The sequence below is a fragment of the Ziziphus jujuba genome, chromosome 12, assembly GCF_031755915.1.
Source record: "Ziziphus jujuba cultivar Dongzao chromosome 12, ASM3175591v1".
Classification (NCBI taxonomy): domain Eukaryota; kingdom Viridiplantae; phylum Streptophyta; class Magnoliopsida; order Rosales; family Rhamnaceae; genus Ziziphus; species Ziziphus jujuba.
The window spans coordinates 2,532,150-2,599,538 of record NC_083390.1 but is presented as its reverse complement, the minus strand read 5'-3'; the positions used below and the strand labels follow the sequence as shown (position 1 = coordinate 2,599,538).

General features: G+C 34.3%; 5 protein-coding genes and 2 long non-coding RNA genes across 8 annotated transcripts; 3 read left to right on the top strand and 4 right to left on the bottom strand.

The window, feature by feature from the left end:
- The first annotated feature begins 13,659 nt into the window (after positions 1-13,659).
- On the top strand, positions 13,660-15,480 carry LOC125418754 (uncharacterized). The gene is made up of 2 exons (XM_048463162.2): positions 13,660-14,028; positions 14,451-15,480. Exons 1-2 carry the CDS (start codon positions 13,664-13,666, stop codon positions 15,316-15,318), a joined length of 1,233 nt encoding a protein of 410 aa, XP_048319119.1. The 5' UTR covers positions 13,660-13,663; the 3' UTR covers positions 15,319-15,480.
- A 5,175-nt stretch (positions 15,481-20,655) lies between these two features.
- LOC132800295 (uncharacterized) lies at positions 20,656-24,976 on the bottom strand. Its single transcript, XR_009635298.1, has 2 exons — positions 24,626-24,976; positions 20,656-21,461 (listed from the first exon to the last, which is right to left on the bottom strand). It is a non-coding gene; the product is annotated as an uncharacterized LOC132800295 (long non-coding RNA).
- Positions 24,977-30,136: 5,160 nt separating this feature from the next.
- LOC107428263 (uncharacterized) lies at positions 30,137-31,994 on the top strand. The gene is made up of 2 exons (XM_048462815.2): positions 30,137-30,506; positions 30,933-31,994. The coding sequence occupies exons 1-2, from the start codon at positions 30,148-30,150 to the stop codon at positions 31,798-31,800; spliced, it is 1,227 nt and encodes a 408-aa protein (XP_048318772.2). The 5' UTR covers positions 30,137-30,147; the 3' UTR covers positions 31,801-31,994.
- A 506-nt stretch (positions 31,995-32,500) lies between these two features.
- Positions 32,501-34,955, bottom strand: LOC132800311 (uncharacterized). Its single transcript, XM_060813699.1, has 2 exons — positions 33,254-34,955; positions 32,501-33,007 (listed from the first exon to the last, which is right to left on the bottom strand). Exons 1-2 carry the CDS (start codon positions 34,346-34,348, stop codon positions 32,720-32,722), a joined length of 1,383 nt encoding a protein of 460 aa, XP_060669682.1. The 5' UTR covers positions 34,349-34,955; the 3' UTR covers positions 32,501-32,719.
- Positions 34,956-46,527: 11,572 nt separating this feature from the next.
- On the top strand, positions 46,528-48,645 carry LOC132800314 (uncharacterized). The gene is made up of 3 exons (XR_009635347.1): positions 46,528-46,967; positions 47,080-47,140; positions 48,319-48,645. It is a non-coding gene; the product is annotated as an uncharacterized LOC132800314 (long non-coding RNA).
- Positions 48,646-51,779: 3,134 nt separating this feature from the next.
- Positions 51,780-53,841, bottom strand: LOC107435452 (uncharacterized). Of its 2 annotated transcripts, none has more exons than XM_060813701.1 (2): positions 52,595-53,841; positions 51,780-52,298 (listed from the first exon to the last, which is right to left on the bottom strand). In XM_060813701.1, the coding sequence occupies exons 1-2, from the start codon at positions 53,777-53,779 to the stop codon at positions 51,996-51,998; spliced, it is 1,488 nt and encodes a 495-aa protein (XP_060669684.1). In that variant the 5' UTR covers positions 53,780-53,841; the 3' UTR covers positions 51,780-51,995. The 2 variants fall into 2 exon arrangements, with proteins under 2 accessions (XP_060669684.1, XP_060669685.1); XM_060813702.1 differs by having other exon boundaries at positions 52,068-52,288.
- A 2,457-nt stretch (positions 53,842-56,298) lies between these two features.
- On the bottom strand, positions 56,299-59,062 carry LOC125418646 (uncharacterized). The gene is made up of 2 exons (XM_060813629.1): positions 57,874-59,062; positions 56,299-57,746 (listed from the first exon to the last, which is right to left on the bottom strand). The coding sequence occupies exons 1-2, from the start codon at positions 58,999-59,001 to the stop codon at positions 57,462-57,464; spliced, it is 1,413 nt and encodes a 470-aa protein (XP_060669612.1). The 5' UTR covers positions 59,002-59,062; the 3' UTR covers positions 56,299-57,461.
- Between the last annotated feature and the right edge of the window lie 8,327 nt (positions 59,063-67,389).

The window sequence follows — 67,389 nt, the reverse complement described above, 5'->3', positions numbered from 1 at the left end:
GACAAGGACTCTGTCATTGTATAGAAGGTCTCCTGAATGTCTCACAGAGCCACCTCCAGAGGGTCTAAATTCTGGGTATCTTGTGCTCTTGGATGAAGATGTTGGATTTATGCTCTTGGAGCAAGCTAATCTATAATCAGGAGTCCTGATTAATAATGGATCGTGGGATCCCCAAATTAGCTCATTAAATGACAGAGCCCATTTAACTGATTATTAAGATACAAGAAAGAGCCCATTAAGTGGGCCCAAGATGTTATGAAACCCTAGGAAGATTAGGGTTAGCACTGCTTACTAGCTTCCAAAAAATAGGTTTTACATATTATTTTCTACAGATTGAGAATCTCAGTAGAGAATTAAAAACACCTTGAGAGAAAAACAGAAATTGTGAGTTTCATGGTTTTTTCAGATTAACCTTCTTGTTTCTTTTATGATCAGATGCGCCCACCCATACGTCTGTCACTAAAGAATAGTTTGGAAGGTCCTACGCATAAAGGTTAATAAAATTAATGGATAATGACATAATTTATCACATGCTTTGTTCAATCTCGATCAGGCTTCCGTTGTATATATGGTTCCAACAATTGGTATCAGAGCCGTGATTGAATCGGTCTGTGAAATATCGAATCCAATTTTTTTTACAAGTTTTATTTTCATGTATATGTGATGTATATTAGATATATGACACCTAGTATTCTATTATTCATGTTATTTATAATTTTTTGTATTATGAATGAATGATTTAGTTTTGGCTTTAATCCATGGTAGATTTTTGCTTGTATTTTTTTTTGGGATGTAACAAGAAGGCTAATCATAAGCTTAGGGTTTCCTCCTTGATTGATTTATTTAGTTATTTTTCCTACAATTTTATTTGAATTTTTATATGTAAATTCAGATTTATTTGAAAAATATGTAAACGTACCCGAAAAAAATTGCATACTTATTGCTGTTCAATATTTTTCGTGAGGATCGGAGCTGCGCCTTGACAAACCAACACCATATGCAGTTGAAGGACACGAAGGAGGATCGCTGGGAGGAGAACGGTCACCGGAAACACTGTCACGCGCCCACACGTGCCATCCAAAGTGGCTGAGAGTGGGATTCATGCGCCTGAATTCATTAGGTGCATGGGGGCACTTGCATGTTCGGATTTTGATGATTTTTGGTGGAATGGTTCTTTAGATGATTTTCTACCTCCCTGTAAAATTTCGTAAGGATCCGAGTTTTTTGTGGAAGCCGGCGGTGGTTTTTGTGCTCGGGATCAATAAGGGACATGTTAGGGTTTTGTGTTTTTGGGCCAGAAACTCTAGAAACCAATTTTAACTTGGCCTAAATCCCATAGACTTGCAAGATCAGAAGAAAAGAAGAAGAACGGGCCAGATATCAAGTTGGACTTCTAAGCCCTATTGGGCTTGTAATTTTCTTTTCTAGGAAACCATGAATTATGGCCTATTAATTATTTTATGTTTATAATTATTTAAATTATATGGATATAACATGTGATATATGCTTAACATGCCATTTAGAATAGGTGGTGCCATATAATTGCATCATTTAATATATACATGTGCATAATAATATTTGTTTTATCTAGATAATATTATTATGGAAAACCCTAATTAATTAATGAAACATATTGAATGGGTGAAGGTTAAAAATTAATTCAATTAATTTGAAACCTACGGGCTCCATTAAGGGTCCAATAAAAAAATGGTTATGTGATGCCCCAATGGATAAGCATGATCGGATTTTATTGGATTGGATCTAAAATAATTTCAAAATTTTAATAAGCTTGTACGGCCCAACGTCGACAATGCTTAGATGTTAAAGATAATTTTGAAATTAAATTAATGGTTATTACATTCAATTTTAGTGACATTAATAATCCTCCCAACGAGGCTTTGTCAGTGTTATTAAAAGCCCAAAGATTATTGAAACAATGATTGATTTCTAAAATTAATTTTGAATGATGTGTGTTTGTGTTATTTGAGAAAGCTCTGTCTAAGGAGGTACGTTTTTAAGGAGTCTTTGACCCACCTCACATTTCCTGGGAGCTGACTTGATAGGACACTATACATATCGGGTTCAAAAAGTTTTAATTTTTAAATCAATTTTGAGTGGTATGTGTTGGTGTTATTTAAGAAGGCTTTGTCTAAAGAGGTAGATTTTTAAAGAGTTTGAGACCCACCTCACATTTCCTGGGAGCTAACTTAGTAGGACATTAAAAAATACCATGTTCAAAGTTTAATTTATTACAAATGTCTTGCCCAACGTAAGTATTTGTAATGGAAATTAAATTATTGTGACAATAAATATTAATAATAAGTAGTTTAAGGGATCTACATATTTGTATGTTTGTTGTGTTGATTACGTGTTAATATGTGTGCATTTTAATTTTTAAAAAATGGCATCCTTTAATCCTCTTGCTACAATTTTGAATCAAAAACCATTGGATGGAAATAACTATGAGCTATGGAAAACCAATTTCTACATTGTTCTTGATTTTGAGAGAATTAAATTCATTACAACAATTCTGAAATCTCAGGAGCCCGCTGCTAATGTTTCAGAGGAAACTAAGAAGCAATTTGCAGATTGGCAACGGGCAAATACAACAGCTCGCTGTTATATTGTTGCCAGCGTTGCAGAGCATCTGAAGAAGCAACTTAATAATCTAGAGTGTGTATCAGAAATAATTCTGACTCTAGATGGGATATTGCTATAAGTAGCAGTACTGCTAGACAAGCAGCTATAGGGGCATTAATGAACACTTGTATGACTAGAAGAAGTGTGCAGGATGATTGTCTAAAGATGATGGCGCATATCAGTATTGTGGAAGTGATAGGGGCTAAACTGGAACAAGAGATGAAGATAGACATGATCTTGGAATCTCTACCAAATAGCTTTAGTTAGTTAAAAATGAACTATAATATGAACAAACTGAAGCTTACTCCTGTTGAACTGATGCACGAGCTTGAGATTGCTGAAAGGTCTCTCGGGAAGCAAGAAAGTGCTTATCATGCTAAAAGTTCTTCAAAACCTAAAAAGAAACCTAAGGGTGAAAAGAAGAACAAGAAGTAGAAGGGAACAGATCCAGCTACCAAATCAGCTGCAACGAAGAAGCCGAAAGGCAAGTGCTTCAAGTGAGGACAAAAAGGTCATTGGAAGAATGATTGTCCTAAATCAGGTATGGGTAGTCTAAATGATGTTGAGGCTTGTCTAGTGGAGAATTACAATGATAAATGGATCATTGATTGAGGAGCCACTAACCATTTTTGTTACTCTTTGCAGTGGTTCAAACAAAGCAGTTCACTCAATAAAGAACAAAGAAGTTTGAAGTTGGAAAACGGAGAATATGTCTCCATAATGGCAGTAGGACTGGTGGGGTTATGTTTTAATAATAAAACTTTATGTTTATCAGACTGTTTTTTTGTTTCAGATTTTAAGAGGAATTTGGTTTCTGTTAGTTGTTTAGTTTAACATGGTTTAACAGTGCAGTTTAATTCCTTAGTTTCAATAAAGAGTAATAATACTTTTATTTGTTCTGGATTATTGATGAATGATCTATATTTTTTTAACTCTTTTGTTTTATAGTATAAATCCCATTGAAAATACTGATGAAGAGCAACTTCCCTTATCTAAGAAAAGGAAGGTTTCAAATGAAACCTATCTATGGCATTTGCGATTGGGTCATATTAATTCTAGCAAAATTCATGGTTTGGTTAAAAGTAAAATTTTAAATTCCTTAATCTTTGAACCTATACCAGTATGTGAATCATGTTTAGAAGGTAAAATGACAAAAAGGCCTTTCAAGGCCAAAAGAAATCGTGCCACCATACAATTAGAATTGGTACATACTGATGTATGTGGACCAATAAGCGTTCAAGTCAGAGACGGGTATAAGTATTTCATCACATTTACTGATGACTACTCAAGATATGGTTATGTTTACCTAATACGCCTTAAGTTTGAAGCTTTTGATAAATTTCGAGAGTATAAGGTTGAGGCAGAAAAGTAATTGGGTGTCCATATCAAGTAGTTTCGGTCTAACCGAGGCGGTGAATACTTGTCTGGAGAGTTTAAGTCTTACTTGGCTAAAGAGGGGATAATTTCTCAATTATCATCTCCTGGAACGCCCTAGCAAAATGTAGTCTCTGAAAGGAGAAATAGAACCTTTTTAGATATGGTGAGGTCAATACTTAGTTATTCATCATTACCTGAATCGTTCTGGGGATATGCCTTAGAAACAGCTTCATACATACTAAACTTGGTTCCATCTAAATCTGTTTCAAAGACACCCACAGAATTATGGAAAGGGCACAAACCCAGTTTAAACCATATTCGGATTTGGGGTGCCTCGGCACATGTCCTAGCACAGAAATCTCAAAAATGGGAATCTCGTACGGAATTATGTATGTTTATTGGCTACCCTAAGGGAACGAGATGTGGAATATTTTATAATTCAAAGAAAAAGAAGGTGATAGTAAGCACTCATGCCACTTTTTTAGAAGAGAATTATATGAAAAATTTTAATTCTAAGAGTAAAGTGGTTCTAGAAGAGCTTGACTCAGTTCGAAATCCACCAGAAACTCCTAGTCTTCCATTCCTATTTCCTGTTGATGTCCAAAGAGGGGAAAATATACAAATTGTACCCGAAGATGAACAAAAAGGACCAAATTCAAGAAACTCAAGAACAAGATTATAATGAAGAAGTTGGTGATCCACCTGAACCACAAAACTTGGATCCTTCTGTACATGTACAACAACCAGTGCAGCAAACTCATAGTGGGAGAATGATACGTAAACCTACAAGGTATGCCTTGTTAGGAGAGATTTATCAAGTCGTTCTGGATAATCCTGATGACGACCCTACCACATACAAAGAGGCATTGGAGGATGTTGATATACAAGAGTGAAGAAAGGCCATGGACCGTGAGATGGAATCTATGGATTCTAACTCAGTCTGGTCTCTTATAGAAGCACCTAAAGGGGTAAAACAAATTGGGTATAAGTAGATTTACAAGAGAAAGAGAGGACCAGATGGGAAGGTTGAAACCTTAAAAGCTAGATTGCTGGCAAAAGGTTATACCCAAAAAGAGGGTATAGATTATGATAAAACCTTTTCGCCAGTAGCCATGCTTAAATCTGTTCGGATTCTCTTAGCTGTAGCAGCAGCTCTCGATTATGAGATTTGGTAAATGGATGTCCATAAGTCAATATATGGACTTAAGCAAGCATTCAAGTCATGGAACATCAGGTTTGATCAAGTTATCAAATCATACGGTTTTGAAAAAAGCCCAGATGAACCATATGTGTATAAAAAGATTCACGGTATAGTGGTAATCTTTCTTGTTCTTTACGTAGATGACATTCTGTTAATTGGAAATAGTGTGAAAGTGTTGTCAGATGTAAATAGTTACTTGAAAGAGCAGTTTGATATGAAGGATTTGGGTGAAGCTAATTATATTCTAGAAATCAAACTTTTACGAGACCGGAAGAATAAGGTGTTAACTCTATCCCAAGCTTCCTACATTGATAAAATAGTGACCAAATTCGGCATAGAAAATTCCAAAAGGGGACTTCTACCCTTTAGACATGGAATTCATCTTTCTAAGGAGCAATCATCAAAAACTTCCGAAGAGAAAGAACTCATGAGTAAGAAACCTTATGCTTCAACTGTTGGTAGTCTCATGTATGCCATGCTATGTACCAAGCCAGCAGTGGGAGTAGTAAGCTGGTACCAATCAGATCCCAGAGTAGAACATTAGACTGCAGTAAAGCATATACTCAAGTGTCTAAAGAGAACGAGGGATTATATGTTGGTGTATTCTAGTGGGAGTCTTGGAACCTTTGGTTATACGGACTCTGATTTTCAAGGGGATATTAATTCTAGTAAGTCAACATAAGGATATTTGTTTATTCTAAATGGAAGAGCCATTTATTGGAGGAGTGTTAAACAAACTTGTGTTGCTGACTCCACAACTGAAGTTGAATATGTGGCTGCATTTGAAGCTGCAAAGGAAGCTGTATAGCCTAAGAAATTCCTTTTGGATCTTCATGTGATACCATGTGTAGATCGGTCCATTACCCTTTACTGTGATAATAGTGGGGCCGTAGTACAATCCAGAGAATCCAGGTCTCACAAAAAGCAGAAACACATATTAAGAAAGTACCACTTGATCCGTAATTTCATTGAAAGAGGAGATACAGTGGTTACTAAAATAGCATTTGAGGAGAATCTAGCAGATCCTTTTACTAAGACTTTTCCTGAACGTGTGTTTGAGAAGCATGTAGATTGTATGGGTCTTAAGAGGGTTCCATGCTTACTTTAAAGTAAGTGGGAGTTAATTACATTTGTGCTCTTGGAGCAAGACAAGTTGTAGTTTCATTTTCTGATTCAATAATATTAAGTTATTTTTTGCACACAATATTTTACGTATAAGGTCTAGATTAATTATGCAGTATGTGATCATATGGATAAGTCCATAGAAGACATGATCATAGGTTCTCATAATTAATGAATTGTCTCACAATTGTTAAATAAAGCTGGACACTTTATTTAGACTGCAATATTTTATAAAATAATTTGTCTTGATTATTATAAAATATTGGAATGAATTATAGTCATTCTGAGAGGATCGGAAGAGATTTAATTAAGGATAAATTTTTGTAAAAAGAATTAAATTTCAGGCAATATTGGATATGCTATTTTTCTTAATCCTGAGTATATTATAAATAGGTAATTAAGTGACTATGATTCTTTGAATTATCAATAAGTGAGGTCTATTTTGAATGGCCAATATCTTGATGATTTGGGAATCATGGTTCTTTGATTACTAAGTATTTATGAAATATACAAAATAGAATTTGTATGAAATATCCTCTTAACATGTTTCAGTACTCGAATAGTGAAAGTCACTGGCCAATGCATTGGATCCGTTAGAGAAACTAACAAATCAGGAGAATAAATAATTAATTGATTAACAGAAATTATTATTAATTAATTATTGATATTTTACAAAGAAAAAATACATTTAATATAAATATTATTAATCTTGGAGTTCACATCTAGGTTTTTAGTGAAGTAGCACTGGATGAGATTAAAGTCTTAGGCTTGCTCAGAGCAAGTAGGAGATTGTTGGATTTATTCTCTTGGAGCAAGCTAATCCATGATCAGGAGCCTTGATTAATAATGGGTCATGGGATCCCCAAATTAGCTCATTAAATGACAGAACTCATCTAACTGATTATTAAGATACAAGAAAGAGTCCATTAAGTGGGCCCAAAGTGTTATGAAACCCTAGGAGGATTAGGGTTAGCAGTGTATAAATACACTGCTTACTAGCCTCCAGAAAATAGGTTTTACATATTATTTTCTAGAGATTGAGAATCTCAGTAGAGAATTAAAAACACCTTCAGAGAAAAACAGAAACTGTGAGTTTAATGGTTTTTTAAGATTAACCTTCTTATTTCTTTTGTGATCAGATGCGCCCATCCACAGATCTGTCACTAGAGAATAATTTGGAAGATCCTGCGCATAAAGGTTAGTAAAATTAATGGATAATGACATAATTTATCACATGCTTTATTCAATCTCGATCAGGCTTATGCTGTATATATGATTACAACAGAAGAAGCTTAGACTATTGTTTGCTTTGGATTATGCGAGGCCTGTTATATCAGACACTTGCCTTTCCCTCATAATAAGGATCTGAAAATTACATATCAAGAGGAGGAAATTACCTTACCAATTATGAAGTTCTTTTCATTCCAGTTCTTAATCTGCCTTTATCCTCCAATCTATACCATGTCATTCACCGGAAAGGGAAGCACAAAGGGTATGTGCTGTTTATATGTGCATATACATATATTTATTTTCCACATATTTATATATATATATATATATATATATTTAACAATTTTTATACTGTCTTTTCTTTGATCAATTGCTTATGCCTTTGGCCTTTATGAAAAGTCAAAATCAGAGTATCAAAGAAAACAAAATAGGGAGAAACTGAATTGCAGTAGTCAATCTCATGAGAAATTCAATTTGTTAGTTGTCAGATAAGCTAAACCAACACTAGACTGATTATAATAGACTTTCTAGCTGAGCTTCTTCTGTCTTTACAGCTTTCAAATAGATCCTCAATTTTAATTGGGAGGCATTATTTTCTTTGGCCTTAAACAACTTCTCAAAGGAACTACTTATCATCTTTGAAATAGTCCTTTTATATATGCTGGCTAATGGTTATGCATATTAAATAAAACATACTAGCTTTAAGTTTTAAAATTTTAATTAATGGCTAATTTGAAGGAAAGCATGTACAAATTCAAAGGAAGAGGACAAGTCCAACTGCTTTTGTTTCCCTTGTATTAAAGATGTTAAACCAAGAGCATTGGACCCCATGGACACTTACCAGCAAGTTGAGATATTTCATAAGTGTTGGGGGTTTTCAGCAAAATCTATTGCTCTAGATGGGATTCCTCCTCACCATTTGAGGAGGGAATGTTGGGATGTTTGTAAGGAAACACCCAAAAATTACCAAGTAAATGAAGCTGCAGGCCTCGACTCTTCTCTTTGAAATCGTCTCCCACACTTCAACTTCTCATTAGTTGGTACTGAATCATCTTCTCAACCATTCGCTGTTCAGAAGTGGTATTGTCCTTTTGCGTTTGTACATGAAGAAGAAATGGAGTTGAAGGATCAGATGAAGAGATCTACATTTTATGAAGTTATACTTGACCAGGGGTGGGATAAGATATTCTCAAGCGATAATACAAAGATGACGAAGAACAAGGTGGTTTTTGTAGATTTTACTGTTCAAAAAGAAGGTCTTCACTTGCGGAGTTGTTGGGGATGGTAAAAATGTGATCAGCAATGGGGTAATGTGGTTTACTACAAGTAGTGATGGTGAAGGAAATGAAAAAAGAGTTGGGTTGAGTATGTTAGTTGTTGAGAGAATGAAAATGGGAGGAAGAAAGAGTTGGATGGAGAGCTGGAGGTGAAGGACAAGTGAGATTGGAGAGTGTAATGGAGACTGAAAGAATAGGTGAATATTGGACAACATTTGGTTGTTTTGTGTTGGTGGAGAGGTTTGTGTTTAAAAGAATGGATGGACGTAATGTGTTGACCTATGGTTTTAAGCACACCCACCAGATTAGGTTCAAATACGAATAATAATTTCTTATTTATATTTAGGACATCTAAATGTGGTAACCTATATGTATGAAAATAAACATTGATAGTTTTTGTTTCTATTTTTGCATTGTAGTATACATGATTACCACAGATTTCTTTGATATATATATTTTTTAATGAACCCAGGTCTTTGATATATGAATTTGTTGTGGAAATTAACATTATGTAAATTGTGTGCCATATTAAAAGATCACTAAGTGCTAACATATATCAAAGTTTCTCGACCTCATGGTTGTTCTTTAAGGCTAAACTAGAATTTAATTGTCATGGTCTTGATGTCATGGAATGAGCAAGAAATCTAATGGTTAATGTATACCATTAGATTAAATTAATCAAAAAATTTAGATTACTTCTTAAAAAACTTTATACAAAAAATTTTTGTCTGAGGAATGCAGAGTGTTAATCTAGGAGAACAATTCAAATCTACCTAGAAGCTGTTGTAGCTAATCAATCCAATTATTAATATTACTACAAGACTTAGAAGAATATGCTAATCCAAAGTCTGCTGAGGGAGTATTGAAGATGTTAATAACAATGTAAAGGTTGTTAATCACATATTTGTGGCATTATTACGAGTTGTGTTGTATGTTTTTTTTTTTTTTTTTTACAATTGTTAATTATTTAAGAGAAGACAAACTATTTATTACACGGGAAGGTAGATTGGTAAATAAATATATGAAAACTAGCTTCCAATGTAAATGGTGACATGATAAATGCTAATGATTCATATTTTGAATTGAAGAAATAAAATAACATATAAAAATGTTAAATTAATTTAACAAAAAAAAAAGAAAAGAGAAATTCAAATATGTGAATTAAGATCTGGACTTCAATATCAAACTTAGGCTCAACATCTTGGTAGGCCGAGAGGTTTAGCCCAAAAGTTTTTAACAGTGAATTGGGCCGAAAACCAATCACGTGAGTTTTATGTAACTCTCGACCCATAGAAGGGCAGAAAACCAAACTGAGTTGGCTCTGAGTTGGATTCCCGATGCGAGGAGTCAAGTTGGTCGTCGGCGATAAGGTGGTTGGCATTCGGACCGACCGGTTTACGGAAACTCCCTCCTTTCTAAAATTCACAGTGAAGATGAAAAGTGCATTGTCTATAAATTGAAAATGAAGCATTTGGAGAGGAAAGCTAGTGATGTGGACAGTTGGGGAGGCTCCTATTGCTTAATTTTGATGCATTTTTTGTTTCATTGGCAAAGGTCAATCAAAGTTTGAGCTTTCTTTGAATGAAGCTTCATATCCAAGTTTTGCATTTAATTAATAGAAGAAAGATAATAGGCGTATTTTGTTGGACATGATTTTTTTTTTTTCACCCCTTAATTTTATTGTTGCAATTTGTTGGGAAGAAAAAAGTTTTATTTATTTATTTATTTATTTTTTCTTTTGAGTGTTTTACAATAAAATTATTAACTAAACAAAATCTATAACACTTTTGCTTGATATTTATTCATCAATAACAATAAGCATGCATTTCTGATGATTTACATACCAATTCATAAGCATATATCATGCATCAAATTTTAGAAGCTTAAAAACAAACATAATTACGTAACAAAAGTAATAGATGAAGAAGTCATAATTCGTAATTTATATAACTTGAATCACCAAATGAATTAAATTCTAATCTCTACTACCAATTTTTCTTAACTAGCTTACCAAGCCACAAGCATGTAAGCCCATATCTACCGTAGTCCTCAAACCCTTTTATATAGTTTTATAGTACAGACATATACTTCACACATGTCCATACACATGTCACCAAATGCATATACACATATGTCACAAAACTTACACACACAAATGACACATGCAACACTTCACCTTTTTATAATATTGTAATAAAAAAATATATTAAATATTAATAATAATTTAAATGAAAAAATGTAATGCTTATCCACTTGCGATCCACAATAGAGTTAAACTGAAGAGAAAGATTAATCTCACTGTTTTATGTGCCGACCAAAGCATTTCATATAAAAGAATGAGCTAATCTCACGGTTTTATGTGCCGACCAAAGCATTACACATAAAAGAATGAGCTAATCTCACGTTTTATGTGCCGACCAAAGCATTACATATAAAAGAATGAGCCTTAAAATACTTTATTGTAAATATCAGGTAAATAGAATGTTAAATTCCATTATTGAAATGTGAACGTTAATTATGTGTGTTACATAATTATAGACAGTCTATACACATAATTTTTTTTAATATTTTTTTTCACTAGAATTGCATAATCATCACATATGTCAACAAATTCACTTGTTATTTTATTTAAGCATACTGTATGTCGATATGGCACAATAATACAGCAGACTAAGCATTAGAGATTGATCATAATATCTGTAGATCAATATGTGCTAAGACCAAAATATTTTAAGGAAGCCTACAACCAAAAGAACAACAATATATGTCTCTCAATTATATATATATATATATATATATATAACAATGATCCACATGTATGTATTGTGCACAATATAATTCCAAAAAATGTACATTATATAATATGGATATTATTGTAAATGACAAACTCCCATTAATCCATTGCTTATTAAACAAATTCATAGATTAGCTTTAATGGTGGGTTTGTCACCATGTTATAGCAATCATGTACATAATAGAATGAGATTCGCAATAGAATGATACAATTGTGAAATTACCAAAACATTTTTGGTAATAAAACAAAGTGTACACCAAAAAACATATATCATAGTCACAAAATCACACCACATACTCTACCTTTATAATAAATGAAGTTGCAAGTATTTGGCTAATATTGTTTCACGAAACAACTCCTACTGCCATAATAAAACATATTCAATATTGGATCTTTTGTCATCAACACATTCATATAATTTGCATTGTCTCATCTAAATGTGTAAGATCTATTGGAGATCGGAAAAAGAAGAAGAAGAAGCAAACACTCCCATTGATCCTCAATATCTTCCATAATCAAATTTGAAATACCACTGTCATAAGGCTGGTTTAAGTCCAAAATTAGGCATATACACTGATTAGTTCATCTTCCAAATAAATTCCTGCTAATAGACCACATAGTCTACAAGTATGAAAGATCTTGAACCCCGTGTAACTTTTTTTTCTAAAAATATCCTCAAAGGTTTTGTCTTAATTGACTATTGGTTCCTCAATAACGTCAAGAATAGGAACATCCAAAGTGGAAATAAACATATTTTCTTCCTCAAATCAAGCTCTATTATCAAATGCATAACAAGGGAAGTCATGAATATCCAACATTATCATTAATTACGACATATCACCATATAAATCAAGTTGATACAAATTGCCATATGGATTTTCAGGTCCTAAAATACCATCTTGATACAACTTTACCACCTTCGAAAGAAAATTATATCATCAAATATAATGAAGAATCATTCCCAAAATCAGGTGCAAATGGGAATGAAAATTTAGACATCTATTTAGAATATTTGGATTTTAATTTTATTTTTATTCCCCATTATTAACTTAAGAAACCAATTTATAAACCTGCCGTTCGTTCCATTCATTGTTAGCGAGTTCCTAATTGCAGCGTTATATTCCAGTCTCACAAATAATATTGGGAATGGTTTTATTTTACTTTTCAAGCCACGCTTTGCAGGCTTAGGGTGATTGTGAAACCCGAACTTTCCAAGCAGGTAATACCATCTTTCATATGAATTAAAAATGCAAGTCTGAGTTTGAATTTATTATAATTCAATGGGATATAAACTTTAAAAAAAATTTAAAAAATTTGAATTTATAGACTGCTTGGAATTTTAATTAACTTTAATATTAGAATTAGATATAGTTTAAACCAACAGAACATGACCACCTGGAGGAATGGACTAGTCTAGAATACTAGATTCTCTTTCCTTTTCTTTAAGAAGAGAGCTTCTTTGTTAATTGAGATGTGAAGCTTCCTAATAAAAGCATTATACCTGCTATAAATTAGTATTTCTAGGTTGACTAAAAAATATCAACGTCATATTATCTTTTAGAACACGGAAATTCATGTACAGAGAAATTTTGATAAAAAGAGAGATATGGGTGAGACTTTGATCCTTTAGAATAAAGGGCCAGAGGAATATATTATAAACACTTTAGGTTTGAAACGTATGTTTGTTGTTTGGTGCAACTCTGAAGTACATATGCAGTTTCCAACTCTTAACAAAGTACTTTCCTTGATACAGAAAATGATTTTTTTAAATTATAGTTTAAGCCAACAACCATTTTATCTTTTAGAACTAATTAATTATTTAATGGCCAAGCTTAATCTTCAAACCACATAATTTTAATTAGTCTTTAATTGGCTTAAGAAATGAAGCTTGACTTGGTCATCCCAAACTAATAAACATTAAAGAAATTCCGTTTCCATTGAATAAGTATGCATTCTTTCACTTATTACTACATTGTAAAAGTGTGTGTGTGTATATATATATATATATATATATACGTATTTATGTATGTACATATACACACAAGAGAAAGATTAATTAAGCAATTAGTAGAGAACATGTATGTGACAAGGCCTCTGTCACTTTATAGAAGGTCTCCTGAGTGTCTCACAGAGCCACCTCCAGAGGGTCCAAATTCTGGGTATCTTGTACTCTTGGATGAAGAAGCTGAGACAACTTGTTGCTTTGGATTATGCAAGGCATGTTATATCAGAGACCTGCCGTTCCCTCAGAATAAGGATCTGACAATAACATATCAAGAAGGAGAACATTACCATGCCAATTATGAAGTTCTTTTCATTCCAGTTCTTAATCAGCCTTTATCCTCCAAGCAATACTATGTCATACGCCGGAAAGGGAAACATAAAGGGTATGTACTTTTGTATTTATTTTTCACATATTTATATTGTCTTTTCTGTAATTTTTATACTGTCTTTTTCTTTGATAAACTGCTCGTGCCTTTGGCGTCTAAGAAAACTCAAGGTCAGAGAATTACAGAAAAACAGAGTACAGAGAATTGAATTGTATTATTGAATGCTAATGAGAAATCCGATTTATTACTTATTAGATAAGCTAAACCAAGTCTAGACTAAGATGATCCAAGACTTTCTAGCTGAGCATGTTCTGTCTTAACAGTTTCTCAATTTTCATTGGGATGCATTATTCTCTGGTCTAAAATAACTTCTCAAAGGAACTACTTATCATCTTTGAAATATTCCATTTATATCTATGTATATAAAATAAAATAAAGTAGATATAAGTTTTAAATCCTAAATAATTGGTAATTTGTAGGAAAGCATGCACAAATTCAAAGGAAGAGGACAAGTCCAACTGCTGTTGCTTCCCTTGTGTTAAAGATGTTAAACCAAGGGCATTGGAACCCACAGATACTTACCAGCAAGTTGAGATATCTCATAGCAAGTGTTGGGGGTTTTCAGCAAAATCTGTTGCTCCAGATGGGATTCCTCCTTACTATTTGAGGAGGATATGTTGGGATGTTTGTAAGGGAACACCCAAAAATTACCAACTAAATGAAGCTGCAGGCCTCAACTCTTCTCTTCGAAATCGTCTCCCACACTTCAACTTCTCCTTATTAGGTAGTGAATCATCTTCTGAACCAGTTGTTGTTGGGAAGTGGTATTGTCCTTTTGCATTTGTACATGAAGAAGAAATGGAGTTGAAGGATCAGATGAAGAGATCTACATTTTATGAAGTTATACTTGAGCAGAGATGGGATAAGATTTTTGCATGCGATAATACAGAGATGACGAAGACCGAGGTGGGTTTTGTAGATGTTATTGTTCAAAAAGAAGAGGTCTTCATTGGTGGACTTGTTGGGGATGGTAAAAATGTGATCAGCAATGGGGTAATGTGGTTTACTCCGGGTAGTGATGGTGAAGGAAAAGAGAAAAGAGTGGGCTTGAGTATGTTAGTTGTTGAGAGAATGAAATGGGAGGAAGAAAGAGTTGGATGGAAGGCTGGTGGAGAAGGACAAGTGAGATTGAAGAGTGCAGTGGAGTTTGAAGGAATAGATGAGTATTGGACAAAATTTGGTTGTTTTGTGTTGGTGGAGAGGTTTGTGTTTAAAAGAATGGATGGCAGTACTGTGTTGACTTATGATTTTAAGCACACCCACCAGATTAGGTTCAAATGGGAATGAGAATTTCTTATTTAATTTAGGACATCCAAGTGTTGTACTTTATATATGTGAATATGCATTCCAAAAGTTTCTTTCCAGGTTTTTGTTTCTGATTTTGTTTTTACATTGTAGTATACATGATTACCACAGAGTTCTTTGATATATGAATTTGGTTCATGGAAATTAACATTATGTAAATTGTGTGTCATTTCAAAAGATTGCCAAGTGCTAACATACATCAAAAGTTCTCTACATCCTTGGTCGTTCTTTAAGGCTAAAAAAAATCTGATTTTTTATTGTCTTGCTGTGTCGGAATGAGCAAGAAATCCTAACAACTGAACATCAACAAGCACAAATTAAAGGCATTAGTATATCTTAATGCTGAATCAAACTGAGCTAATTGCAAAACTCGGTTCATAAGCTGCAGTTAAGTATTCCTTATCCCATTTCATTGGGATATAGTTTTCTAAGAAAGATTTTACAAAAATTGAAAAATCATTGGTGTACCTATAAGCTTAATGCGCTCTAAGCTTAATGTGAAACAGTGTAACTATAAGCTTAATGCACTCTAATCATTGTAAATGAATATTTCTGGCTGCGCTTAAGCTTAATATTTAGGACATCTAAGTATTGTAATATATATATATATATATGAATATGCATTCCAGTTGTGTTTTATTTATTTATTTATTTGTTATATATATATATATATATATTTAGGACATCTAAGTGTCGTAATTTATATATATATGAATATGCATTCCAATTGTTTTTTTTCCTGGTTTTTGTTCTTATTTTTGCATTGCAGTATATGTGATTACCACAGAGTTATTTGATATATGAATTTGTTTTGTGGAAATTAACATTATGTAAATTGTGTGTCATATCAAAAGATTGCAAAGTGCTAACATACATCAAAGTTTCTGGACCTCATGGTTTGTTCTTTAAGGCTAAAAAAAAATTTTATTTTTCATGGTCCTGCTGTCACGGAATGAGCAAGAAATCTAATGGTTAACGTATATGAGCAAGAAACCTAATAGTTAATGTATACCATTAGATCAAAATTATTAAAAAGTTTATTATTTTTAAAAATTTTTGTCAAAAAAAATTTATTTGGGGAATACGAAGTGTTAATCTTAGAAAACAATTCAAATCTACTTAAGTTATTGTAGCTGATCAATTCAATTATTAATATTACTATAAGACTTAGAAGAATGTGCCAATCCAAAGTCAACTAAGGGGTTGTTGAAGATGTTAATACAAATATAAAGGTTTTCAATAACATATTTTGGCATTATCATGTTATATGCCTTTTCTTTTTCGACAACTTGTTAATTATTTAAGTTTTGAAGAAGAAAAACTATTTATCACACGGGACGGTAAATTCGTTACTAAGTACCTGTAAACTAGCTCCCAATGTAAATGTTGACATGATAATTGCTAATGATTCATATTTTGAATTGAATAAAAAAAAATTAAAAAAAAATATTAAATTAATTTAACAAAAAAAAAAAGTATTTCCAAAAAAAGAAAAAGAAAAGAGAAATTCAAATTTGTTAATTAAGACCTGGACCCCAGTATCAAACTTGGGCCCAACTTCTTGGTAAGCCGAGATGTTATAGCCCAAAATTTTTCTAGCACATATGGAGCCTACTACTGCAACCAAATAGTGAACTGGGCCGATAACCGATCACGTGAGTTAAACGTGACTGTCGAGCCCTATAAGGGCAGAAAACCAAACTGAGTTGGCTCTGAGTTGGATTCCCGATTCGTGGAGTCAACATGGTCGTCGGCGATAAGGTGGTTGACATTCGGACCGACTCGTTTACTGGAACTCCCTTCTTTCTAAAATTCTGAGAGTGAAGATGGAAAGTGCATTATATATAAATTGAAAATGAAGCATTTGCAGAGGGTAGCAAGTGATGTAGGCAGTTGGGGAGGCTTTGATTGCTTATTTTGTATGCATTCTTTGTTTCATTAGCAAAGGTCAATCAAAGTTTGAGTTTTCTTTGAATAAAGCTTTGCATTTAATTAGTAGAAGAAAGCTAATATATGCATTTTATTGCACATGATTTTTTTTTTTTTTGGGCCCCTTAATTTTATTGTCGCAATTTGTTAGGGGAAAAAAAAAAAGATTTAGTCTTAATTTTTTTTTATTATGTTTTCTTATGAGTGTCTTACGATAAAAAATTGCATACTATTAGCTAAACAAAATCAATACGACTTTTGTTTGACATTTATTCTATCAATAACAATAGGCAGGCATTTTCCATGATCTACATACCACTTTATAAGCAAACATCACTATAGTAGGTGAAAAAGCCATTATCCTTAATTTGTATAATTAGAATCAACAAATGAATTAAATTCTACTCTCTGCTATCAAATTTTCTTAAGCAGCTTACCAAGCTATAAATATATAAACCCATTTCTGCCATGGCCCCCAAAACTAATGAACCCTTTATATAATTTTATAGTACACACGTATACTTGACACATGTCCATACATATGTCACAAAATGCATTTATATTTTAGGTATGTCCACACACATGTCACAAAACTCACACACACATATATGACACATGGCAACATTTGTCACTTTTCTATAATATTGTAATAAAATAATATATTAAATATTAATGATAGTTTAAATAAAAATGCAATGCTTATCCAGTCGGGTCCACAATGGAGTTAAACGGAAGAGAAAGATTAATCCTGTTTTATGGGCCAACCAAAACATTATAAAAGGAAATTTGGCCCAATACCCTCATAGGACCGTGGTTAATGACTGTTGCCCCCTTTCTTGATATCTTTTTTGTTCTACCCCCTTAATATCCATTGTAACCTTCAAATAAAAAAAAATTACTTACATATCCTATTATATTTTAAACCAAACAAAAATCAACTTTTTCTAAACGTCTTTACACAAATACACAAATACAAAAAACCATGCAAGGAGAGAAAATTGGATGACTGTACCCCCAAAATTTCCTAAACGTGTCTCAAATTTTCCAAAAAAATGTGATGGACTGTACACCCTCGGTAATTACCGACGAAACCGTCGGTAATTTTTCCAGAGCGTATGTTTTGGTTACCGACGATTTCCTCGGGAATTACCGAGGGTGAACAGTCAACCAATTTTTTTGCAAAATTTGATACGCTTTTATGAAATTTTGGGATTTTCTCTACTTAGTATAATTTTAGAATCCCTATTTGCCATGTTTTTGCATTCAACACACGTTATGGGACTTGTGGGGCCCAAAAAATTGGTAAAATGTTATGGACTGTACACCCTCGGGAATTATTGACGAAATCGTCGATAATTTTTCCAGAGAGTATTTGTTGGTTACCGACGATTTCCTCGGGAATTACCGAGGGTGAACAGTCATCCAATTTTTTTACAAAATTTGATACACTTTTATGAAATTTTGGGATTTTCTCTACTTAGTATAATTTTAGAATCCCTATTTGCCATGTTTTTGCATTCAACACACGTTATGGGACTTGTGGGGCCCAAAACATTTGTAAAATGTTATGGACTATACACCCTAGGGAATTACCGATGAAACCGTCGGTAATTTTTCTAGAGGGTATGTGTTGGTTACCGACGATTTCCTCGGGAATTACCGAGGGTGAACAGTCATCCAAATTTTTTGTAAAATTTGGACACTTTTATGAAATTTTGGGATTTTCTCTACTTAGCATAATTTTAGAATCCCTATTTGCCATATTTTTGCATTCAACACACGTTATGGGACTTGTGGGGCCTAAAAAATTGGTAAAATGTTATGGACTGTTCACCTTCGGTAAATACCGACGAAACCGTCGGTAATTTTTCCAGAGGGTATGTGGTTACTTACCGACGGTTTCCTCGGGAATTACCGAGGGGGTACAGTCATCCAATTTTTTTGTAAAATTTGAGACACGTTTATGAAATTTTGGGATTTTCTCTCCTTAGTATAATTTTAGAATCCCTATTTTGCATGTTTTTGCATTCAACACACGTTATGGGACTTGTGGGGCTCAAAAAACTTGTAAAATGTTATGGACTGTACACCCTTGGTAATTACCGACGAAACCGTCGATAATATTTCCAGAGGGTATGTGTTGGTTACCGACGATTTTCTCGGGAATTACCGAGGCTGAACAGTCATCCAATTTTTTAAGAAAATTTGAGAACTTTTTAAGCAATTTTGGGATTTTCTCTACTTAGTATAATTTTAGAATCCCTATTTGCCATGTTTTTGCATTCAACACACGTTATGGGACTTGTGGGGCCCAAAAAATTGGTAAGATGTTATGGACTGTACACCCTCGGGAATTACCGACGAAATCGTCGGTAATTTTTCCAGAGGGTATTTGTTGGTTACCGACGATTTCCTCGGGAATTACCGAGGGTGAACAGTCATCCAATTTTTTTGCAAAATTTGATACACTTTTATGAAATTTTGGGATTTTCTCTACTTAGTATAATTTTAGAATCCCTATTTGCCATGTTTTTGCATTCAACACACGTTATGAGACTTGTGGGGCCCAAAACATTTGTAAAATGTTATGGACTGTACACCCTCGGGAATTACCGATGAAACCGTCGGTAATTTTTCTAGAGGGTATGTGTTGGTTACCGATGATTTCCTCGGGAATTACCGAGGGTGAACAGTCATCCAATTTTTTTGCAAAATTTGAGACACTTTTATGAAATCTTGGGATTTTCTCTCCTTAGTATAATTTTAGAATCCCTATTTTGCATGTTTTTGCATTCAACACACGTTATGGGACTTGTGGGGCCCAAAAAATTGGTAAAATGTTATGGACTGTACACCCTCGGGAATTACCGACGAAACCGTCGGTAATTTTTCCAGAGGGTATTTGTTGGTTACCGACGATTTCCTCAGGAATTACCGAGGGTGAACAGTCATCCTATTTTTTTAGAAAATTTCAGAACTTTTTAAGCAATTTTGGCATTTTCTCTCCTTAGGATAATTTTAGAATCCATATTTTTCACTTTTTTGCATTCAACACACCTTAGGGGACTTGTGGGGCCCAAAAAATTGGTAAAATGTGATTACCATAGGGTTTCGGTAATTACCAACGAAACCTTCGGTAATTTGTGAATCAAAAACAAATTGAACGTTTTCATTTTTTAATGCCGTTTGATCACTTACTTTGCCAGAATTTATCATTAATAATGCTACATTTAGCATGTTATTGGTTGGAACACACATGATTGAAGTTGCCAGATGGAATTGTTGTGAGTCTTTTACGACGGTGTACAAATGTCAATTACCGATGATGCATTGGTCATTACCATTGGGCAGTAATATCATCCATGCAATAGTAAGAAACATACAAACAACTGAACCAAAAACTGAAGACGGAATGATATGTTATCAAAACAATACGACAAATGAATTTGACAATAAAAGAACACATAAAGCCAACGTCTATTATGCCAAAACACACGTTACGCGGTTGACCAACTAATTGCATTCCTGACTACATTTCATACACATGCATACCACATAACATGGCCTCATTGTCTGAATATATCATCATGCAATTGATGGGCGTTCGTTTCAGTGGTGCTGTTGGTTGTTAGTGCTATCAAGAGGTACGGCGGCGGAGCATGATCGTCTGCTGTGACCAACCTGTTTGCACCTCCCGCATCTATATTGATGACGCTCCTCTCCTTGAGATTGAATCCTCTTCTTTCTCGGTCTTCCTGACTGTTTGCCAATTTGAGGTGGAAGTACAACCTGGTTTATGACATCATCTGGAGCATGCCATTGACTTTTATCTCCAAGTGGATATATGGTTTCCGAATACGCATCACGGAGTGAGTCAACTGAGTAATGCACCGAGCAAAGGAAATATGGAGAAATATGTCGATGCTTACATACTTCAATTGCATGGACACAAAGAAATCCATCAATGTCGAATTCCTTGCATGAGCATGTCTTATTTTCAAAGTTGACTACTCCAACAAACATGCCATAGCCAACAATTTGAAACTTGTATAAGTTCAATGGAATAACACGTAAGCTTCTGCCATTATTTGAGCGCTCTTGCATGATATTTTTCAACCAATTAGTAACAAGAGTTTGCATTGCAGCTGCGTTATTTCGACGTTCATACCCTTTGTTGATTAATTCTTCAATAATGTCTGCAAACAAAACAGCTCAAAGACATTACAAACTCTAGTATTGCCTTTCCTCCTCATGATAATTATAGTAGACCATGCCTTCTAACGCAAGGAAAAAAAACTGCTAAATTATAACAAAACCAATATAATATCAACCAATATAATATTAAACACAGTAATCACATAATAAAAGCATTAAAAGTTAACTAAAGACTATAACTGTGGATATTTAGATATCATAAAACATCAACAGCAAGTAGACTTCTCATATAAAACATTTAATATGTCCCCAAGGAGATAATAATCATCAAATGCGGCTCCTACCATGGACCTACCAATAATCCAAACCACAACAGCTGTGGTCCTTGTGGTCCTTAAAATTTTGAATAGAAACCTAAAGTGAAAGAGCTTCATGATATCATAATATGCTGACAACACAAATACAATTGAGTGAATAATCTTCCACCACTTCCTTTCACCCTAAAGAGAAAAAAGTTCATCCCACATAACAAATAGCAGGGAGGATTGAGCATTTCTTAAAAATTAACAATGTTTCAGAACATGTGACAAATAAATTGCTTAATTTTTAAAATCCTAAAAACTAGTTATTAAGTGCACATGAGAAAAAAGGTTCTTAGATAAAGGTGGAAATTATCATAGTTTTCTATTATTATCATACGTTAACCTTTCATTGCATCTTTTAACATGAAGTGCAGAGGGAAATGATTCCACAACATCATAACTGGAGTTTGAGTTAAATCAATAAATGAAAGCCCCAATGGACTATTTAAATCAATAAACATGTATGAGAAATGACTAAATTAGAAGGGGATAAATACAAAAGATATCAACAAAGAAAATGGAGAACAATATATGTGAAGTATCTCTTTGACACAAGAATAATTTACTTGAATAAAAGATATTAAAGTAATAATAATAATATAAATAAAAATAGAAAGAAAAATGCATGCTGATACAAAAAAATAAAGGAAAAACAAAGTGCATTTACATTGGATATTAAGTGTTATGAAGCGGTACGAATGCAAATACTTTAAATCGAAAAACTCATTCATAGAACTCAAAGAAAGGCACTGAAAACAATATCACTAAACAATTCACTTCATAAACCATGATTAATGCTGCAGAATAACACTACCCCAGGAAAACTTAACTCGTAGAGCCCAAATCCAACTAAAGCTACCAAAGGAACAGCTGAAAGTGGACTCAAAAACTTGAAGAATAGATATAGAAAATCTAATTAACAACAGCTTCAGAATTCCAATTGTTTGTAGGACAAAACTATTTTGGAGAAAACATTAAAAGGCATCAGTGCAAACACTCAACAGCCTTAACAAATATTTGACAATAGTTTTTGTAGTGGAGTTCTATTACTTCACTTTCCTCTCTATTTTCTTCAATCTATATTCCTAGCCAAACCACTGAAAACCATTCTGAATAGGATCATTACAAAATTGTTCAAGACGGTGATAAACAAGATTGGCACACGTCCTATGTATGCACAATCATACAAAGAAACTAAAAGATATTACGTGTTACTGTTTGCATTTAGATGGAAATTTCAATTTTTAAATAAAGAGAAGTACTAAAACAAAAGTTAACATCACACTGATAGAACATATTCTCTAAATGAATCAAAGAAACCAAGTTGGCCAGGAAGAGTTTCCAATAACCTACTAAACGGGTGGCTAATATTGATTTAGATTTCCCATTTTCAAAAGAAAAAGTCAAAGAGTAGTTTTAAATTCTCCAAGATTCTTCATATGCTATCACCATTAATGCAAGTACCTTAAACATTTTTTAGCACAAGAAGAATTATGTGTATCATGCAATCAGATTAATCCAATAAAATAACCAATATCAACCAGGAAGACCAGATTGTTTATACCTTTATGTACCTTCCAAATTTAGTTCCTTGATCTTTTCTAATAGTGGAACAACAGGCTCTATGACAATATAGATAGCAACCTTTGTTGTATTACCACAAAAAAGTTTTAGTCTCCATACTATAAAGGAATGATAAAATATTTGGTTGTTTGACCTGAAAAGAACAAAGTGACCTTTTTATACTAGTAGGTATCGCAGAAAAATTCCTTTACAGAAGGCTAGTAACAGAAGGATAAAATAGCTAGACAGGGAAACAAAACATGTATTAAAGCTTTAGAAAAATAGGCATACTATCAAACAAAATCTATGGACTCTGAAAAAACAACCATGTTGAGTTAATGCTTGATAAAATAAAAAATTTAAACATTTTGTTACAAAAATATTACACTTAAATTTTATCAGATTATTGGATTTCAAATTTCAGGGATGTGAGAATCTTTCATATCAATTCCCTCTTTGATTTTGAAAGGTGTATGTGACAAGAAAATCCACAATGCATCAATCCGCTAATGTCTAAATTAAAAAAAGTAGCAACCAAAATATTGAAAATTGCAAATAGAAGAATATTTAAACCAATCCAAGAAACCAAAGAGAATAAGAACTTTCTTAAGAAAAATACTAACCACATCAAAGAGTAAAACAGATGAGAACTTATAGTTCTGAGACACTTTACACCATTACGACCAGCAGCTAAATGTCCATCTTGGGCATTACTTCCAGAAAGAAAAAATATACATATAACAGATCCATCATCCTAAAATGCCAATTAAAAGTATATCAACATATCATGTATTTATATATATAAAATTTTCTTAGATTAGAGGAACTGGAGATTGAAATTCGTAATTGACGTATAGGAAATAGCCAATAATAAGATCTTAGGAAGATCTGAGCATATAGACACATCCAAGACTTTAACAGAACAAGTTATGGAATAGCTTCACTACTAAAATTTTCTCTTCATTTGTATGAGCAAAAGCATTATATAATTTCTACCACACACACACACAACCCAATAAAACATATCAACAAACTGTTAAAATGCATATGATTTTGGCCCCAAATAATAAAACCCAAAAATAATAGCATTCTAAAAACAAGTTCAGTAATTAATAATTACTATATCCCATGTATAAGATCCATTAACTTAATATTTTCAATTGTAATAATCAACAAAATTTCCAGAACAGCTAATAAAAATAAAAGTAAAAGCAAACCCAAAAAACCGAACGGAACAAAAAGTAAAAGAAGATTTAAGGGGGCTGAATGATCATCGTCACCTGATGAGGTTATTGTTTTAGTTGTCTCAGTGAGTCAGTGAGAAGCAGAGGAATGGGAAGAGTGGTGAGAAGAAGAAGAAGCAGAAGAAGAAAAGGAAGGAGGAGTTTGTTGTAGACCAGCTCGTCGACTCTGAGGCTAAGACCTAGAAGGGCATGACAGAGCTGATTGCTGAGCCTTGGATGCTTCCTCCACTCGCTCCTCCTCCTAAAGAACTCCGATTGTCCCAAAATGCTTCGCCATTCTCTCTCACTTTCTCTTCCTCTTCTTCTTCGTGCTCCGTTTAGGGGAAAAATGGCGTAACCTTACATCTTCATTCTTCCTTTTCACATTTGCAAAGGGTAATATGGGAATATTTGAAAATAGAAGGGTAAAACAAAAAAGGTTGGAAACGGGTGGGTAGTTTTCATTAGAGCCTTTAAAACAAGGGTATTGGGTCAAATTCCCCCATTATAAAAGAATGAGCCCAAAAATATATCATTGTAAATAAATGGTCCAATCCCTTTATTAAAACCTAAAATTTAATTAAGTGAGTTACATGAGACAGTTCACACACATAAAAATTTTAACATTCTTCTATTTTTTTTTTAATATATTACCTAAATTAGAAACTATTCAAATTCCCCCATCTTCTATGGTTATCACATATGTCAACAAATTTACTAACTATTTTTTTCTAGGTTTACTATATGCATGCCAACAGAGCACAACAATGAGTGATGAAAAAGTCGATTACTTCAGGGAAATGTCACCGATAATATCAGATATTGGCGAGTGGCAACATCGACAGAGGAGGAAAAAAATTTCTCGAGTGAAAACTGTTTTTGACACCGAGTATCGAAATTGACAGTGCAAACTTTTGACTGGGAGAGAAAATCGTGAGCGACGAGAGTTTACGGGGGGAGTTGATGGGAAATTGTTACAATCTTTTAACCGAAAAATGGATAATTATAAAAATGGAGAAAGGGAACATGGAAAGTTCCCGTTAGTTTTGTGGGCCCAATATCTATATCTCAATCAACTCTAAGCCTAGCCCAAAGTGTTTGTTTCACGATATCTCTTTTATGAATTATCCTTATCACGAGCCGTCTTTGTTGTCTTTATCGTTCTTTTTTTTATTTTTTATTTTTTATTTTGTTGAATTTTTTTTTCACAAATAGTTTTGCATGTGATAGAATTATAATAGAAAATTAAAATATTAAACCACCTTAGTTATTTTAAAATCACGTTAATTTGTTTTTATCGATAAACTATTATATAAGAATAGATGATCCAAATACTGTATCATTTTCTTTCCCAATAAAAGATAGAAAGGTGGCAATCTATGTAGGATAGCAGGGAATATTTCTCTAATATATATCTTTTGCTAATAAATATTTCTCTAATGTAATTGAAAAATATACACTTTTTGTTTTAATTAAAAAAATATATTTGTTGGATAATCCAATTAGCATAATTAAAAAAAAAATTTGTATAATTGGCATTTATTGTCTATATTTAAATATATCAAAGAATTTTCTATATTTTGGTGCTAACAAATAATATATATATTTTTAATTATAATAATTTTTAATATTTATAGATTAATTATTATATTTTTTATATTACTTTACTATATTAATTATCTCATAAGCAAAAATTTGTACTCTAAATTAAATATTTTATAATTTTTATAATTTTATCAACATTTTCATCGATATTTCTATAAAACTCTTGATATTTCTATCGATATTGATATTTTTATTACTGACAACAAGACAACAAACTAAGCAGTAGAGATTGATCAGGTTACCTTTGGATCAATATATACATACGTTGAAAACAAAATATCTTAAGCAAGCATACAACCAAAAGAATAACAATATGTGTCTCTTTATTTTATATATATATATATATATATATCTATATGTATAACAATGATCCTCATTTATGTATTGGTCACAAGACAATACTAAACAATGCACATTATATAACATGGATAGTATTATAGATTACAAACCCCCACTAGCCTGCTACTCTTTAAACAAATCTATAGGTTTGCTTTAATAGTGGATCTGCTATCATGTTATAGCAGCCATATACACAATAGAATGAGGTTTGCAATAGAATGATACAGTTACAAAATGATCACAAAATATTATTAGTCATAGAACAAAATGTGCACCAAAAAGCATGGTATCATAGTCCCGAATCATGCCACATACTCTACCTTAACAATAAATGAAGTTGTAAGTGTTTGTCCAATACTATTTTACGGAACAACTCCTACTGCCATGATAAAACATATTCAGTATTAGACCTTTTGTGATCAACACATCCATATAGTTTGCATTGTCTCATCTAAATGGGTAAGAATTGATGGAGATCAACAAAAAATATGAAAACACTCCCACTGACCCTCAATATCTTCCATAATCATATTTGATATACCACTGACATGAGGCTGGTTTAAGTCTAAAATTAGGCTTATAAACTTATAGTTCATCTCCCAAATCAATTCTTGCTAATAGACCACATAGTCTATAGGTATAAAAGATCTTTGAACCCTCTACAACATTTTTTTTTGAAACATATCCTCGAAGGTTTTATCTTAATTGACTTTTGGTTCCTCGAAAATATCAAGAATAGGAACATCCAAAGTGGAAATAAACATATTTTCCTTCTTAAATCAAGCTTTATTATCAAATGCATAACAAGGGAAGTCATGAATATCTATATTATCATTAATTAGAACATATTACCATATAAGTCAAGTTGATACAAATTGCCACACAGATTTTTAGATCCTAAAATACCATCTTGATACAACTTTACTATCATTAAAAGAAAGCTATATCATCAAATATAATGAAGAAACATTCAATAACCAGTGGCTAATTTTAACTTGCCTATCCTAAAATGATATTTACTTTTACTTTTGATATATACATATTGCTTAAGATTGGTTAACCTCATTTTGTTTGTCATTCCCTGCGTTCTCTTGTGATTCCTTCAACTTCCAACAATTGACTTTCTTATGACTAAACTTATGGTTATAGTTGCACTTTCCATTGAAAAATTCTTTCTTATTGCTTGTCGATGGTGAGCCATAGTTGTGCCAATTGGACTTGACACCATATCCTTTCATTCCATGTCCTTTTTTTAGAGAATTTGGTTTAGGTTGATCCCTTTGATCTGTCACAACAACTATGGACCTTGGCCTATTTTTATTAACATCATCTTCTTCTTTAACAAGAATAGCTATCATCTCTTCCAAAGTCTACTTAACTTTTTAAGTTTTTTTAGCTTGACCTAATATGGTCAAACTAAGATGGAAGACTTTGTATTATGGTATAGGTTGGATATTTCATATTAATCACCATATTGAGGGCTTTGAACTTTTGATAATAGGAGGAAAGTTTCATCAAATGCTCGCTTACACAATTCACTCCATAATACATAGCATTGTTCAACGAATTGATATAGTGATGTTTTTCATTTTTATCAAACTTGGTAAATTGCTTACTAATATTTTCCAGGAGCTTCTTAGCAGTATCAACTTTGGAATCATTCACACCATTTTTCATGGTCATCATACAACACTTATTGGAGTGCTTCCAATCTTCAACAACCTTTTAGCCTCTGCAGTACTTTGATTATTAAGTATCTAAGGTGGATTAATTTCCATGGCCAAGTCTAACTTCATAAGAGCCAAATTCATTATCAAAATATCTCTCCATTTTGGTAATTAGTCCTATCTAACTTTGTCATGATATTTATACACAGAATAGTAGGGGTTGCTCCCAACTATGAAATATTAGAATATAGAAATGCATTAAGTGGCAAAAAAATGCGAAGGCTATCTTCAAGTTGTGCTAACAATTTGAAGATAATTAGATTTGTGTGAACAAAGGAATGATGTGGTTTACAAGTTGTGAAGGTGGAAGATAAGAAATGAGAATAGGGTTGAGTAAGTTAATTGTCGAGAGAATGAAATGCGAGGAAGAAAGAGTTGGATGGGTTGGTGGGGATGAAAAGGAAGTGAAGGTAAAGAGAACAGAGGAATATGGAGGGGAAGATAATGGGTGAAGGAAATTTGGTTGTTTTGTGTTAGTGGAAGAGAATGGATAGAAGCATTAGTGGAAGATAATGGATAGAAGCATTGTATTTGCATATGATTTTAAGAATCATTTCCAAAATCAGGTGCAAATGGGAATGAAAATTTAGACTTCTATTTAGAATATTTGGATTTTTAATTTCATTTTTATTCCTCATTGTCAACTTAAGAAGCCAATTTATAAACCTGAAGTTCCATTCATTGTTAGCGAGTTCCTAATTGCATCGTTATTTTCCAATCTCAAAAACCTTGAGAATGGTTTTATTTTACTTTTCAAGCCATGTTTTGCAGGCTTAGGGTGATTGTGAAACCCGAACCTTCCAAGCAGGTAATACCATCTTTCATATGAATTAAAAAATGCAAGTTTGAGTTTGAATTTATTATAATTCAATGGGATATTGTTATAAAAAAATATAAATCAAATGAAAGTTCACATTCCATAAGCTTAAGTTTTTAGAATCAGTGGTATTTTAACATAGTATTAGAGCCAGAGATCCATGAGATCCTGAGTTCAAAATTTAATAACTCCATCCAAAATAATAAATAAATGAAAAATATGTGTAAGAACCGAGAAAGAAAGTCCAAATATGTAAGGACTTAGAAAGAAACCCCAAAAGAGGTGTGCTTACATTTGAGGGGAAGTATTATAGAAAAATATAAATAAAATAAAAGTTCACATTCCATAAGTTTAAGCTTTTGAAATCAATGGTATTTAAACAGATATAAACTTATAAAAGAATTTAAAAAAATTTAAATTTATTTGCCTTAATTTTTTTGTTTTCCATTTAATTAATTTTAATATTAGAATTAGATATAATTTAAACTAATAGAACATGATCATCTGGAGGAACAGACTAGTCTAGAATACTAGATTCTCTTTCCTTTTCTTTAAGAAGACAGCTCTGTTAATTGAGATGTGAAGCTTCCCAATAAAAGTATTATATATGCAATAAATTAGTATTTCTAAGCTGACTAAAAAAGATTAACGTCGTACTATCTTTTAGAACACGAAAAGTCATGTATAGAGAAATTTTGATAAAAAGTGAGATATGGGTGAGACTTTGATCTTTAGAATAAAGGGCCGAAGAAATATATTATAAGCACTTTAGGTTTGAAACGTATGCTTGTTGTTTGGTGCAACTCTGAAGTACATATGCCGTTTCCAACTCTTAACAAAGTATTTTCCTTGATACAGAAAATGATTTTTTAAATTATCGTTTGAGCAAACAACCATTTTATCTTTTAGAACTAATTAATTATTTAATGGCCAAGCTTAATCTTCAAACCACATAATTTTAATTAGTCTTTAATTGGCTTAAGAAATGAAGCTTGACGTGATCATCCCAAACTAATAAACATTAAAGAAATTCCGTTTCCATTGAATAAGTATATATTCTTTCACTTATGACTACATGTGTATATATATTGATGTATGTATATATACACGCAAGAGAAAGATTAATTAAGCAATTAGTAGAGAACATGTATGTGACAAGGCCTCTGTCACTGTATCGAAGGTCTCCTGAGTGTCTCACAGAGCCACCTCCAGAGGGTCCAAATTCTGGGTATCTTGTGCTCTTGGATGAAGAAGCCGAGACTACTGTTTGCTTTGGATTATGCAAGGCATGTTATATCGGAGACCTGCCGTTCCCTCAGAATAAGGATCTGACAATTATATATCGAGAAGGAGATAATGTCAATTATGAAGTTCTTTTCATTCCAGTTCTTAATCAGCCTTTATCCTCCAAGCAATACTATGTCATACGCCGGAAAGGGAAACATAAAGGGTATGTACTTTTGTATTTGTTTTCCACATATTTATATTGTCTTTTCTGTAATTTTTTTTTACTGTCTTTTTCTTTGATAAACTGCTCGTGCCTTTGGCGTCTAAGAAAACTCAAGGTCAGAGAATTACACAAAACAGAGTAGAGAGAATTGAGTTGTATTATTGAATGCTAATGAGAAATCCGATTTAATACTTATCAGACGAACCAGACAAAGATTATCCTAGACTTTCTAGCTGAGCATGTTCTGTCCTAACAGCCTCTAAACAGTTTCTCAATCTTCATTGGGATGCATTATTTTCTCAGGTGTAAAACAACTTCTCAAAGGGACTACTTATCATCTTTGAAATATTCCATTTTTATATATGTATATAAAATAAAAACAAATTAGATATAAGTTTTAAATTCTAAATAATTGCTAATTTGTAGGAAAGCATGCACAAATTCAAAGGAAGAGGACAAGTCCAGCTGCTGTTGCTTCCCTCGTGTTAAAGATGTTAAACCAAGACCATTGGTCCCCACAGACACTTACCAGCAAGTTGAGATGTTTCGTAGCAAGTGTTGGGGGTTTTCAGCAAAATCTGTTGCTCCAGATGGGATTCCTCCTGACTATTTGAGGACGAAAGGTTGGGATGTTCGTAAGGCAACACCCAAAAATTACCAACTAAATGAAGCTGCAGGCCTCAACTCTTCTCTTCGAAATCGTCTCCCACACTTCAACTTCTCATTATTTGGTACTGAATCATCTTCTAAACCGGTTGTTATTGGGAAGTGGTATTGTCCTTTTGCATTTGTACATGAAGAAGAAATGGAGTTGGAGGATCAGATGAATACGTCTACATTTTATGAAGTTACACTTGAGCAGAGATGGGATAAGATTTTTGCATGCGACAATACAGAGATGACGAAGACCAAGGAGGTTTTTGTAGATGTTATTGTTCAAAAGGAAGAGGTCTTCATTGGTGGAGTTTTTGGAGATGGTAAAGATGTGATCAGCAATGGGGTAATGTGGTTTACTACGAGGAGTGATGGTGAAGGAAAAGAGAAAAGAGTGGGCTTGAGTATGTTAGTTGTTGAGAGAATGAAATGGGAGGAAGAAAGAGTTGGATGGAAGGCTGGTGGTGAAGGACAAGTGAGATTGAAGAATGCAGTGGAGTTTGAAGGAATAGATGAATATTGGACAAAATTTGGCTGTTTTGTGTTGGTGGAGAGGTTTGTGTTTAAAAGAATGGATGGAAGTACTGTGTTGACTTATGATTTTAAGCACACCCACCAGATTAGGTTCAAATGGGAATGAGAATTTCTTATTTAATTTAGGACATCTAAGTGTTGTAACTTATATAGATGAATAAGCATTCCAATAGTTTCTTTCCAGGTTTTTGTTTTGATTTTATTTTTGCATTGTAGTGTACGTGATTACCACAGAGTCCTTTGATATATGAATTTGTTTTCTGGAAATTAACATTATGTAAATTCTCTGTCATTTCATAAGATTGCCAAGTGCTAGCATACATCAAAAGTTCTCTACATCACTGCTCGTTCTTTAAGGCTAAAAAATCTGATTTTTTATTTTCTTGCTGTGATGGAATGAGCAAGAAATCATAACAATAGGACAGCAACAAGCACAAATTAAAGGTATTAGTATACGTCAATGCTGAATCAAACTGAGCAAATCGGAAAACTCGGTTCATAAAGTTAAGTATTCCTTATCCCATTTCATTGGGATATAGTTTTCCAAGAAAGATTTTACAAGAATGAAAAATCATTGGATGTAACTATAAGCTTAATGTGAAACAGAGTAACTATAATCTTAATGCACTCTAATCATTGTAAATGAATATTTCTGGCTGCACTCTGAGCTTAATGTGATTCAGTCATATAGGTTTGAAGTTGGCTGTCAGAGAGTGTGATACTACCAAATTCTTTCTGGATACACTATCATCATATACAAAAGCCAAAACTGATTAGTAATGCTGTCTGAGTGTGATTTAGTTGATTAAACTTAACATTCTGTTTGATAATTTCAAATTACTGAATAAATAACAGATTAAATCGGTAAACAATATTGTTGCGAACTCTCTTCTCTGTTTATGATGAGAAGGGGTGATAGTAGGAAAACAGAGGATTATTACCACAGGAATAGCCTCATTGTTTCTTTAGCAAATTCAACAACATGAGGAAGGGGAATACAGCTTATTGCCTTGGCATTCATATATTTAATTAGAATTAGTTCCTCTAACACTTTGCTTCAATCGTCTTAGTAAATCTTCAGCGTTTGCATGCTTCTCGTCGAATTCCTGAAGCTTTTTTGTCAGCTGTTCTCCTCTTCTTTTTGTGATGATTAGTTGTTCTACCACATCATTGACACTCTGAAGCTCCTCATTCAATTCATCCAGGATATCTAGACAGAGGTTTTCATTGGTTAATGTCATATCTTCTTGCTCCTCATCTTCTAGCTTTTGACGCCAGGGTTCATATGCATATTTCTCCTCCTGTGCGGTGCTCTTATATATATGTATATATATATATATATACACATATTAAAAACACAAAATTGAAATTCAGATCAAAATATTAAAACCCAATTCTTAAGAAATCTAGAGGTAGATGAGTTGACAAAATTAGATAAATAAACCCCTTTACTTCTAAACTGAGATGGAAGATGTTGAATACCAGAAAATAGAATAAATGAAAAAAAAAAAAAAAAAAAAAGGAAAGAAAAGAAGAAAGAAAAAATTAGAGTATCATACCAGAGAGAGAGCACATTCAAAGTGAGCGATGAAGGAACATTCTTTACATAAATAAATGCCTTGATCAAGATTTCTTCTTTTCTCACAAATATCACAGTAATATGTAGTTGGATTACCATCTTGTTTAAATGAACCGGTAAGAGTTAGGGGATGCACATGGTCATCATGTTCAACAGTATATGGCAGGGCAAGGCAATCAGAATGTATAGTAAAATTGCAGGCGAAGCAACGAAATGAGTCGCGGTCGCAAGGAGTATGACAGACATAGCAGCTAAGTTCAGCATCATATGTGCGGAAACAATATACAAGAGGATGCTCGTGAGCTTCGTATTTCAGAGTAGGCCTAATATTAAAATAGCATTTAAGGTCGAGAGCGATAGTAGGACATTGTGTACATTGGAGGTAGAATTCATCGTTGATTGAAGCTCGACATCTCAAGCAGCCTAATTGTTGATCATCAGAAGTTTGATGAGGAAGCAGCACAAGAGGGTGCTGTGGATGAGAACAGTGATGGACCTCTTTAGGGACTTGTGAACATTGTGTGTGGACATAGAAGCGGCATCCAGTACATTTGTAGGCCCATGTTCCCAGGTAAATGGAACGCTGACATCCAGCACAGTTAATTGAAATTTGGTCGTGGATGTCAAATATACAAGGAGACAACCGATGGTTTTCATGATCATGAAAGACATGCTGAATCTGATACTTGTAAAGTAATTCCGGCTTTTTTATAAAACTTCTTACACATCTAGTGTCGAGGTAGAAATCACACTGTTTCTGACTACATTGATAAACCTGCCTTGATTGTTTTGTTTCGCCACAGAAGCCGCATACGAAGCTTTTATCAGAAGGAAAGTTGGAGTGGATAATTAAAGGATGTTGTGGGTGCAGAGGGTGGTATTCCATGGGTAGATCTTCCAATTCAGTGCATTCTTTGTGTAGGTAATACTCACATTCCACGGATAATGTGCATCTGTAGTAGTCTCTTGACACCGGCTGATCGCACTTATTGCATGTTTGAGACAAGGGTAGTATTCCCTCTTCATAACTCAGATCATGTTTCTCCCCTGGATGGACTATTTTCTTGAGCTCCATATCTGTCTCCCACTTTCTATCAAGCTAATTGAGGATTATAATGATCAAACAGTCTAGTGGTGAATTTCTCTATGGAATATGAATATATGTTAACCTCACTTGACAATAGGGAGAGATAGTTAATTACTAATAATTGACTTCTAAGATATTAAATTCTTCATCGTCAATCTAATTAATTAAGGAGTTGTTGAAGATGTTGAAATAAAAGTTTTTTTAATCGCATACATGTTCTGGCATCGACTAGATTCCAGTTGTTTTTGTTTGTGTTTCTTTTTTATCAGCTCTATTGATTATTTACTTTTTTAAAGAAACCACGCCATTAAAGCTTTTATGTTCACATGAGTAGGCCAAGGTAGAAACAACTAGCTATGTAACTTTTTGTCTTTAATTGTTTAAACCAAGATAATGTAAAAAAATTAATCTTTACTATATTTTAAGAATGTTAATTAAAATATGGGTCACCGTCATGTATGGGAAACTACCCAAGTCAATAAAATTCTCTTTTATTTTTCTACAACTTGTTAATGATTCATTTTATCGTTATACAAGAATATTTGCATTAGTTTGGTTCTTTACCGTTGATTCTCTTCATATTTTGAACAGTGATTCAATCTAACCTATTGTTTTCGTATCTTTATATAAAAATTCTATTCTCGTTTGGAGGGGGCAAAAAAAAAAAAGGGTCTAGGAACTCCATTGGCAGGAGCAATATATGCATATTATATAAAGTTATAAACTAGTATTGGGAGGCAGAGCTTCATCAGTAACCTTTATGGAGTAGCTTGCAAAAGGTTCATTCGCATCCAATCTTGAGGAACCTATAATTGATCAATGACATGAATAGCCAACAACCAGATAAAGGCCCAACAGCATCTCACACTGAAATCATATATTTCAAGCAAAAAATTGAATTGGAATCTATATAGTACCGGAATCCTTTACACTATAATTTGAAGCTGCATTTGAATACTGTAAATTCAAAGTTAAATTAATTAATTAGGAATTGTTAGTTGTTGATTTAAATACAACCAGTTAGCAATATGACAAAATACAGAAGCTTAAAACAATCAAAGATTACAAGTGCATAAACCGAAAGAACTTTTACATGACAAAATAGGGGGAAAAAAATACAAACATTTAACTGGGGGAAATTTACTTTTGTAAAGAAGCCACGCCATTAAATCTTTTATATCACATGGGTAGGGTAAGGTAGAAAAAACTAGCTAGTTAACCATTTCTATCTAATTGTTTATATCAAGATTATAATGTATAAAATTAATATATGTATTATATGTATAAATGAACAAAGCTGTATATATGTTTGTAGCTAGAGATTTAACCTTTGTATAGCGAGTAATATATATATATATATATATATATATCTACAAGCAGTAAACAACCTACAACCAATCCACAAACAAGCAAATATAGATGCAATAGATGATTTTAGAACAAACCCAATGAAAAATTTAGAGAGAGAAAAACAAGCACATAAGTATAAGAGGAGAGAAAGAGAAAAACACACAAAAGTTTTACGTGGTTCGACTAAGAGCAAGGGGATGACGATTTTCATTAACTTAAAGAGATTAAAAGCTTAATCATCAAAAGCATGGCACTATTGATAGAGATTTTGATGAACCTTTTGTTTCTCTCTCTAAAACTAGATAAAAAAAACTCCTTTCTTAGTGTTTGGCACGAAATCCTAGGCTTACATATCATTGAAGAGGGATAAAATAGTAATTTTGCCTATCAAATAAAAGAAAAAATACCTTCCAAGCTTTTTAAACAAGAATTTAGAACCACAAAAAAAAACTTGTCGAAAAAGAGAAGGCAACAACTCTTAGATGATAGGATCACGATGCTAGAGCAAATATACTTAAAATAATATATAAAACCAATATTGTTTAACATCAATTATGCTCAACGGCCTTGCAATTTTGACTTCTGATAGATGTATCGTTAATTAATTATACATCTCCCTAAGTCTTTATTTATTGAAAAAAAAAAATCAAAAGAACATCTCCCAAGCCTGAAAAAACTTGGTTTGATCATTGATAAGGATCATCCTAAAATCGAAAGGTTTAACATTAATCTACATTGAGAGTCGGAGAGAGATAGAGATCATCATTAGATGGATGAAGAAAGCCAGATAGTGCATCCTTGCCATGAACATCCTCTGCAGATATAGGTGTTGCCGCTTTCAATATCAAACATGCCTGTAGGGGTGCGGTGATAGTCTGATACCGCGCTATAAGAGGTACTACGGATGTCTGGAGGAGGGATATGAGTTTCACATATGCAACTCATGTGCCAGATTGAAAGATGAGCAGCACGAGATACACCATTTGTTACACGCACAACACCCTCTCACTCTCCACTTGAGCATTGATAGTTCCAAATTTGTATGCAGCTTCTGCATGCTGAAAAAGAACAAAAGAATCAAGAATCTTCTACTACTGCAGTAGTCATGGTGATGATGAGTGTGATTTCTATCTCGATATTACTAGCTCCACACATTTTACAGAGGAAAAAGATTTGCTTGAAAAGTACTAGTTTTGACATTTCCTTTATGATATATAATGATCGACGTTGTGGAAATAGTCCAACACTAATGAGAAATCCGATTTATTACTTGTCAGATAAGCTAAACCAAGACCATACTAATAAGACCATCCTAGACTTCACACCTGAGCTTGTTCTGTCTTAATAGCCTCCAACACTTCCTTAATTTTTTTTTTTTAGGGATACATTATGGCCTTAAATTCGTTGGGCTATATTCTAGTTAAGTGTTTTCAAATCCTAATGAATGGCTAATTTGTAGTAATGAGTGCACAAATTAAAAGGAAGAAGACAAGTCCAACTAGTGTTGTTCCTTGAGTTTAAAAGATGTTAAACCAGGAGCAGTGGACCCCTCGGACACTTACCGGTCATATGAAGAAATCTACATCTTACGAAGTTACACTTAAGTGGAGATGGGAGAAGAATTTTGAATACACGCTATAGTACGGAGATAGTGGAGAACAAGTTGGTTTTTGTAGTAGATGTTGCTGTTGGAGAGGAAGAGGTCTTCAATGGTGGGAGAGATGGAGTTGTTGGGGATAGTGCAAATGTTATCTACAATAGGGTTGATGTGGTTAAGTGATGGTGTAGGACAAAAACAAAGAGTGGTTGAGCATGTTAGTTGTTTAGAGAATGAAATGGGAGGAAGGAAGAGTGGGATGGGAGGTGGGGTTGAATGACAAATGAGAATGGAGAGAGCAGAGGAGTTTGGAGGAATAGATGGATGCTGGACCAAATTTGGCTGCTTTGTGCTGGTGGAGAGATTTGTATTTAAGAGAATGGATGGAAAAACATTATAACACCTATGATTTCAAGCCCTCTTACCAGATCAGGTGCAAATGGGGATGAAAAACTTGTATTAAACTATTGTATATGAGAAACTTATATAAAACTATTGTAATATATATATATATATACACTATACTATCAGCTTTAATCTTTCCAAAACATCTTCTCTAGGCTATAATTGTTGACATGGAAACAATGAAACTGCTAAGGATCGTCACTTTCCAAAATAAGGTTTTTATGAGTCATCCATAGCATTTATTAGTTACAGTTTCTTCCACTCCAATTTGAGAGATTGGGGACAAAACTATCTCTCTCTCTCTCTCTCTCTTTCTATATATATATATATATATATTCCAAATTGGTTTGATTAATGATTGTTTTGATGATTCTTACTCAAGTTGCCATCATTAGTTAGTGCCTGCTACTATTGATTTGCATATTGACCTACCATTAGAGGCAATCTCCCATTTTATTCCTACAGTGCCAGTGGTTTTTAACAACTTGTTCTGATTCCTCATCTATAATCTTGTTTATAAGTAATTTAAGTCTAATTAATTGAATTAAATCCACCTGTAGCTTCTGTAAAATGGGGTTCATTGTAATAACTTGGATTCCAGTTTCTGAATATAATTAGAAGAGCACAACATAGATGAAAGCCATAACTACATGAGATGCAAGATTTCCAACCAAAGTTGGTAAAAAGAATATAGTTTTCTGTTATCACCAACCACCCAAAAAGAGAGAGAGAGAGAGAGAGAGAGAGAGAATACATGACAACTTATTGCCTTGGCATATATTTAATCAGAATCAGTTCCAGTAACACTCTGCTTCAGTTGTCTTAGCAGAAGGAGAATACAGCTGTTCGTTTATTATTTTGGTATATATATTTAATTAGAAGGAGTGGTACCGTATAATTTTCCTAGACGAATTAATTCCAGTAACACTTAGCTTCAGTCGTCTCACCATATATTCAGTGATTGCGTGTCTCTCTTCGAATTCCTGAAACTCTTCTGTTGGTTGTCCTCCTTTTTTCTTGATGATAAGTGGTTGCATCACTTTAATGGCTTTCTCAATCTCTTTATTTAATTGTTCCAAGATTTGTAGAGAGACTTTACTTTTTCATTAGTTAATGTCATATCCTCTTGATCCTCCTCCTCTAATAGCTTTTGATCCCAGGGTGCTTTTGCGTATTCCTCGTCTTCTGTGGACCTCTTATAATAACCACCAATTGAAATTCAAATCAAACTATTAGAACCCAATTCTTAACAAATCTAGAGGTACACATATAAGCATTGGTTTTTTTGTTTTTGGTTTTGTTTGATTAAGTGTAGTTTTCTTTGTTCAAATGTTAATAAATTTTTATAGAAGTTAAAAAAACTGAAAACCAAAAAAAATGCGTTGTCAAAATAACATTCACAATAAACTTGTTTGCTTCTAAACTGACATGACAGATAAGGAATTTCAGGAAAAATATAAAATAAAATTAGAACACATACCTGAGAAAGAGCACATTCAAAATGAGTGATGAAGGGACATTCTTTACATAAATAAATGCCATAATCTAGATCTCTTCTTTTCTCACAAATATCACAGTAATATGAAGCTAGATGTTCATCCATGAACGAAGAGGTAAGAGTGAGGGGATGCACATGCGCATCATGATTAACAGTAATTGGCAGGAGAAGGCAAGTAATATGGATATTAAAATTGCAGGTGAAGCAATGATAAAAGCCATAGTTCTAAGGAGCATTACAAGCATAGCAGCGAACATCATCTTCAGATATCCAAAAAAAATATGCAAGAGGATGCTCGTGAGCTTCATGTTTTAGAGTAGACTTAGTTTGAAACTAAAAGTAGCATTGAAGGTCAAGATTGAAGGTGGGACAGTGGGTACAGTGGAGGTAGAATTCATCCTCCATCCACTTTAGACATGCAATGCAGCGTACTTGTTGTTGTTGCTGTACTTTGATATTGGACTCCCCTTCTTCCTCCTCCTCTTCCTCCTGCTCCTCCTGATCATCAAATTTAGAAGCAGTAGGTGTGTTTAGATTCTTAAGACGAAGAAGTACAAGCGGGTGCTATGGATGAGAATTGTGATTCACCACCTCTTCTGGCACTTGTGAACATTCTACATGGAGAAAGAAGGGACATCAAGTGCATTTGAAGGCCGCTTGTCTACCCACGATGCCACCCTTACATCCAGCACACCTCTCCCATGGTATTTCAGAAAAGAACGCTTGGACGAGTTTCACTATTTCTTCTCCGGAGCTGTAGCCATGGTATCTAAATCTGTAAAGAGATATGATGTAGGAGCTTTCAATTAAACGAGAAAAAATGAATTTACTATTCATAAACAACTAGTAAAAGAAGCTGCTGGAAGCTATTTCATATGTTGGAAAAGATCAAAATTGTCTACCCAAAAGGTGGCAAACTATTACATATATAAACTTAAAATGAAAACAATGCATTTTAAATAATTATTCAAGAAAGATCAAAATGGTGCTGTTGTTGGTGCTGTCGAGCTTGTTGCTGCTGCTGTGAGCTTGTTGTGTTGTTGCTAAGCTATTGTTGCCGAGCTACTGTGTTGCTGCCTAGCTATGTGGCCACCGAGCTGCCGAGCTATGTTGCCACCGAGCTGCCGAGCTATGTTGTTACCGAGTTGCCGAGCTGCTGAGCTATGTTGCTGTTGTTCCTCCATCAATTCCTCCCCGGTGTCAGGAAACTCGTCCTCAAGTTGTAAAGAAAGAGTAGGTGAATTATCTGGTGGAAGGTATGGGCTGAGGTCTGAAACATTAAACACAGGAGAGATATGAAGGTCATAAGGGAGTTCCACATGGTATGCATTGTCTCCCACACATTTGGTGATAGTAAAAGGACCAAGCTTGTGGGGTTGTAACTTGTTATATGTACCAGCTAGGAATCGCTCTTTCCTCAAGTAAACCATAACTAGATCACATTCTTTATATGTTTTGTGGCGACGATGAGCATTTGCAGCAGCTTTATACCGAAGGTTGGCTTGTTCAATTCGATTTTGAACATCCCGGTGAAACTGAGCATAGTTTTCGGCGAAGGTAGTAGCTCCTTGGTGATGGGGAAGTGGGAGAGACACAAGATTAATGGTGTTATTGGGCACCTTTGTGTAGACAATAGCAAAAGATTGCAGACCAGTAGAACGGTTGACCATACTGTTATAGGCAAATTCCACTTGTGGTAACATGGAATCCCATTGTTTTGGCTTGTCCGAGGCCAGGCTACGAAGCATGTTGCCAAGACTATGGTTGATTACTTCAGTTTGGCCATCGGTCTGTGGGTGGTATCAGATGTGATTGATTTTGGAATGCCATGCAGATGGACTACTTCACGAAAGAACAAGTGGGCAACGTAACTTGCATCAAATGCTTTCTTGCAAGGAAGAAAATGAGCCATCTTGGAGAAACGGTCGACCACAACAAAAATGGAGTCAACACGGTGAACTATTGTTGGAAGGCCTAGAACAAAATCCATGGAGAGGTCTTCCCAAATGGTGGCAGGGGTTGGCAAAGGGGTGTACAGACCTGTATTTTGAGATTGGCCTTTGGCAATTTGACACACAAGGCAACGAGCAACATAGGAGGCAATTTGAACTTTCATCTTTGGCAAAAAGAAACGGTGAGTGACAGCTGCAATTGTTTTGTCACGATTGGCATGGGCAACTAGACCGCCAGAATGAAGGTCATGTATAATGAAATCATGAAGAGAAGTTTTGGGAATGCAAAGTTGGTCTCCCTTAAATAGAAATCCCTCGATGATGTGGTAATCCTCCATGGCATTGTGTAACTGACACTGTTCCCAGATGAAAGATAAATCTTCATCTGTTGAATACAAGTCTTTGAGATGAGCAAAATCTTCCAAATTGAATTTAAGAACAGTAAGCAAGGTATATTTACGACTAAGAACATCAGCAACTATGTTTCAATGGCCTACTTTATGGTGAAAAGCATAGTGGAATTTTTAAAGAAATTCAAGCCAATGGGCATGTAAATCATTGAGCTTCTTTTGGGAGTTGAGATACTTGAGGGGATGGTGATCACTATATAAAATAAAGTCTTTTGATCAAAAGCTCTAATGATAGCATACAATTCTTGCTCATAAGTGGACCATTTTTGTCTGGCAAGGCAAAGCTTCTCACTAAAGAATTCAAGTGGGCGTCCCTCTTGAGTTAGGACACCTCCAATGCCCACTTTAGAAGCATTGGTCTCAACCTCAAAAACTTTATCAAAGTTTGGGAGTGCCAAAACAGAAGCATTAGTGAGCTTTTTTTTCAGCAAATTGAAACTGTCTTCCTGGGGCTGCTCCCATCGAAAATCATTCTTTTTTAGGCTAGCTGTTAGAGGAGCTGCTATGTCACTAAAATTTCGGATGAACCTCCTGTAGAAAGTGGCAAGGGCATGGAAGCTCTGAAGTTCGGTGACATTTTGGAATTAAGGCCAGTCAAGAATAGCTTGAATCTTCTTTGGATCGGTGTGTATGCCTTCTTACTTATAATGGAACCCAAAAAGAGGAGTTTGTCAGTGAAGAATTCACATTTTTGTATACTAAGGTACAGCTTGTTATCTCTGAGTGTTTGGAAAACTTGCTTCAGCTGAGACAAATGATCTTCCTCGGAGTGGCTATAGATTAGGATATCATCAAAGTAGATGACCACAAAATGACCAATGAAAGGCTTTAGGACTTGATTCATGAGGCGCATGAAAGTGCTTGGGGTATTACAAAGACCAAATGGCATGACCTGCCATTCATATAAGCCTTCTTTAGTTTTGAAGGCTGTCTTCCATTCATCCCCCGGACGTATCCTTATTTGATGGTAACCACTTTTGAGGTCAAGCCGAGAGAAAATTGTGGAGCCCTCAAGCTTGTCTAACATATCTTCCAACCATGGGATGGGAAACCTGTATTTGATGGTTATTTTATTGATTGCTCGGCTATCCACATACATCCACCATGTTTTGTCTTTCTTTGGGACCAAAAGGACTGGAACAACACATGGACTAAGGCTAGGCCTGATCAAGTTCTTAGTTAGCAGATCATTCACAATTTCTTGAAGAATAGCATGCTCTTGGGGACTCATACGGTAGTGTGACCAATTTGGTAATCCAGCTCTAGGTATGAGATCAATATTATGTTGAATATCTCTTAAGGGTTGCAGCTCATTTGGTAATTCATCAGGAAATAAATCACTATACTTTGTTAAGAGAGCTTGAACAGCTGGAGGAACCAAGTTGGTATTAGGAGTCTGGCTATCTTTGAGGATGAGGGCTAGGATTGGGGTGGTGTGGTTGGAGTGGCTTGGAAAATGGTCAACACCAGCAGTGAGGATGTGGTCTCGGGAAGGGTGGTTGGATGGTTGTTTGGCATTGTGTTTCTTTGTAGAATTCTCAGCTTGGGAAGAAGGTGGCAAGAGAACAATCTTCTTATTATGCCAAATAAAAGAGTAAGTATTTTTCCTCCCATTATGTTATACATCTCTATCGAATAACCATGGTCTTCCCAACAGCAAGTGACAAGCATCCATCTTAATCACATCACTATCTATGGTGTCTACGTAGTTGTTTCCAATGGAGAAAGTCAAATTGCACATTTCTTGAACCTTAATGTCTGAATCTTGTTTGACCCATCCAATTTTGTATGGCTTTGGATGTGGTTTAGTAGGTAGGTTCAAAATAGCAACCAAAGCCTTAGAAACAACATTTTCGGTGCTTCCCCCATCTATTATAATCTCACATATCTTGCCATTTATGGTACATTTAGTTCTAAAAAAAATGTGTCTTTGAGTAGGAGTGTACCTTTTAGCTGAGTAGAGAACTTTCTGTAAAATGCATACGATTAGGTTCCCCATCAATATCTTCCCCACTAACTTCTTCAGTGGCCTCAACCAAATCAGCCCCGTCATGTTCATCTTCACCCCCATAATCATCCACTTCTTCATGCATGTGCATAAGTTTCCTTTGAGGACATTCACTTGACCGATGCACCACGTGATTGCATTTGAAGCACTTAATGGGATATGGTCTAGCATATGGGTTAGTTGTTGGGTAATTGGAAGGCTTGACGGGATGGATATTATGTGTTGGAGTCATAGGTGCCTTCCCCGCAACTTTGGCATTATAATCTTGGTGTTGTTTAAAAATGGAATTGGTAGAATTTGACACCTTAGGATGAGGATGATATTGCTTGGGCTTATCGGTGTAGAAATCAGAAATTTGTTTCCACTTGTGTGGGGGTCTTGTAGCTGAGTCTGGCACTGTCATTTGTTTCTCTACTCGGTTGGCCAAATTAACAGCAGCATTGAGGTTGGCAATTGTGCTTAGATGTAGCTTTTCTTTAATTGGCTTTTGAAAACCATGTATCTACCTAGCCACTTGCTGCCTCTCTGTTTCCTGTAAATTATTGTGTGAGCTAAGCTGAAAAAACTCTGTTGTATATTTATTCACTGTTCTAGTGCCTTGTTGACAACTATGATAATGCTCATAAAGTATTTGATCATAGTCTTTAGGTAAGAAATGAGCCTGCAAGAGTTGTTTCATCCTGTGCCAAGATCTAACGGGTTCCTTCCTTTCTTTCCTTCGATTAGCTTGTAATTGCTCCCACCAAGCAGAGGCACCTCCCTTGAGCTTATAAGCCACCAATTTGACCTGTTGTGTCTTTGAGATATTCATGTAATCTAAGGACTCAACATTGTGGATCCAATCCAAGAAACTTTCTATTTCAACTTGCCCATCAAATGTTGGTAGATCAATTTTAATTTTATAATCTGTTTCTCGGTTGACATTGTACCTAGGTGGTTGTGGTGGTCCTGGATGACCGAAATGGTGGTTTGGAAGGAAGTCTCCAGGTCGTCACCGATGATTGTCAAAAAAAGTGGCTTCAATATCATCATCGGAGTCAGCATTTTGTAGAGGCAACTGAAAGTGATGATAATTTGGTGGAGAGTAAGGTGGTGGTGGCAGATCTGTGACTAAGGGAAATTCTGGTTGCAGTGGTGGGTGTTGTGTGGTTGGAGTTCGGTGAGCCACTGGAGGGTGACGAGCTAACTCTCTGTCCCTTGATCCAGCGATGGGTGGAGTCATGGATGGTAGTGTTGAATGTTGAAGCAAGGTTTGCTGAATTTCCTTCTTCAGATTCTCGATCTGCTATTCAACACCCCGTATTGCCGTCAATATAGCTTTGGTATTTTAGTATTGACAGGTGGTCCGACTACTTCCTTCTTCAGAATTGGCCATGGCAGATTTTTCGGCAATCTCCGAGCTTTGATACCAATTTGATGTAGGATCTTTCAATTAAACAAGAAAAAATGAATTTACCATTCACAAACAACCAGCAAAGAAAGCTGCTGGAAACTTAGCTTGGTCACCAAGCTATTTCATATGTTGGAAAAGATCAAAATTGTCTACCTGAAATATGGCAAACTATTACATATATAAACCTAAAATGAAAATGGTGCATTTTAAACAATTATTCTAGAAAGATCAAAATGGTGCTGTTGTTGGTGCTGCCGAGCTTGTTGTTGGTGCTGCCGAGCTTACTGTGTTGCTGCCGAGCTATGTTGCCGCCGAGCTGCTGAGCTATGTTGCTGCCGAGTTGCCGAGCTATGTTGCCGAGCTGTTGAGCTATGTTGCCGAGCTGCTGAGCAATGTTGCTGTTGTTCTTCCATCAAGATAACCAATGATTTTCATGATTGTGAAGGAAATGTTGATCAATCTCATACTTGTTAAGTAATTCTGGCTTATCCAAAAATTCTGTTGCACAACTATCATGGAGGGTGAAATCGCACTGATCATCACTACATTGGCCGAAAATCTCGTCCCATCGGCAGGTTTCTCTGTAGAAGCTACATATGAAGCTTTTAAAATAAGGAAAGTTATTATTGTTGATGCCAGCCAAAGGATGTTGTGGGTGTAGAGGGTGGTATTCCTGGGACAGATATTTCAATTCAGTACATTCTTTGTGTAGGTAATACTCATCAGCACATCCTTTTGCTATGCATTTGTAGTAGTCTCTTGACACCGGCTGCCTGCACTTATGGCATATTTTTGACACGGCTATTAATGATCCCTCTTCATAAAAACTCAAATCATGTTCATAACGCCCAGAATGCATGTAACACCCCGTCCCGAACCATGTCGGAAATTTTTGCACGTTGACCGAGGTTGACTGTTGACCGTTGACCAAGGGGTCAAAAGTTGACTTTTTGATTCGGTTGGAATTCTAAGTTGACTGAGGTACTGTTACGAAGTACACGTTGGCACGAGTTCGTAGACTGGTAGCACGTTGAAAACGGAGCTACGGTTTGAAAGTTTTGAGCAAAACAAGTTGAGGTCCAAACTGTCCAAGGGGTGCCGGAGTTGACTTTTTATTCATGCAAGGTTGAGCGTTGACTCATGCATGGTTGTGAAGTGCTCGTCGATACGAGTCCGTAGACTAGCGGCACGTCCGATTTGGACATGTTGTTTGAAAGTTATGGACCTGTAAAGTTTTTCAAATACTGTATTATTTTAATATTATTTTTACACGCATAACGAGGTGCCACGTGTGACTCAATGAAGGTGGCCATGTGTCACCATGGTGAAATGCCACATGTCAACCATGTGAAAAATCAAATTATTTTTATTATTATTTTAAATAATAATATTTTTTTATTTAATTATTATTATTTTTCCTTTTTCCTTTTTCTTTTTCTTTTCCTTTTTCTTTTCTTTTTCTTTTTTCTTTTTCTTTTCTTTTCCCCACGTGGGAAAACACCAATCCTTTCTTTTTCTTTTTTTTTTTCTTTCTTTTTCCTTCTTCTTCCCCGAAATACACACACACGCAGCTTTTCTTTCTTCTCTCCCGACCGTCCCTCTCTCTCCTGTGTTTCAAATTCCGGCCACCCATAGCCCTCACGCGCCAGCCACCAAGGAAGCCCGCCACCTCGCGAGCTTGGCCGCCAAGTTTCACGGCCAGCCACCGCCGGACGCGCGCCGATCGGGCCGGAGAAGCCGCCGGCCGGCCAAGTTTCTCTCTCCTCTTTTCTTGTGTTTTTCGGCCAGCCCACTCCCAATTGAGCCTCCTATCCCCCTATTTTGGGTCCTCTGAATCCAAAAATGGCCTCCAATCCTAGAAATTCGAAGCGGTTTGCGAGATATGGGGAAGTGAACACCGGCCGAACCTTTCCGACCAAATTCCGGCCACCTCCGGCGGAATTGGGGTCGACGGAGACCGGATTGGTGATCCTCGTTCCACGAGCTTCGATTCGGTATATCATTCGACCATTTTGGTTAACGTTTGCGTTTAAGCCCCCGGGTACCGGGTATTATTTACCCGAATAAAATATTAATTTATTTGACTGTCTGTGAATTTTGTTCTAGGAGCACCAGTGAGTCGTAGAAATGATCCCGTGGTGGATCGTGGGTTAATTGCGTGCTCCAGGTGAGTGACCCACCTTTAAAAAATATTTTTGGGATAATTAATTGTATTTATGTGGTATTAATTTGATATTTGTAATTTCTGCTTATGTGGTGTACTTTAAATATAATCGGGAAAAAATATTATTTTATATATATTTACCCATTGGTAATAAATGGAAATTTTGGGATCATTAAGAAATTCCCGATTATTATTTTATTGTGGTTTAATTTATTACTATGCATGAGCGAAGTGAATTTCGGTATTAATCGTACATGATTTTAAGTAATAATTTCCGGGCATAATTGGGTTAAATATTTTACGAAAATATTTGGTTTAATTTTATAAATTATGCCCGTGGTATTTTTATGGTTGCATTTCGTATTTCGAGGAAAATTGTGGTTTGTTGGTTATCAATGTTTCGTACCGGGTTATTAAATAAAAATATGTGGGATGGTGTTTTGTGAAATTTTGGTATACTTCCCACGGTGGTTTTTGGAAAAACGGTACGGTTGGTTGTTTATGTTTATTTTTAGACGCACTCATACAGTATTGGTGTTCTGGTGTATGGTGTATGGACACGTGGTTTAGCACGCGGTTATTATATGGTTTAGCGTGCGGTTATTACTTCACCCGTGAGTTGCCATTGGACCGTGGGCAGGCAAGGTTATTGTTGCGCACAGCCGCCCCCCTCCTTGGCCGGGTGATGGTTTTTAGCAGTCGGTACTGTCGGGACGCCGAAGTGACCACTGCAGGTTTCTCTCTTTAACCTCCCGCCAGTCGGTGCTCGGGACGCTGGGTATCGGAGGGCATCACCGGTATATGGTGTGGTGCGTCAGGTGTAATTGTCGGTGTAAATTGCAAATAATGTTTTAAACCCCAAAGGTGTTCAAAAAAATTATTTATTATAATTTATTGCAGTTATTTATATTTGGGGTATTTATGTATTTATTTGTTTATTTGTTGTTTATTAATTTGTTTGGTTCCTTGGTTTTTGGGAAGTACGTACAAGGGTTTTGTGAAAATGTTTAAAAAGGGGAACTTTTCCAACTGAGAGAATTGTAAGGGTTTTGAGAGAAATTATTATTTTCTCATTTAATTATTATCTATCTACTGTATTACCGTGGTATTATATTGTATAGTAGATAGGGTCACTCACTGAGATGATTAGCATCTCACACTCTTAAATTCCGTTCCCCTAGGTCCAGGTTGGAGACGTTGATTGTCCGTGGCGAGCCCGACGTCTCAGTTCGTTGCCGAAGGTTCAAGAAGCTTTTTCTTCCCTTTTTCCTCTCTATCTTGTATTACATTCTTATCCGTCATTTTATAGATTCCACATTTGTTGTATAATGCTCTGTATACTGTATTGTTGTTCTTATGCACTGGGTTGCTACTGTTGTTTTATTTTGAAGTGCTGCAATTTGTGGAACCAACTTGTAGTTTGTGGGAGGAATAAGGAGATGTTTTTAGAAGTGTGTTTTCAGTGCAGGTAGTTTGTGGTAATTAAATCCCTTAGGGGAGGCTCTGCCGGATTTTCCGTTGGAGGGTTCGGTAGGGTTTCCCTGAGATCAGGGCTGTCTAGGGTTCCGGGGAAGGAATTCTGGACGGGTCCTGACAATGCAAATTCTTCCAGATATGTTTCAGATCTCTAGTTTCCATTTTCTATCTAGCTAAGCCAATTTAAAATGATGATGATGATGATGATCACAGTAGTGTTTTTCTATCTATGTCAAGTTAGCTCCCAGCAAAATTTTTAGCACTTGGCACCTTAATATATAAAATGGGATGGAGAGATTGTTTCCAATTATAATCAGCTTTTGGACGATTTATTTAATCCGTAGAAAAAAAAAATCATCAAATCAACTTTAAAATTAATTAAGAATTAATAAGTTTTTCAAAAAGAAAATACAAATAAATACAAAGTCTGAAATCTAGATGATGTTGTTAAAATTTTTATTTCAACATCTTCAACAGCTCTCCCCTATTTCACAAAAAGTTGGACGTCAAAGAAAGACCACACTATAAAACTTTGTTCATAAGTTCACATGGGTAAGGTGGAAACCAAACAACTAGCTTAGGTAAGCATTTCTATTTAATTGTTTTAATAATAAAAATAATGCATAAATTAAATTAAATTCGATTGTATTTTAAGTTATGTCAACTTAATCAGAGTCTTGGAGGGTGGTCGTCAAGGAAGGGGGAAAAAAAATTAAAAGAGAAAATCAGGTGGCCTTTGGACCACCTACCTTTACATTGTTCTTCCATTAAAATTTTGACGAGTGGCAAAAAGGTTCAAATGGGAAAATAAAAAATAAAAAAGGCCGTTCAAAATAGAAAAGATCATTGAATTGAGATAATTATGTTTAGGTAGTTAAAATTAAAAGTGTTCAAAAATTAAATTGGAGAAAAACATAAACATAAAGGAATTTTTACATGGCAAAATAGGAAAAGAAAAATATAAACATCTAATTGGGGATAAATTTTTAATGAAAGGAATTGTTAAGTGGCATAAATAGGGAGGGGCCAAAAAAAAAAAAAAAAAAAAGGAATCTACCTAGATGTTGTGCCAACTGATCAATCCAATTCTTAATATTACTATAAGACTTATATGAATATGCTTATCCGAAATCAAATTAGGGGGCTGTCGAAGATGTTAATAAAAATATAAAGGTTTTTAATCACACATTTGTGGCTTTATCATGAGTTGTATTACACGTTTTTTTATATTTTTATATTTTGTATTTTTTATTTTTTACTTCAACTTGTTTATTATTTAAGTTTTGAAGAAGACAAGACAAATTATAAGACTTAGAAGAATAAGCTAATCCAAAGTCAAATTAGGGAGCTGTTGAAGATGTTAATAAAAATATAAAGGTTTTTAATCACACATTTGTTGGTTTATCACGAGTCATAATATATGTCTTTTCTTTTTCTACAACTTGCTAATTGTTTAAAATTTAAAGAAGACAAATTATTTTTCAAAAGAGAAGGTAGATTGGCATATAAATATCTGAAAACTAGCTTCCAATGGAAACGGTGACGGAGAAATGTTAATGATTCATATTTTGAATTAAAGAAATAAAATAACATATCAAATGTTAAATTAATTTAAAAAAAATGTATTGCCAAAAAAAAAAAAAAAAAGAAAAAAGAAAAATTCAAATATGTCAATCAAGCAAGCTCAGGCCGAACATCTTGGTAGACCCGAGAAGTTGTAGCCCAAGATTTTTCTATTTAGTATGGGCCAACTACTTCAACTGAATAGTGAATTGGGCCTGAATTGGACATGATGGATGTCACATAGAGTAAAAAGATCATAGTTTTCTGTTGTCCAAAACAAAAAAAAAAAAAAAAAAAAAAAAAAAAATCTTATTGCCTCGGCATCTATATTTAATTAGAATTAATTTCTCCAACATTCTGCTTCAGTTGTGTTAGCATATGTTCTGCTTTTGCTTGTCTCACTTCAAATTCTTGAAGCGTTTCTGTCAGCTCTTCTCCTTCTTCTTTCTTGATGAAAAGTTGTCTATAACTTGTCTGTCTTTCTCAATCTTCTCGTTCAAATGATCCAAGATTTCTATACAGGGCTTTATTATTAGTTAATAATGTCATATCATCTTGATCCTCCTCATCTGATAGCTTACCTTTTCTTAGTTGTTAAATTAATTAGAAGGTTTGTACGAATTACGATGATGATGATGATGATGAGAGTAATCATAATAATAATAATAATAATAATAATAATAATAATAATAAGCGTTTTTTTGGAACAACATCCTCATTTATTGGTTAGAGGAAGATGGCTTACATTTAATACATTATTAAGCACGGTGTCATTGTCATCAGAAAAATGTTAATAACAATAATAATAAATAACATATTAAAAAGAAGGTTTTTATTTTTTTATTTTTTTTATTTCTATTTTTAAGGATGGGACAAGATCCTCATTTCTTGGTTGGAGGAAGATGGGCTACATTTTTTATATATTATATATCAAGCACGGTGTCAATTTATTGCTAGTTGATAGCCAAGTCAGCTTTAGCAAATTAATGACCTGTTGAGCAATTCGTCATCAGAAAAATGTTTTGTACTTATTGATGTGCCATTAATGACTTGTCACCATATAATAATTCAAATGCATGCAGCTTAATTTTGTAGAGATTATTGAGACAAACCACCATATATATGGTTCTTAATTGTACTTCTGTTGTCAGGATATCAAAAAAATTTCTTCCTTGATCAATGTTGGAGAAAATTAATATGAACAAAGATAAGAAATTATTGAGACAAACCACCATATATATGGTTCTTATTTTCCAATAGTATTAATAGAGATGCTTGCGTTGAAGAAGCATTGCGATGAACTGTATATATAAATATGTAAATATATGGTAGGCTTTCTAAATGCACAACCTAATTAAGTTTCCTTCTCATATTTGTGTGGACAAGTAAATTTGGGGATCCCTTTCCGGCCTCAAATCTAGTTTTACTCAATAGGAAAAAACAAAAGATATTGAAATTGATCTTCACCATGTAAAAGATAACATTTTATAGATAACTTTGGGGGATTTCTTTCTGAAACATGAACACCATTCTACATGCATATGGAGAATACATAATTTGCTAAGTACTGGATATGTATATCTACAGCACCATTAATGGCCTCAGCCTTAGCTTTCATTATAATAGCATGGACTCAAATTTCTGGTTATAATAAAAAAGAGCACAACATAGATAGGCCATAACTGCATGAGATGCGAAATTTCAAATCAAAGTGGATAAAAGGAATTTATTATTTTTCTGTTTTCCAAAAACAATAAATAAATAAATAAAAAATGAAAGTGATAGGGAAGGAGAATACAGCTTATTGCCTCATTTATGTTTAATTAGACGTAGTTCCTCTAACACTTTGCTTCAGTCGTCTTAGCATATCTTCAGTGTTTGTGTGCCTCTTGTCAAATTCCTGAAGCATCTCTGTCAGATGTTCTCCTTCTCTTTTCCTGATGATAAGTTGTTGTATCACTTGTCTGAGTTCCTCAATCTCCGCATCCAATTGATCAAAGATTTCTAGTGAGACTTCTTCATTAGTTACTGTCATATCTTCTTCCTTCTCTGATATGTGATTGTCTTCTTCAATTTTTTGACGCCAGGGTGCATCTGCTTCTGCTTCCAACTCTGTGTTGCTCTTGTAATATCCACAAATTTGAAAGTCAGATCAATATATTAATACACAATTCCTAAGAAATCTAAAGGCACACATAATTAAGTTGTCGGCATTTTTTTTTTAATTTTTATTTTTATTTTTGGGGATTAAGTGTAGTTTGCTTACTTGAAATGTTAATAAAATTTGGTAGAAAAAAACCAAAAACCAACAACAATGAGCCATCAAAATGAAATCTAAATATATTGGTTTACTTCTAAACTGACATGGAAGATAAGGAATATCAGAAAGTACAATAAAGGAAAATTAGAACATCATACCAGAGAAAGAGCACATTCAAAATGAGCCATGAACAGGCATTCTTTGCATAAATAAATGCCATGATCTGGATCTCTTCTTTTCTCACAAATATCACAGTAATATGTGGTTGGATGTTCATCTTCCTTGAATGAAGTGGTAAGAGTGAGGGGATGCACATGATCATCATAATTAACAGTAATTGGCAGGGCAAGGCAACCAGTGTGGATATTAAAATTGCAGGTAAAGCAACGAAATGAGCGGTACTTGCAAGGAGTATTACACGCATAGCAGCGAACATCATTGTCATATATTTCCGAAAAATACACAAGAGGATGCTCATGAGCTTCATGGTTGACAGCAGGCTTAGTTTGAAAGCGAAAATAGCATTGAAGGTCAAGATTGAAGGTGGGACAGTTGGTACAATGGAGGTAGAATTCATTCTCCATCCACTTTAGACATGCAATGCAGCGCATTTGATCATCGATGCAGTAAATGCGATTAGCAGCAGGTTGGTTATGATGAAGCACAAGAGGGTGCTGCGGATGAGAGCAGTGATCCACCACCTGTTTTGGCACTTGTGAACATTCTGTGTGGAGAAAGAAGTCACATTCATTGCATCTGTAGATCCCATCTATTTTCTGAATGGGATATCTACATCCAGCACACCTAAAGATGCTGTACCCATTTATTTCATCTCCTTCTGCATCATCCCATAAAGAGAAATAATCCTTCCTAATCATAATTAGATTGGAAGGAGACAGCCAATGATTTTCATGATCATGAAACACATGTTGAATCTCATACTTGTTAAGTGGCTTCGACAAATTGATGAAGTATGTTTCACAAAAATCGTCGAGGTAGAAATCACATTGTTCCTCACTACATTGGTAGACCAGCCGGCCTCTGGCTTGTTTTGTTTTGCCACAGAAGCTGCATACGAAGCTTTTATCATGAGGAAAGTAGGAGTGGATAGCTAAAGGATGTTGTGGGTGAAGAGGGTGGTGTTTCTGGGGCAGATCCTTCAGTTCAGCACATTCTTTGTGTAGGTAATACTCACATCCCTTTACATTTCTTATGCATTTGTAGTATTCCCTTGACACCGGCTGCGTGCACTTATGACATGTTTGAGACAAAGGTAGTGATCCCTTTTCAAAGCTCAGATAATGTGTCTCCCCAGGATGCACTATTTTCATGAGCTCGTTCATATCTCTTTTTCCCCCCACTCTATGTCTAGCTAATTGAAGATAATGATTGAACAAAAAACTAGTGTTCGCCAACGGAGTTTGAAGATATTAATTAGAAGTATTTTCATATATAAATTGGGAGAGGCCAGAGTTGCCAAGTGTTATTAATCAACTTTAGGACATATTAAATTCCACAGATATGGTCAAATTGATTAGGAATGTAGTTGTTTAAGATGTGTTAAAGATAAAAGTTTGTCCTGGTCACATATTATTAGTGTATATATATATATATATACTTGGCACGCACGTGATTCCAGCTTTGTCTATGTTTGACTTTTCTTTTGGGGCAACTTATTAATTATTCAATTTTAAATAAGACACGCTATTAGAACTCATATAGAAAGGGGCCAATAAATTTATCCATTTCAAGCCGACAATGTAGAAACTAGAAACAACTCGCTAGGTAAGCATTTAGGATTTAATTGTTTAAATAAAAATAAAATGTATAAAATTAATTTCGGTTATGATTTAAGTATGTTTGATTAAAATATGAGTCTCTATCGATATGGGAACTAGCAAATCAACTTAATCAAAGTCTTCCTAAATGGTCTTTTGAAGAATTTAATTGATAACAACTATTGGTGATAATCTTTAGATTTTGTTTGAAAGTTTGATTATAAATTTCTTTTATAATTTATCAAAGAAAATGTCTTTGTTTTCCCCAAAAAAATAATAATAATAATAATAATAACATTTAGAAAAAATGACTACATTTTGATTTTTTTAATTTTTAACATTGAAAAAAATTCAAATTTAAATCATTGTTAAAAGAATGGACTTTGATGAACCATCATGCACGGCTCATAAATGAGTACTGGAGCAATTACTGAGAGATGTTAATCCATCATAAAAATTAAAAATGCTAAAATTTTTGCGGTGACGTTTGTCATTATATGTCTGTCAATATTACTTTTTTTTTTTTTTTTTTTGGTTGTTGACCCAAAAGATAAATAAAACTTGTTTATGTAAAAACAAATTGCAACCGCTGGCTTAACGTAGAAGGTACAATAAATATAATATATTTAAATATATGCGTATATATTATACACATTTGAATGTATGCATATTTGTAGAAATTTTGATCCTTTTTTTTTTCCCCCCCTTTTCATGAGAACTAACTTTTTTCTTTTTTTTTTTTTTTCTTTTTATTTATTTTTATTTTTTATTGGTTGCTAACTTCTTTCAGAACTAACTTGATAATTATAATGAGGCGATAAATTATAAAGTTGATAGATATTTTAAGTTAAAATATAACATTAAATAAATTTCAAATAGATAAATCGAAATGTGGATCTGAATATCAAGCCTAGACCCAATTCATTGGAAGGTCGAGAAGTTAAAAGCCCATGCAATTTGTACTACAACTGAACTGAATAGTGAATAGAGCCGGGAACATCACTTGAGTTCCACGTGACCTTCGAGTCCTATGAGGGGCAGCAACTGAACCGAGCTCCCAAGCTCCAAATTGGATGCACCGGCGCATGCCGTCAACTTGGTCGTCGGCGTGCAATTCACGGCGAAGGACTCAGCAAGGAGGCTTCTCTTTGTTCTTTTCGGTGTAGTCTTTGTGTTCATCGCCAGAGGTTAGTCAAAATGTGAACTTTCTTTGAATAAAGCTTCATATCCAATCTCTGTATTTAATTAATAGGGCATAGCTAATAAATATATTGCATGTTGTTGCAACTTTTTTATTTTTATTTTTTTGTGAGTGTCTTAATAAGTTAAGTTAATTACCTAGTACAAGATGCACTATTTGAAACCTTTGAAACCTGAAACTTCCTAGCAGATAATATGAACTTTGAGACAAATTAAATAAACAACTTTGAGTTTGAATCGTTAAAACCTATCAATAGGATATGATTGGTATAAAATTTGGACTTTTTACTACTTTAAGCTCAACTTCTCATTAATTAATTAGTACTGAATTAGCTTCTGAACCAGTCGTTATTCGGAAGCGATACAGATTTTTTTTTTTATTATTATTATTTTTTAATATGTTTGTATGCCAAGAAATGAAGTTGAAAGGTCATATTTAGAGATCTGCTTTTCAAGAAGTTACACTCGGAAGAGACATGGTATAAAATTTTTACATCCGAAAATACTGAAGGGATCAAGAACAGGGTGTATTTTTGTAGAGGACTTCATTGGTAGAAGAGGTGGAGTTGTTGGGGATGGTAAACTTGTGGTCAGAAATGGAATAATGTGGTTTACTAGAAGTTGTGATGGTGGAGGAGAAGAAAAAATAGTGAGGTTGGACTTTGGGGTATGTTAGCTGGTGAGACTTGAGAGAATGAAATGGGGGAATTAAGATTTGGATGGTAGGGTGAAGATGAAAGACAAGTGAGGGTAGAGAGAGCAGAGGAGTATAGACTGATAGGTGGATACTTGAGCTAGTGGTTACTTTGTGTTGATGGATAGGTTTGTAATATTGAAGAGCATGAATAAAAGCATTGTGTTGAACCGTACATATAAATATAGTTGTCTTCCCATTTTGTGAGGAGGACAGATAACATTCGGATTGCTTTTCTGGATTCAAATTTAGTCTTCCACACTGCGAAAAAAGATAACATATTGGAATTAATCTTCACCATGTAAAAGATAAACTTCACCGCTAACATTGGGAGATTTCTTTTCTGAAACATGCACATCATATTATGTATGATAATTTGCTGAACTCTATATGGGTATAACAGCATGTTGCATTAGCTTGTTAATTAGTTCCTCTAAAACTTTTCACAAAGCTGTCCTATCATACTTTCTGCGATTCCATGCCTCTCATCGAGTTCCCAGAGTTCTTCTTCTTGGCTTTTTCTTGATGATCCATTGTTTAACCACTTATCTAAGTAGCTAGTTTGAGATTTCTTCATCCATTGAAAAAAAACTGGTGTCCTCTGCAGAGACTAACTTATCAGTAGTTAGTGACATATCTTCTTAATTTCTTCTAGATTTTGAGCAGAGGATGGAATACAAATCAAAATGTTGAACTCAGTTTCAGGAAAGTTAGAGGTAGATATAATTGAATATCAATCAACTGAACTTTTTCTACTTGTAATTAGTTAAAATTGTAGATGAAGATGTTTTGAGAAAAAAGAAAATTGTAAATGCATGCCCCAAACCTGTAGTTGATGACCTATGCATATCTTAGCAAAATGCATTTGAAATGAGCAACAAAAAAACATTCTTCGCATGAAGAAATGCTATGACATAGGTTTCTTCTATGTTCACCAATATAACAGAAATATACACCTGAGCCATCTTCTCTTTATGGGGTAGTAGTGAGGGTGAAAGGATGCAAATGGTCATTGTAAGTAATAGTAACAGGCAATGTCACACATTGAAAGTGGATTTTGAAATTGTATCGGAAACAATGAAACAAGCTGCTGTTGCACGAAGTTACAAGCAGAGTACAAAACATGATCCAAATATATCTTCTCAGAAATATAAGAGGATGCTGGTGGGTTTCAGGTTTCAAAGAAAGCTTCAAAAATGCAAGATAAATGAAGGCATAATTTAGATGTAAGATTTTTCTATTGTCCAAAATAAAAGAAAAAAGAAAATAAAAAACAGAACATGAAAGTGATATCAAAGGAGAATACATATTGTAATTTGCTAACTTTGTATAGCAGCTTATTGCCTTGGCATATTAATTAAATTTAGTACCTCTAACACTTTGCTTCAGTCGTCTTAGCATATCTTCGGTGTTTTTATGCCTCTCATCAAATTCCTGAATCTTTTCTGTCAGATGTTCTCCTTCTTTTTTCTTGATGATAAGTTGTTGTATCACTTCACCAAGTTTCTCAATCTCCACATTTAATTGATCAAAGATCTCTAGAGAGACGTCTTCATTATTCTCGTCCGATTTGTGAATGTCATCTTCTATCTTTTGACGCCAGGGTGCGTGTGCGGTTTCCTCCTCCTCTGCAGTGGTCTTATAATAACCACAAATTGAAATTCAGATCGAAATATTAAAACTCGTTTACTTCTAAACTGATATGGAAGATAAGGGATATCAAATAAATAAATAAATAAATAAAACACCTAGAACATCCTCATACCAGAGAGAGAGCACATTCAAAATGAGCGATGAACCGGCATTCTTTACATAAATAAATGCCACAATCTGGGTCTCTTCTTTTCTCACAAATATCACAGTAATATGCAGTTGGATGATCATATTTGAATGAAAGAGTAAGAGTGAGGGGATGCACATGGTCATCAGATTCAACAGTAATTGGCAGGGCAAGGCAATCAGGATGGAATTTAAAATTGCAGGTGAAGCAGCAGTATGAGTAGTCATTGCAAGGAGTATTACAGGCATGGCAGCGAACATCCTCGTTATATGTCAACCTAAAAAACTCAAGAGGATGCTCGTGAATTTCATGTTTCATAGTAGGCTGAGTTTGGGCTCGGAAATAGCATTGAAGGTCAAGATTGAAGGTGGGACAGTGGGTACAGTGGACGTAGAATTCATCCTCCATCCACTTTAGACATCCGATGCAGCGTACCTCATGGTCGAATAGGTTTTGACGAAGCACAAGAGGGTGGTGTGGATGAGAATAGTGCTGCACCTCTTTTGGCACTTGTGAACATTTTGTATGGAGATAGAAGCGACAGCCAGTGCATCTGTAGACTTCTTGGCCGTCGTAAGTAAGTTCCCTACATCCGTCACACTTATCAGTATCATAAGATGGATACCCGAATTCATTAAGTTCAACTGGGTCTTCCTCACTAATCCCTACGCGAGGAGACAACTGATGATTTTGATGATCATGAAAGAAATGTTGAATCTCATACTTTTTAAGTAATTCCGGCCTAGATATGAAGTCTCTGACGCAATCATCATCAAGGTAGAAATTGCACTCATCAGCAATACATTGGTGAAACTGCCTGGATTGTCTGTGTTTTCCACAGAAGCTGCATACAAAGCTTTTAACATAAGGAAAGTTGTCATGAATAGCCAAAGGATGTTGAGGATGTAGAGGGTGGAATTTCCGGGGAAGATCTTTCAATTCAGTACATTCTTTATGTAGGGAATACTCACATGATCTAATATATTCGCATTCGTAGTAGTCTCTTGACGCCGGCTGCCTGCACTTATGGCATGTTTGAGGTGAGGGTGCTGATCCCTCTATAAATTCCAGACGATGATAATGAGGATTCTCTATTTTCACGAGCTTGTTCATCTCTCTCTCTCTCTCTCTCTCCCCCTCCTACTCTCCTATCTGGATAATTGATGATAATGATCAAAATACTGGTTAGCTTTAGCAAACCTTTACCATTTGTCACAGGGACTGTTACCAACAATCAAATTTGAAGAATATATTATTAAAATCCATAGTCAAATTAATTAGGGAAGGAGTTGTTGACGATGTTGAAATAAAAGTTATAATCACATAATTAATTTATGGCATCTTCTAGATTCCAAAGTTTGTTAATCATTCATTCATCAACCTATTAAAGAAGACACGATAATAAATTTGTCGATTTTGTTGTGAAGTTCACACCTCACACCGGGTTAGATAGAAACATCTAGCCAGGTGAGCATTTTTATTTAATTGTTTAAATAAAAATATGGTATAAAATTAATTTTAATAGTATATTAAGTATGTTGATTGAAAATATGTGTCTCTCCAGCATGTATGGAACTAGCCAAGTCAACATTAAAAAATAAAAACAGTCTTGCTAAATGACTATTTCGGCAATGACTTAAAAACAAATGTTAAATCTTTCTTCACTGATCATAAAGTCAGGTCTAATTACTAAAATATGTACCATATACATTGAAAATAAAGCATTTGGACAGGGAAGCTAGTAATATGGGCAGTTGGGGAAAGATTCTAATGCTTCTTCGATGGACTCTCTGTTTCATTGCCAGAGCTCAGTCAAAATTTAAGTTTCCGCAATTTTATTTAGTTTAATTATTATTATTTTATTGTTGCTGTGCAAAACTAGGCTCAACAACAAAGTATCAAAATTTTTTTTTTTCTTTTTTCTGAGTTTCATGATCAATTATTTGGGTAGAACAACATCCACTATTTTAAAGCTGAAACTTCCTAGAAGGTAATATTAAACAAATTATGTAATCTACTTTGATTTGGATTATTAAAATTGATCAATGGGATATAACTAATAGAAATTTTAAACTTTTGACAACTTTGATTTCAAATTTCTCATTGTTTAGTACTGAATTAGCTTCTGAGCCCTGTTGTGGTTGAAAAGTGGCATTGTCCTTTCATGTTAATTTGTACGCGTTACGAAGTTGCAGTGGAAGAAAGATGCTATAAATTTTTTTTATTTGAAAAATGCTGAAATGATCAAGAACAGGGTTGTCATAGAAGTCTTCACTGGTGGAAGAGGAAGAGTTGTTGGGGATGGTAAAATGTGATTATAAATGAAATGATGTGGTTTTATATAAGCTGTGATGGTGGAGGAGAAGAAACAACAGTAGGGTTGTGTATGTCAGGAGGATGAAAATGGGCGAATTAATAGTTGGATGGAAGGGTGAAGATGAAAGACTAATGAGGGTAGATAGAGCAAGGTAGTGTATAGAGAAATAGGTCGATATTGGAACAGGTTGAGTTGTTTTTTGTTGAATAGCAAGAATAGAAGCATAGTTTTGAACTATGTATGCTTCCATATATATATATATATACACACACACACCAGGTGTGGCCACGTGCGGTAGTATGAAATTTGGATATTTAATAGTTCATTTTTTGTTTAGAATACTTCTAATTAAAATGATTTTATGATTCCTATGACACAATAATTTGAAAATCATCTATCTACTAATTATCTTTTTAATTTTATATTAATAGGAATGAGGAATTGTTTGAATAGAATAATCATATAAAACATTTTATAAAAGATGATTTATTATTTGTTGAAAATAGGACATTCTTTTACTAAGCAAAAAATTAAACGAGCAATGAAAACACAAAGTACTTGCATCATAAATGAGGACATCTTAGCACTATTGATACTTTTATAAGATAATTGCAAGATTTAATAGAAAAGTAGGTAATATCTAAACTATTTTCTATTATATCTTGCATTTTACAAAATATTATTGTTAGTGCTACTATTGTAGGATATTGAAAATAAAGTATTTTGTAATAGTTTACAAAAAGTTACAATTGTCTATTATCCCAATATTGACGAAAAGAATGTTCTATGATGGCTAATCAAGCATTCTTTGTCTGTCCTTACGCTGAGCAAACTTTCTCTCACTACTCTCATCATAGAGTAAGAGAGACCCTTGCACTCCCTGTGATCTATTTGTTTGGTTGTAAAAGGTCTACACTATTTTCCATTTTTGCCTCGCATCCAAGACCTTATCACTATTGTTAACTTGACCAAATATTACTAATTGTGATTCTGTCTTATTTCCAAACATAACGGATTCTAAAAGTTGTAAAATGCATGTATTAATATATTAAACAAAAATATATGTAATCTTATACTTTTAAAAAAGGAAATCTCCATGTATTGAGTTATTTTGTTAATTAGATATGGCACAAAAGTGAAAAGAGTGAAATAATTTCTTCCTAAAATGATTTGCACCTATATATGTTGACCAAGTCACATTTATGTGTTGATAAAGAATGGTGTTAGATAAAAGTAGTATAACATTTTGAATCTTAAATTTTATATAACCAACGTAAGAAAACCTAAACATATAAAAGTATTAATGAATATTTCATTACTAACAATTATAATCTATTTTACTTTTCGAATTGAAGTGAAGGAAACCAACTAATATTAATTACTATAATCTAAGAAAATAGTGAAGATTTGACAATAATATTAATATGAACCATGCTATTTACATTCTGATAATCTCTATAAACCAATAATAACGTGCTAACAAACAATTCAATGAAATTAAAACCATGTAAAACTTTTTTAAAAACTTAAAAAGACATATCTGGCAAATAAACAAACATATATAAGCTTACTAAACTTCCCTAGAAACAAAAGCCACGCCAAATTTATGTTGTAGAAGCAATAAACACCAAAAAAAAAAAAATTTAATTAGAAACATTAATAAAGAAAGTAATTATAAACAAAAAAGAAGGTAAAGAAAAAAAACTATAGTTGTCACTTTTTTTATGAAAAAAAAATAATAATAAAGTTCAAATATCCAATAAAAATTTAAGTAAAAACAATACAGCAAAATCTAGACCACATAATACATAAACTGCAAAGCGAACAAGTCAATTTTTTATAAATTCACGGTTTAAGTTTTTCTTTGTTATTATTTTTTTTAAAACTTTTGTTAGGAGCAGCTGAAACCAGTTTAGCCATTTAATTAATACCAAAAAGAAAGAAAGTAGAGAAAGGTAAAAAATGTAGAAAAGATTGAAAATTATAAAATAGTAATTTGATAAGTGAGGAGATGACTAATTAAGAATGTAAGCAATTACACATTTCTACGTGATCAAGTTATATATATCTTACATAAGGTTCCATTAATTTTCTAAAGAACGGAAACACATTTGTGCATTAATTGTAATTATAAGAAAGGTTGTCAAGTTGCAGGAAAACCAGATGTTTAGATTATGTGGAGGGTGTGCAATCTTCTCCTGACACATGGAAAAAAGGTTGGCAAACACATGGGGGAGTGCCGTTTTTTAACCAAAATACACAGTAAAAATGACTAAAAACCACTTTTTTCTTCCCGTTTATAGTATAGAAGATATATATATATATATATACATACACAGTAGCCTATAGTTAAATTTTCCTTCTTCCGTTTGGGAGGACAAATAACATCAGGATTCAATTTCTGGCCTCAAATCTAGTTTTCCTCACTAGGAAAACAAAACATACTGGAATTGATCTTCACCATGTAAAATATTAAATTTTACAGATATCATTAGGGGATTTCTTCCTGAAACGTGCACATCATACTACATATGGAGAATACATAATTTGCTGTTGGATGCTTGTAGCGGCATATTGCATTAGCTTGTTTATTAGTTTCTGTAAAATTTTGCACAACAGCAAAAAGCTGGTCTAGCATACTTTCAGCTATTCCGCACCTTTTGTCAAGTTACCTGAGTTCTTCTTCACTTGTTCGTCTTTTCTTTTCTTGATGATAAGTTGTTTAATCACTTCTCCGAGTTCAGTGATTTGTGCATCCAATTGAAGAAGACTGGTGGACTGATCTGTAGAAACTAACTCATCCGCAGTTAGTGACATATCTTCTTCCATAGTTGGATTATCTCCTTTCTTCAATTTCTTCTAGTTTTTAGCAGAGGATGCCTGCTCGTACCATGTCATTACTAGAAATTGGAATTCAAATCAAAATATCAAACAAATTTAAGGAAAGCTAGAGGTAGTTTCAATTAAATATCACAAAAATATTCTCACGAAAAAGAAATTTTAAATGCATGCCCCGAGTCTATAGTTGCTGACCTGTGCATACCTTAGGCAAAACACATTTAAAATGAACAATGAACGGACATTCTTCACATAAATAAACGTTATGATCTGGGTTACTTCGTTCTTCAGATATTATAGAAATATAAACACGAATCATCATCTTTGACTAGGATAGTAGTGAGGGTGAGAGGATGCACATGATCATCATAAGTAACAGTAACAGGCAACGACACAGATTGAGAGTGGATTTTGAAATTGCATAGGACTCAAAGAAACAAGTTGCTATAGGAAGAAGTATTGCAAGTAGAGCACAAAACATTATCCAAATATATATTCTCAAAATGCACAAGAGGACGATGGTGAGTTTCAGGTTCACAGAAAGCTTCATAAAGCTAAAAAGATAGAGGCATAACTGAGATGCAAGCTTCATAAAAGTAATTTATTTTTCTGTTGTCCAAGAGGGGGGCGGGGGAGGAAGAAGAGAAGAAGAAGAAGAAGTACATGAAAATGATACTGAAGGAGAATACAGAGCTTAATTTGCCAACTTTTTGGATGGCAGCTTATTGCCTTAGCATATTAATCATATTTAGTTCCTCAACACTCTGCTTCAGTCGTCTTAGCATATCTTCAGTGTTTGTGTGCCTCTCTTCAAATTCCTCAATCTTTTGTTTCATCTGTTCTCCATCTCCTTTCTTGACAAAAAGTTGTTCCATCACTTCTCTGAGTTTATCAATCTCCTCATTCAATTGATCCAGGATTTCCACAGAGACTTTTTTATTAGTTAGTCTTATATCTTCTTCCTCATCTAATGTGTGATTGTCATCTTCTAGCTTTTGATGCCAGGTTGCGTGTGCATGAGCTTCCTCCTCCATGGTGCTCTTATAATAACCAAAAATTAAAGTTCAGATCAAAATATTATAAAACTCAATTCTTAAGAAATCTAGAGGTAACACATTTTATTTTTTTGGCTTTTGTTTAATACTGGTGTAGTTTGCTTGCTTCAATGTTGGTTAATTTAGGTGGAGAAAAAAAAAAAAACATAAATAAACCAAAAACCAAAAAGCCAAAAACAATGCATTACCAAAATAACATCTAAATAAACTCAGTTTTACTTGTAAACTGACATGGCAGAGATGATGGAGTTGAGAAGAAAAGACACAAAAATAATTTTTCTTTTTTTTAAAAAAAAAGAGGGAAAGGAAAAGTAGGATATCATACCATGGAGAGAGCACATTCAAAATGAGCAATGAAGGGACATTCCTCACATAAATAAATGGCATGATCTGGATCTCTTCTGTTCTCACAAATATCACAGTAATATGTAGTTGGATGTTCATCTTCTTTGAATGAAGTGGTAAGAGTGAGGGGATGCACATGGTCATCATAATTAACAGTAAAAGACAAGGCAGGGCAAGGCAATCATGATGGATATTAAAATTGCAGGTAAAGCAACGAAATAAGTAGCACTTGCAAGGAGCATTATAGGCATAGCAGAGAGCATCATCTGTTGAGGTAAAATAATCACTTATATTATATTAAATGACTTTTACAAGACTTTTACATATATATATATATATATATGGAAATTCTATGGTAAGGACGGTCCACATAAGGACCGCAGTATTAGTGACGGTTTTTCATAGTATTAATGACGGTTTCTTAGAAAATCATCACCAATACAATGAAAAACCGTCACCAATACTGTGGTCCGCATGAGGACCGTCCGCACCATAGACGGACTGTATATATATATATATATATATATATAAAACATAAGATATTCATACATTTAATGGGACCCACATACATAAAGAGGCAGTTCTTGGGCCTGGAATGGTATTCTATCCGCTAGGAAAATCCTTGAGAAAGGTATGTGCTTTCGAGTTGGTAAAGGAAACAATATCAGCATATAGGAGGACCCGTGGATTCCCAACAATCCATTGTTCAAGCCTACACCCAAGGATGAGAATGTTATCAGAGACTGTGGTTTGGTAAGCTCCCTACGACTTGAGGACGGCAGCTGGAACCGAGATACTCTAAACCAGATGTTCAATACACCTACTGTCCACAATATATGCAATATTCCTCCTTCGAACTTAAATGTGGAAGACAAAGTAATTTGGGTGGGCAATCATAATGGGAGGTTCTCGGTCAAATCAGCCTATTTAACCGAGTTTTGGAATGAATTTCCAACTTCTAGATGGTGGACGCATCTTTAGAATTCTACAGTTCATGAAAGATTGAAATTCTTCCTGTGGAAGTTAGCTAATCACACACTGCCAACAGCTTCCAATCTCCTTCATCGCAGCATTCCAGTAGATTGTACAGATTGTGTTCTCGGATGTGGGTGTTGGGATTCTGATGAGCATCTTTTCTTTCACTGCTAGGCTGCAAAAGCCCTTTGGTTTGCCTCCCCTTGGAGTGTTAAATGGGATCCTTCCGAGAATTTGAGCCTGGAGGATAAGTTAATTCTTATAATGAGGTTGGTTGGGGTGTTGCTTGTGCATGAAGATGATAGAGATGATTTTTTCATGTACGTAGCTATTCTACTAAATCACATATGGAAGGCTAGAAATAATATCATTTTCAAGTAAGCCCCCTTTTCTCTGGCAGGATGCTTAAGGAGTGTTTCTGAGAGGTTCGCCGAAGCCAAGACACACTCAGCAAAGCCCACTTTTATCTGAGTGTGCCCCTATCCCTTGTAATTCTGTGTGGAACAAGCCTCCCCCACATTACGTGAAAATTAATTTTGACGCCTCTATTAAAAATGGTGTTTGTGTAATTGGCCTCGTGGTTCGCAATCATGAAGGGGACGTTCTAAAAATTAAATCAATCCAATGCCCGTTCGTGATGATAGAGCTAACGGAAGCTTTTGGAGTTCTCCAGGGTATGGTTTTGGCAATTGAAGAAGGGTGGCGATGGATTTGCTACGAAACTGATGCGAAGACTATAGCCACCAGCCTCATTGACGCTGACTGACATGATGCCCATTGGTCTACTGAAGGAGTTTGTCAGGATATATTTAGGGCTAGGACTGAGTTTATAGATGTGCGCTTTAGTTGGTGTCTGCGCAAAAATAATTTCCTTTCTCATTTTGTCTGTAACTGGTGTTTGGATAACAACACCTTTGGAAACTAGACTCCTTACCTAGTTCCTTCTTGTCTTTTGTTTATCAAAAGAGAGGCTTTTAAGCTTGCTCTCACCAGGTGGATGTATTGACCTCTGGTTCTCTTTTGGTTATAAAACCTTTTTTCTTACCCAAAAAAAAAATATATATATATATATATATATAACACTTTAGCCCCTAAACACCTGACACTACTAACTTGGACATGATAGCTCTTTTTCTAGGAGCCTACTATACTCACTTTAATACGTACACTACTTACACACATTAGACTCTACCAAAACTTTGCTCTTAGTCACACTAACAGAGAGCCTCCTTGGACCTCCCTTACTAGCTCACATTATATGGCAGCCCATCTTCTCTTTATATAGCTTGTCCATGTCAGTTTAACAACTTACTAAAAGATTCTGGATTTTTCCTCAAGGCTGGTGCTCCACATTGCAAGCTTGGATATTTTCTTCACCAATTCCAAAGCTGTACTTGCTGTCCAACTATAGATAATTCTAGAAACTCAAGTCAATGTTGAATATTCTTTATCATCGTCATATATTTGCAAAAAGTACGCAAGAGGATACACAAGTAAACAACTTTCAGTTTAAATCATCAAAACTTGTCAAAAGGATATGATTGGCAGATAATTTGAACTTTTGACAAGTTTAAAGTTCAATTTGTTATACTATTAGAATCGCATTGATAAATGATGCAATAAATTCGACGCACAAAATAAACAACGACGTATCGCATGGAGTCGCCTAACGTCATGTCGCTAAAGCCATAAAATAATAAGCGACGCATCATGAGAGTCGCCTATCATTGAGTTTTTAGTGACTCAGATTAATTTTTAGCGACTCATCATAAAAGTCACCTATCTTTGCGTTTTTAACGACTCAAATAGATTTTTAGCGACGCAGTATAAGAGTCACCTATCTTTGTGTTTTTAGCGACGCATATTGATTTTTAGCAACGCATCATAAGAGTCACCTATATTTGAGTTTTAGTGACTCAGATAGATTTTTAGCGACGTACCAGGAGAGTCGTCTATCGTTGAGTTTTGAGC

Bases quoted from the DNA above. Each gene is read 5' to 3' on its own strand.
- LOC125418754 (XM_048463162.2), top strand. From the start codon at position 13,664: ATGTATGTACATATACACACAAGAGAAAGATTAATTAAGCAATTAGTA. The intron at 14,029-14,450 runs GTATGTACTTTT...GGTAATTTGTAG, and splicing joins CGGAAAGGGAAACATAAAGG to GAAAGCATGCACAAATTCAA.
- LOC107428263 (XM_048462815.2), top strand. From the start codon at position 30,148: ATGTATGTATATATACACGCAAGAGAAAGATTAATTAAGCAATTAGTA. The intron at 30,507-30,932 runs GTATGTACTTTT...GCTAATTTGTAG, and splicing joins CGGAAAGGGAAACATAAAGG to GAAAGCATGCACAAATTCAA.
- LOC132800311 (XM_060813699.1), bottom strand. From the start codon at position 34,348: ATGGAGCTCAAGAAAATAGTCCATCCAGGGGAGAAACATGATCTGAGT. The intron at 33,008-33,253 runs GTATGATACTCT...CATATATATAAG, and splicing joins TTGAATGTGCTCTCTCTCTG to AGCACCGCACAGGAGGAGAA.
- LOC107435452 (XM_060813701.1), bottom strand. From the start codon at position 53,779: ATGAACGAGCTCATGAAAATAGTGCATCCTGGGGAGACACATTATCTG. The intron at 52,299-52,594 runs GTATGATGTTCT...GGATATTACAAG, and splicing joins TTGAATGTGCTCTTTCTCTG to AGCAACACAGAGTTGGAAGC.
- LOC125418646 (XM_060813629.1), bottom strand. From the start codon at position 59,001: ATGAACAAGCTCGTGAAAATAGAGAATCCTCATTATCATCGTCTGGAA. The intron at 57,747-57,873 runs GTATGAGGATGT...GGTTATTATAAG, and splicing joins TTGAATGTGCTCTCTCTCTG to ACCACTGCAGAGGAGGAGGA.